General features: G+C 38.7%; 3 protein-coding genes across 5 annotated transcripts; all 3 read left to right on the top strand.

Annotated features, from left to right (window-relative positions):
- Positions 1-29,363: 29,363 nt before the first annotated feature.
- Positions 29,364-33,321, top strand: LOC104219398 (protein FAR1-RELATED SEQUENCE 2-like). 3 transcript variants are annotated; one of them, XM_009770084.2, is made up of 9 exons: positions 29,364-29,465; positions 29,724-32,025; positions 32,101-32,157; positions 32,238-32,306; positions 32,380-32,442; positions 32,539-32,610; positions 32,740-32,802; positions 32,895-32,969; positions 33,047-33,321. In XM_009770084.2, the coding sequence occupies exons 2-9, from the start codon at positions 29,986-29,988 to the stop codon at positions 33,086-33,088; spliced, it is 2,481 nt and encodes an 826-aa protein (XP_009768386.1). In that variant the 5' UTR covers positions 29,364-29,465; positions 29,724-29,985; the 3' UTR covers positions 33,089-33,321. The 3 variants fall into 3 exon arrangements, with proteins under 3 accessions (XP_009768386.1, XP_009768387.1, XP_009768388.1); XM_009770085.2 differs by having other exon boundaries at positions 32,901-32,969; positions 33,047-33,201; XM_009770086.2 differs by lacking the exon at positions 33,047-33,321 and having other exon boundaries at positions 32,885-32,967.
- Positions 33,322-43,827: 10,506 nt separating this feature from the next.
- LOC104248874 (VQ motif-containing protein 22-like) lies at positions 43,828-44,421 on the top strand. The gene has a single exon (XM_009805227.2). The coding sequence runs from the start codon at positions 43,828-43,830 to the stop codon at positions 44,419-44,421; it is 594 nt and encodes a 197-aa protein (XP_009803529.2).
- A 3,723-nt stretch (positions 44,422-48,144) lies between these two features.
- Positions 48,145-51,854, top strand: LOC104248875 (probable pectinesterase 8). Its single transcript, XM_009805228.2, has 5 exons — positions 48,145-48,472; positions 48,574-48,745; positions 49,170-49,376; positions 50,005-50,264; positions 51,275-51,854. Exons 1-5 carry the CDS (start codon positions 48,147-48,149, stop codon positions 51,429-51,431), a joined length of 1,122 nt encoding a protein of 373 aa, XP_009803530.1. The 5' UTR covers positions 48,145-48,146; the 3' UTR covers positions 51,432-51,854.
- Positions 51,855-72,089: the final 20,235 nt, after the last annotated feature.

Below are 72,089 nucleotides of genomic sequence, written 5' to 3'. Positions count from 1 at the left end.
TTGTTATATTTTGCTCGTTATTTGAATATGCCTCGTGAGTCTCTTGTTTTATCTATTCGTGTATCTACTCCGTTGGGCGATACTATAGTTGTGGACCGCGTATACCGGTCGTGTGTGGTGACTATTGGGGGTCTGAAGACCCGAGTGGATCTATTGTTGCTTTTATGGTGGACTTTGATGTAATATTGGGTATGGATTGGTTATCTCCGTGTCTGGCTATATTGGACTGTCATGCTAAGACAGTGACGTTGGTGATGCCTGGTGTGCCCGGGATTGAGTGGCGAGGTTCGACTAATTTTGTCCCTAGTAGGGTGATGCCATTTCTAAAGACCCAGTGGATGGTTGGGAAGGGTTGTCTTTCATACTTAGCCTTTTTGAGGGATGTTAGTGTAGAGACTCCTAGTATTGATTTTGTTCCTGTTGTGAGGGATTTTCCCGATGTGTTTCCTGCAGACCTATCGGGCATGCCATCGGACAAGGATATTGATTTTGGTATTGATTTGGTGCCGGGCACTCAGCCCATTTCCATTCCACCATATCGTATGGCACCGGCGGAGTTGAAAGAGTTGAAGGAGAAGCTTTAGGAACTCCTTGATAAAAGCTTTATTCGGCTTAGTGTGTCGCCGTGGGAGGCGCCTGCTCTATTTGTGAAGAAAAAAGATGGCACGATGAGGATGTGCATTGATTACAGACAGTTGAACAAGGTTATAATCAAGAACAAGTATATGTTGCCTCGCCTTGATGATTTATTCGACCAGCTTCAGGGAGCGAGAGTGTTATCCAAGATTGATCTCCATTCAGGGTATCACCAGTTGAAGATCAAGGACTCGGATATTCTTAAGACAGCTTTCAGGACCCGTTATGGTCATTATAAGTTCCTTGTGATGTCTTTTGGAATGACCAATGCCCCAGCAGCTATGAGCACGTGATTTTTGCTTCACGAAAACTACTCCAAAAGAAATCGAAAAATAAAACAAATTGCCTTTGGGTACAATTTTGAGAATTTTGCGTGACATTTTGGATAATTATTTTTGTCTGTGAATGTTTATCTTGTTTTAATTAATTGAAAAATACCAAAATACACGTTGCATGTGCACGTAGGATTTTTATTTTTACAATTAGGAATTAATTAACCATAGTTTGGTTTTAAAATAAAGAAAATCACAAAAAATACATATTTTTTTGTATTTTTGGCATTTAATGTCCAAGTACCAGATTTTGTTTGTAGTTAATATTTTATTTTGGTGCGATATTTATTGTTAAAGGTCAATTAGTATTTTCTAAGTTAATTTTGTTTTTTACAATTTATTTTAGGAATTTTTGTATTTAGGAATTAAAAGGAAAATGAAAGGAAAAGAAGAAAAGAGTGAAAATCGGATTGGGCCATTATTTTTGTACCAAATATTAGGCCCAAATCACCCATTTACCAGGTCCAGTTGGCCTGGCCAGAGACGTCTTAAAACAACGTCGTTTGGTCACTTTTAATCAAGGTCGTTGGATTAAATCGATCCAACGGCTGAGATTCAATCAATACCCGTATCCGAACCAAACCCGCCTCAGTACTTAACCAAAACAACCCCGTTTGACCCCCTAACCTAATCTGGACCGTCGATGTTCACTGATCCAACCAATCACATTAATCCCCTCAATCTAATATACCAAAACACCCCAGACCTATTACCCCCCTTTCATTTCCAAACACCCCCCCTATTCAGTCGTCTCTCTCAGAGACGACCCCTCAAAACCCTAGCCGCCTTGAAACCCCTTGACCTGAAAGCCGGCGACAACGATGTCGTTGGCCATGAAACTAACACCCCTAGAGCACCTAACCACCCTCTCCACGAATCCCTTATCCGTTTTGCTCGAATCAGCCAGTAGCTTCTCGAATCTTCAATCGAAGATTCGAGCAAAATTTGAAACTACCCCAACTAGCCCTAAACTCACACCATGATGCCCCCAGACCTCCCTCGTTACCAAACCACCTTTGGTTTGGTTCGAATCAGGCTAAAACCATTCGAACCCCCAAATCAAACCTCAAGAACCCTAGAAAACCAAAGGCTGGAGTTTGTCCGAATTAAAGGAATTTGGGTGTCCAGTGGACCTTAGTCGAAGTGTTCTCAGTTGAGAACACTCGATCAACCTCAAAATAGGTCCGAGTCAGAGTCCAAGTCAGGGTCGTCCAGTTTCCGAGTTCTTGAGGTATTTTTCCTTTCCTGTTTGTTCCATTTTTGTGTTTGTTTATATCTGTTTATTTGTTTAGTGTAGTTTTATTGATTTTTCAATTTTTTGTCGATTGATTCTGTCTTTCTTCAATGAACTTTTATTTGGTTGAACTTTTTCTAGTCATGGTCAAGTATATAATAAACTATATAATCGATTTGAATGAGTTTCGTCGATTAGTTAAGTTTTATTATAAATTCCTGTTTCTATCAATACGACTTGAATCACCTATGTGCCTGTTCGATTCTAATTTTCTATTGATTGTATGTGTTGTAATTAGTGTAGTCGATTGTATAAGTGTCGTCGATTAGTTTTACATGCTTGAATGTTAGAATAACCTGATAATAATTTGATTCATACTGCTTCAATTCTGATTGAATCATTGTTTGAATTTGGTTGTGAATTGGTTATAGCTGTAGTACTTTAGTGATCAGTTAGAAATCAGTTGTTAAGGTTATAACTTATAGAGTTCTACCATCAGATTAAGAGGTTTAGGACAGGGCAGCAATTTCAGGAATTTTAGGAGGGTATTTTGGGATCGAAAAGGTTTGAAAGTAGTTTAAGTTGAATGGTCTGACATTAGGGTACTGAAATACCATTAAACTAATGAATTGTTTAAGTGCTAATGGGGAACAAAACATAATGGTAGGGGAAGGTTTAGAGGAAATGGATTAAGAAATAGGTGCTCATACCTATTTGAATTTAAATAAAGAAAAGACAAGGGTAGTGGGGAACAAGTGAAATAAAAGGAGAACAAAACATGTAGTAGTGGGCAGAAATACTTTCTTAATTAGCTAAGTGCTCCTTAGAGCTGGAAAGGGGCTGAGGTTTGGGTATAAATATGGGTCTGGACAGAATTAGGGGGGGCCCTTTTTAGTTTGGTCTGGCTTTTCTTTTGGGCAGACCTTAGGAAGAGAACATTCTGGAAATCATAAGGGTGTTTAACATTCTGAAAACTAGAAGAGAGTTTTAAGAGTTAGTCTAGATCAACTAGTGTTATCCCATTGAAATTGAAAAGAGCTTCAGCTTTAACTGTGGAGTTGTATTCTCGAGTTTTTCTTGATTACTGAATTCTAGGGGTGTTTTCTGCTTGTGTTTTGATTGATATTTGGTTGCTATCAAGTTGTTTTGGGGTCAGTTATTGGGTGTTTGTGTTGTTGTTGGTATTGCTGGGAATTTTAATTGGTTTCCTAAGTTGCTGCTGGATATCTGTTACTGTTGCTATTGTGTTGTGCTGATCACTCCTTCTTCTTCTCCATTGTATTCCATTTCCAGGTACACATTCTTAAAAACCTGTGTTGATGTAAGCTCGAATTTGAAGTTGAAGTTGAGATGAAATGGAAATGCAGCTGTTAGTTCTATTTGACATGACTGTATAAATAAACTGAAACTGTTTCTTTATTAGCTAGATTATCACTCGATATGTCTTGAATGTATATGAGCCTGTGATCTCGAGCAGTGGTTGTATTTAGTTTTATGTTAGGTTAATAGTAGAGTTAGATTAATTCCAGTTTTGGTAATTTGTTTTGTGAAGTCATTTGAAAGCGGTTCACATTGCAATAAACCTTTAGTAATGGTCGTCATGTGTTTTGTACTAAAATAGGACTGTTTATTTGCTACATCATGGCATGTTAAAATTGGCCCATAAAGAGTGTTGTGGTTATTTTGTTCAAGTTGTTCCAAGTAGAACGACGTACTGCTTTCACTATAAAATCAGAATGCTTACCTAATGACATGCAAATGAATAAGTAAATGCTTGACTTCAGGGGCTCGATCCATCGATCTCTCCTACGCAGCTTGGCACGCCCCATTCGGTTTTGGGCTTGCCTCAAGGCCCACCTGTTGTTGTTCGTTCACAAGTAGAATTAGTTGGCCCATTTAATTTGGGCCTGATTTAAAGGTTTCAGTATATAGTTAACACAATATAAGTTTGGGGCTTTGAGTTAGGTAGCGGGTTCAAATTAAAAGGTCCGTCCTTTTGTTTGGACTCGAATTTGAACTCGAAGCCCGCTTTTATAATATTAACTAATTAGGACCTTTTCTTTATCTTTAGAGAAAAAAAAAAAGAAAAATCTTAGTCGCTTTAGGATATCCTTTAAATAAAATATGAGACGAGCCTCGCCAAATAAAATGTACAAACGACGGGGCCCTCAATAAATGGTTATTTTAAATACTTAGACTTCGGGATGGGCCGTTTAGCAAAATTTCACGGCCTTACCCAAAATAATGATACGCTAGTCGCTTTAGGCGCGCCTTTAATAATTTACTTTCTTAAACTCGGGTGCACATTTATGTGACCCAAATCCAAATCTCAACAGAGTTGAAATGTGTCAATAACCATGGGTGCATTGATGTGACGTGGTTCGAGGTGTATTTTCACGACGTTGCAATTCTCGTTAAAAATAATAAAAAAGCAGTAAACAGTTAAAATATGCACATAGGTTCAACATGTATTAAAACCAGATAAATAAGCCGAATATGACAGTTGAGCGACCGTGCTAGAACCACGGAACTCGGGAATGCCTAATACCTTCTCCCGGGTTAACAGAATTCCTTACTCGGATTTCTGGTTCGCGGACTGTAATACAGAGTCAATCTTTTTCTCGATTCGGGATTCAACCGGTGACTTGGGACACCATAAATCTCCTAAGTGGAGACTCTGAATTAAATAATAAATCTCGTTTCGATTGTCCTTTAAATTGGAAAAACTCCCTCTGCGCCCCTTTGCGGGGGCGCAGTAAAAAGGAGGTGTGACAGCTCTGGCGACTCTGCTGGGGATATAACCCAGAATCTCTGGTTCAGGGTTCAGAATTCGAGCTTAGATAAATTGTTATATTTGGCTTTGTTTATTATCTGATTTTTACATGTTTGGGCCTAATATGCTAAATGCTGCTTTTACCGCTTTGATATTATTTGAACTGTATATAAACTGTACCGACACCCTTCTCTTCTTACCTCTGAGGATGTGCTTGTTGGTTGAGACTCCCCATTCTGTTAGTGTCATACCTTGGAATAAGAAAGAGGCCAGACAAGTTACAAAGCCGGACGATCTTGCGGGTCCCCGGTACGTAGCCCCTCCTCGACTCGAGTTGTCCGCTCGGGTATACAGTCTAGAACAAATACCGAGGTTACGAATCTAGAATAACTCAGCTTCATGTCGGATCCCTAGTAGGAACGTTTGTTTGCATCATGTGCATTTGACTTTGGAGGCTCAACACAGGGGTTGGGTCTGTCTAGGACAGGTGTACCAAAACGACAAAAGACCATCCTGATGCATCCAACTTGCTACCTGTGCATTTGTTTGCTTCGGACTTGCATGCTGACCGGCTTTTGAATACTTTGAGGAAAGAAAGATAGAGGTAGTTAATCGCCTATTTTGAAAAAAATCAATGTCCAAATAGCGTCGAAACTATGTCGAATTTTTGAGAAAATGAAAAAAAAAGGGTTTTGTTTATGAAAAATGGTTTTATTTGCCATTGAAAAGAGTCTTGTTTTCAAAAGAAGTTTGTTTTATCTACCCGAACTATGCCGGTTTGATTCTCAAGGGTGCGGGATACGTAGGCAACCCTCATCGGGTCCAACCTCCCCTTTACAAAAATGTCAAAATTTTAATTTTCGTCATAAATAAGTCGGGTGACGCCGTTTTTGTCAAAATAGCTGAATGTTCCCAAAAGGGACGCCGGAAGACTGACTTTGCATAAACGGCCACTTGTAGTCATTTTTTGGATTTTTTTGACCGGTTGACTCACCCAGCCTCAAAATCTTCTTTCCCGAAGTGCCGAAAGGCCGTGTTCGGAACCGGATCTTTCTTTTAATCTGTGAAAAATTTAAAAAAAAACAACCAATTGGTTGAGTCAAATAAATTTTATTTTTTTGCTTAATCACCTTAATAAATGTGCAGGATGAGCACGATGCAAAATGAACCTTTTTCAATAATGACTAAAATCCCTTTCAAGTTGCGGCTATGGTGGGATGATTTAGGTGGTGAAGGGCAAGATGAGGTCAAGAAATATCTAAAAGGTCTTACGGGTTTATTGGAAATCCAGCCTCGGGGGATATCATAAGAGCTTTGGTCACCTGCTGGGACCCGGCACACAATGTCTTCCACTTCTCCGATTTTGAACTCACTCCGACTTTGGAGGAAATAGCCGGGTACATCGGAAATGCTGAAGTTTTGTTGAGGCAAAAATACCTGGTTGCTCCAAGAGTTGTCACTGTGCATCAGTTTTTAGATTCGTTAAAGATACCCAGGACGGTCCATAACCCAGATTTAGCCGCAGGTTTTTGTAATCCGGGCTTCATATACTACAGAAACAGTCATGTCGGAGGATTCAACAACCCGGGTAACAAGTTATGCAGCAAAAGTAACCGTCAGAAATGGGACGAGCATAGACGAGTGGCTTTTATGATAACCTTTTTGGGCCTTTTGGTATTTCCAAGGAAAGACGGAAACATTGATCTGAAAATAGCCGGGGTCGTCAGTACCTTGCTCATTAAGACGAAATCACTCTTGCGCCTATGATAGTATCTGATATCTTCCGAGCTCTCACAGCCTGCAAAGCCAAAGGGAACTTTTTTGAGGGGTGTAACTTGTTACTACAAATATGGATGACTGTACATCTCTGCCACCGTTCCCAGCTTTTGAGTTATGGTTCCTCGAAGAAAACTTGCATAGAAGAGTTCTACACTAGAATCAAGGGGGTCAGTCTACCCGAGGGAGTTACGGCGTGGACATCATTTTTTCGGACCCTCACTGCCAGCCAAATACAGTGGACGCTAGGATGGTTGCCCGTTGACGAGGTCATCCATGTGCCAGCAGCTAGGACCCACTTTCTATTGATGGAGCTCAAGAGCATTCAGCCTTACGCTCCATATCGGGTTTTGAGACAACTCGAGAGATGCCAAACAGTGCCACAGGAGGAAGATCTTAGTGCTCAAGTAATTGAGATTAGCGCTGACGGACAGTTCCCTAAAGCAAGAGTCCGTCAGATCTGGAGTGAATGCCAATATTTAAAAGCAGATACTTGCGTGCAAGATCAGGCCAAAGGCGAAGTGGCGCCAGGATACCTTGCTTGGTACATGAGAGAACTTGAGCATGAAAGGCCGGCTAAAAGACCCCATCTCCAAGAATTCGTCAAGGCATCACAAGAACAGTGGGATTGGTTGGCTAAAGAGCACGAGTACAGGGTTACAATAGGCAAGTTGGAGAAGCAAGTTATAGATTTGAAATTTGAGAAAGATTTGCATATCGCTGCAGATGAGGGAGAAAAGAGAAAACTAGCTCAGGAAAATGAGGTCCTCAAAGCTCAAATCCAGGAAATGAAAATAGCTACCAGAAACCCGAAGAGAAGCCGGGCTGATGAAAGGCTCATAAACGGTCTAAAGAAGAAATTCCTCGAGTATCAAGAAGACCTGGAAAAATCTAAAGCTGGTCTAGCGAGAATCCAGTTGAAATGGATAAAGAAGGCAGAAGAGCGAGCACGGTCTATGCAATAAATGAAGAGGGACTACGAAAGGAACATTGCTATATTGAGAGAAACAATATCCACTCTCAAAGAGCGGATCTTTAGACAAGCCCGAGATGCCAGAGCAGATAGGAAGCGCTACTATGATCTAATGGCCCGAATGGAGAAACAGATGAATGAGTTTCAGGATCAACTCCTTTGCAACGCTCAAATGCTGGGGACACGGAATCAACAAATAGAGCGATTGCTTATGGAAAGGGACAGAATCAAGGGAAGAATCGACGATATCGGGCACTACATCACCATAAAGTGCCTAGCTTGTGAGGATATGTCCTGTACCACCTTCTTTGCTTCAATAATGATTTATGTCCACCAGATCATGGAAGATTTGAAGGATCTGCAAAGGGGCCTTGCACAAAAGCCCGCGGCGAGGCCGAACGATGCCCCGCGGACGCCAAAATTCAAAACTCTGAAACATTCATAGTTTGAGTCTGTATTCTCCTTAGAGTCTGTTGTCCGTCGGAGTTTGTATTTCCCTTTTTGGCATAAAATCTGTAATCTGTATCAAGTCTGTCAATTTCCTTTCGAAAATGTTTTGCCTTGTAACAAAATGTTTTGCTAGTAAAGGTTGAAAAAATCCAAAAATGGTGTCTTTATTTTCCGCACTTGTGGCAGAACTACGCGCGGTCTGATTCATAAGGGGACATGATACGTAGGCAATCCACATAAGATTCGACCACCACTAAAAAGAAAAGAGAAAAGGCAAAGTGAATAAAACAAAGGAAAAGAAAGAAATAAAAAGAGAGATAAAGAAAGTTTCAGAAACACTTAAACGAGGTACAAACAAAGTAAGCCGGAATGACGCATGCGGTCGAAGCAAAGACATGTTAGAAATGGTTAAACTGCCTAGGAACATTGCATCCCCCAACGTGAAATTGCAATATGTGTTAAACTCTAACGCTACCAAGTTTGTTGTTTATTCAGAGATTTCGAACCAGTTAGTCTGTTAGAACGTTCTGGCAGATTACCATTACCAAACAAGATCCAAAGGGCCCGTACTAAAATGCATGACTAGTTCAGACCAAAGTGTCGAGGATGAAAGGATGGAGAATCAAATGCTGAAGGAGGAAATGGATAAGATGAGACAGGAGATGAAAGAAATGCAGCTGGCCTTAGCTAGGGTACAAAAAGTGCCTGGCCCTCCCGTTACTCCCACTCTCCCACCAGGACACACGTCGGAATCCCCTCCACCCGGCCCTTCGACAATCTTCCCCAGTCACCAATACTATCAGGGAAGAAATGCCTATGATCCCCAAGCTTCACAACCCAATCAGAACCCTCCTACACCAAATGTTCTTGTTTTCGTGGCACCCCCACCAGCCACGCTGCAAAGATCATCCAGCGAGCCGTTGTTTCAGGCTCACGATAACCAATATTACCCCCTGAACCAACCTTCAAAGCACCCGAGCCTCATACTTATAATACTCACTTCGAGATCCCGGTAGAGACTGAAAAGCCGGCTAAAAGCCCAGAGCAAGACGAAGTGCTTCAAAATTTAAAAGCCTGGAGCAGTCCTTCAGGAATATCCATGGGTTAGGCAACCAAGTTAGTATGGCCTACAAAGATCTGTGCCTATTCCCCGACATTCAATTGCCAGCAGGGTTCAAGATGCCAAAGTTTGATCTATACGAGGGGCACGATGATCCAATGGCACATCTGCGAGGTTTTTGCAGTAAGATGAGAGGGGCCGGGGGAAAAGACGAGCTGTTGATAACTCATTTTGGTCAAAGTCTATGCAGGTCTGCACTGGAATGGTACACAAGACAGGATCCTAGCAGGTGGTACACCTGGGATGATCTGGCACAAGCCTTTGCAGGCCACTTCCAGTACAACCTTGAGATCGTCTCTGACCATCTCACATTGCTGAAACTTGAGAAGAAGCCCGGGGAAAGCTTCCGAGAATTTGGGTTCTGCTGGAGAGAGCAGGCGTCAAGAGTTGATCCTCCAATGAGAGAGGGGGAAATGGTGGAATACTTTCTCCAGACTCTGGAGCCAACTTACTTCGGTCACCTGGTAACATCAGTTGGCAAATCTTTCAATGAAGTAGTAAAAATGGGCGGTATGATTGAATAGGGACTTAAGTCCAACAAAATCTTGAGCTATTCGGCGATTAAAGCAACCACTCAGGCCATCCAGAGCGGCACGGGAGGTGCGCTCGGAAAGAAGAAAAGGGAAGATGTCGCAACAGTCGAGGCAGGTACTTGGTCCAGATCCAAAGGTCCCCCCCCCCCTCACTACCAACCTAGACCCCATCACTCAAATTACCCACACATTCCATACGGCCCTCTACAGCCCTACTACCCACCACAAGAGCCACATTTCTCTGTCCATCACGCCCAAACTTACACCCAGCCTCTGGCTCGCCCGCAATGGCGTGCACTGGATCCCCAGAATACATATCCACCTCCACAAAATACATATCCACCTCCACAAAACACATATCCACCACCAAGGGCCGACAGGAATCCTTCGGGACCAGGTTTTTGTGGGAATCAAACTTTCAGGAATGAAAGGGTGCTGAGGCAGAGAACATTCACTCCGCTGGGAGAAACCTATACTACTCTGTTCCACAAAATGAGGCAGTTAGGCCTATTGAGTCCCGTGGAGCCCAAATTGCATAATCCCCTTCCCAAAAATCTTGACCACTCGGTAAGTTGTGAATATTGTTCGGGGGCTCCCGGGCATGATACTGAGAAGTGTTGGAAGTTGAAGACTGCCGTACAATATCTTATTGACACAAATAGGATCGAGGTCCAGGAGCCAGAGGCACCTAACATCAATCAGAACCTGTTGCCGGCACACCATGAAGCCCACATGATCGAACTAGTGCACGAAGGAGGGCTCAAGAAGCCCTCACAAATGGTAATGATGATCCGTGCCAGTCCGAAAGAAAAGTCGATCAGTGGAAAAGCGGTAGTGCAGTCGGAAAGGGTAAAAGGCAAGCCAGTGGTGGTGATGGGGAAGAGTTCGTCTGATGCTACCAAGAATCCAGAGCCGGTCAAAGTAACGGTACAAGGGATATCAAGCAAGCCAGTAGTCGTGAAGGGGGCATGCATAGGACCAGTTGTTATCAGGCCAGTAATGCAGTTGCCGATAATCAGCGAGAAAGCTGTGCCATGGAGCTATAGTCAAGTAATGGTAATGCATAAGGGGAAGGAAGTTGTGGAGGAAATATGTGAGGCACAGGGGTTAACTCGTTCGGGAAGGTGTTTTGCTTCCGCAGAGTTAAGAAGGGCCAATCCAGTAGCGACAAAGAATCCAGTTACCGAGGAAGAGGCGGAAGAATTTTTAAAAAAAATGAAGGCGCAAGATTATCCATTGTGGAGCAGTTGAGGAAGACCCCGGCACAGATCTCATTGTTATTGTTGTTGATCCATTCAGATGAGCATCGCCAGGTATTGATGAAAATTCTAAACGAAGCCCATGTTCCGAATAAGATCTCTATGAACCATCTGGAGAAAATAGCAAACAAGATTTTCGATATCAAAAGGGTCACTTTTTCAGACGATGAGTTACCCGTGGAGGGTATAGAACATAATAGAGACCTCTATTTGACTGTGAAGTGTGAAGACTCGGTAGTCACTCGAGTACTGATTGATAATGGGTCCAATGCCAATATCTGTCCTTTGACCACATTGAACAAACTGAAGGTCGATGGTGACAGGATTCACAAGAATAGCATCTATGTTCGAGGGTTTGATGGTGGTGGTACAGACACAGTGGGTGACATCATACTTGAATTAACAATTGGTCCAGTCGAGTTCACCATGGAGTTTCAAGTGTTAGACGTGGCAGTGTCATATAATCTTCTGTTGGGGCGACCCTGGATCCACGCCGCCAAAGCAGTGCCTTCTACATTACATCAGATGGTCAAATTCGAATGGGATAGGCAAGAGATCGTAGTACATGGGGAAGACAATGCAAGCGTCGTAAGGGATGCCATCGTACCCTTCATAGAAATTGATGATGATAAGGGACCGTGGGTTTACCAGGTTTTCGATACGGTTTTAGTGGACAAAGTTCCCAAAGGTGAAAGCATCCCACTTCCCAAAATAGCAGCTGCAACTGTCATGGTAGCCTCGGAGATGTTGAAGAATGGGTTTGTGCCAGACAAAGGTTTAGGGGCTGATCTTCAGGGTATTGTTCAGCCGGTTTCTTTGCCCAAAAATCTGGAGACCTTTGGGCTGGGGTTCAGGCCTACAGCGGAGGATGTGAGATGGGCCCGCAAGTTGAAGAAAAGAGTCTGGGTCCTTCCCAAGCCAATCCCGTGCCTATCCAGATCATTTGTCAGAGCAGGTATCAGAAAGTTGTCGGTCCCGAAAGTTCTCGGACCACTGATTGGGCCAGATGGAGATTTGAATGAGGGCTTTGAAAGGCTGTTCGCCGATGTCAACATGATAGAAGCTGGAGAAGGGTCCAGTAGGTTAGATGTACAGTTTGTGGGGCCTAGGGCAAATATCAACAATTGGATGGCTACTCCCCTTCCTACCCGGAGGGAGTCTTGGTAGTGGGCTCTGATTTGTATTTCTTATTTTTTGGATTATTTCAGGGTTGTAATCCAGTTTTATTTCATATTTGGCAAAGTGTTAAACTCTGTTATCCCGTATTTTAATAAAGTGAAAGCTTTTCTCTTTTTATTTTGTTCTAATTTTGTTTTCTTCTTTTCTCTTTCTGAACAGTTCTCTTTATATTGGTTCTAATGACATGGCATGCACAACGGATCTTCAACCCAGTCTAAAAAATCAATCTGATTCCGAACTAATTGTACAAGAGGTCGATTATGATGATGAGTCGGAATACGATGAGGATGAAGCCTTCGAAGAGAAAAACAGAGAGTTGAGCCAGTTTGAAGAGAAATCCAAACCCAACTTAAATGGCACAGAAGCCATCAATTTAGGGGATGCAGATGATATCAGGGAAACTAAAATAAGCATCCACATTGCACCGAATATCAGGGAAGAACTAATCAAAGCACTTATTGAGTTCAAAGACGTTTTTGCATGGTCGTATGATGACATGCCGGGGTTAAGCACGGATTTAGTGGTTCACAAATTGCCCATTAACCCGGTATGCCCTCCCGTCAAGCAGAAATTGAGGAAGTTCAAAACAGACATGAGTATGAAGATTAAAGAGGAAGTAACCAAGCAGCTGCAGGCAAAGGTTATTTGGGTCACTTGATATCCTGATTGGTTGGCTAATGTGGTGCCAGTACCGAAGAAAGATGGGAAGATCAGGATGTGTGTCGATTACCGCAATCTGAACAGGGCAAGCCTAAAGGATAACTTTCCATTACCCAACATCCATATCTTGATCGATAATTGTGCCAGACATGAGATCGGGTCTTTTGTAGATTGCTATGTTGGGTATCATCAGATTATGATGGATGAAGAAGACGCGGAAAAGACGGCTTTCATTACGCCGTGGGGGACTTATTGCTACCGGGTAATGCCATTTGGTTTGAAGAATGCTGGGGCAATATACATGAGAGCAATGACTATTGTGTTTCATGACATGATACACAAAGAGATTGAGGTATACGTGGACGATGTGATCATAAAATCCAAGCATCAGGAAGACCACGTAGCAGACCTAAGGAAGTTTTTCCAAAGACTTCGAAGGTACGAATTAAGCTCAACCCGGCCAAATGTGCATTTGGTGTTCCATCTGGAAAGCTGTTAGGATTCATCGTCAGCCGATGAGGCATTGAGTTGGACCCATCAAAGATCAAATCCATCTAAGATTTGCCACCGCCGAAGAACAAGAGAGAAGTAATAAGTCTATTGGGAAGGTTGAATTATATCAGCAGGTTTATTGCGCAACTCATAGCAACTTGTGAACCCATTTTTCGGCTACTAAAGAAAGATGTTGCGGTAGAATGGACGGCAGAATGTCAGGAAGCATTTGACCAAATCAAGGGATACTTATCAAATCCACCTGTGTTGGTTCCACCTGAGCCGGGAAGACCGTTAATTATTTATCTAACGGTCATGGAGAATTCGTTTGGCTGAGCACTGGGGCAGCACGACATTACAGGAAGGAAGGAGCAAGCCATCTATTATTTCAGCAAGAAGTTTACAGGCTATGAGGTTAAGTACACTCAACTCGAGAAGACATGTTGCGCCCTAACTTGGGTGGCCCAAAAATTGAAGCATTATCTGTCATCATATACTACTTATCTCATTTCACGCTTGGATCCATTGAAGTATATTTTCCAGAAGCCTATGCCCACAGGGAGATTGGCGAAATGACAGATATTACTCACAAAATTCGACATCGTCTATGTGACGAGGACGGCCATGAAGGCCCAAGCGTTGGCTGATCACTTAGCAGAGAATCCTGTTAATGAAGAATACGAGCCCTTGAGGACGTATTTTCCTGATGAAGAAGTGATGCATATAGATGAGTTGGAAATGACCAAGGAACTAGGATGAAAGCTTTTTTTTCGATGGAGCCGCAAATGTGAAAGGAGTTAGAATAGGAGCGGTACTTATTTCTGAAATAGGACATCATTATCTTGTTACGGCTCAGCTGCGTTTCTATTGTACCAACAACATGGCTGAGTATGAGGCATGCATTTTGGGTCTACGGCTAGCTGCAGACATGGATGTCTAGGACGTCTTGGTCTTGGGAGACTCGGACCTCCTGGTGCATCAGATTCAAGGTGAATGGGAAACAAGGGATTTGAAGCTCATACCATATCGACAATGTTTGCACGATCTGAGCAAGCGATTTCGATCAGTGGAGTTCAGACACATCCCAAGAGTTCATAATGAGATTGCCGATGCTTTGGCCACCTTAGCATCAATGTTGCACCACCCAGACAAAATTCATGTTGACCCGTTGCATATTCAGGTTCGTGATCAGCATGCTTATTGCAACATGTTAGAGGAAGAACTGGATGACGAACCATGGTTCTATGATGTCAAGGAATACCTCAAGATGGGGATATACCCGGGGCAGGCTACCGGAGATCAAAAGAGAGTCATTCGGCGACTGGCAAATAGATATTTCCTCAATGGAGGAGTGTTGTACAAAAGAACACCAGATTTGGGATTGTTGAGATGTATAGATGCTAGTCAAGCCGCGACAGTTATGACAGAGGTACATGCTAGAGTTTGTGGGCCACATATGAGCGGATATGTATTGTAGAAGAAGATTCTTCGAGCAGGGTACTATTGGCTCACTATGGAGCGTGATTGTATCATTTTCGTGCGGAAATGCCATCAGTGTCAGATACACGAAGATCTGATTCATTCTTCGCCAACAGAATTGCATACAATGTCAGCACCATGGCCATTTGTTGCCTGGGGCATGGATGTCATTGGACCTATTGAGCCGGCAGCTACTAACGGTCATAGGTTCATTCTGGTGACCATCGATTATTTCACTAAGTGGGTTGAAGCTAAAACTTTCAAGTCGGTAACCAAGAAGGCAGTGGTAGATTTTGTTCATTCCCATATCATCTGTAGATTTGGGATCCCAAAAGTGATCATCACGGACAATGGTGCTAATCTTAACAGCGGTTTGATGAAAGAAGTATGTCAACAGTTCAAGATTACACATCGTAATTTCACACCATATCGTCCCAAGGCAAATGGAGCGGTCGAGGCGGCCAACAAGAACATAAAGAAGATACTGAGGAAGATGGTAGAAGGATCCAGACAATGGCATGAGAAGTTACCATTGGCATTGTTGGGTTATTGTACTACTGTTCGTACTTCGGTAGGTGCAACTCTGTATTTGTTGGTATACAGAACTGAAGCAGTGATACTGGCAGAAGTTGAAATTCCATCCCTTCGAATTGTCGTTGAGGCTGAGATTGATGATGACGAGTGGGTCACAACCCGTTTGGAGCAGTTGAACTTGATTGATGAAAAGAGATTGGCAGTTGTGTGTCATGGCCAGTTATATCAAAAGAGAATGGCAAGAGCATACAACAAAAAGGTACATCCTCGGAAGTTTGAAGTGGGCCAGCAAGTGCTGAAACACATCCTCCCACATCAGGCTGAGGCAAAGGGCAAGTTCGCCTCGAATTGGTAAGGGTCATTCATTGTAACCAGAGTGTTGTCCAATGGCGCTTTGTGTTTAACAGATATCGAAGAGAAATGCATCGACATGGCTATCAATTCTGACGCAGTTAAGAGATATTATGTATGATTTCTTTTAATTGTAATTATTGTTTGTTTGCATTTTGCATGGTATCGGAGAATGAAATGACAGAGGCAATTTGTTCTTCCATCCAAACACTTCAACCTTTGTTTCCCCTTTTGAGCCTTATTTATTCTTTCATACCCCTCTTTTGGAATCAGTAATGAAAATGAAAGAAAAAGAGAAGAGAAAAATAATGATAATAAAGACAAAAGAAAAGTCATAAGAAAAACAAAGGAATTGGGAACTACGTTTGACCTGATTCCTCAAAAAGGATACGTAGGCGTCTCACGGCTCGGTCATAGTGTAACAAAAAATAAAAATCCCCCAAGCAAGAAACTGGGGCAAAAGTTGTGTTTGTAATTTTGGAAAGAAAGTTTAATTCCAAGAGTTGTAATGTTTTACCCATCAAAATTATTTTGAACCTTTTTTATACCCATTTTCTTTTAGCCATACACAAAAACCCACATTGGTGTCCAAAAAAGACCTCCCGATCAGTATCCGAGAAGTGCCAAGTAATGCAAATGGAAGTCAGGAATAACACTCTGATCCCCAGCAGAGAAGAGGATCATAAGTTGGAAATGAATTGATAGCCGAAAGAATCCCCAGCAGAGAGAGTCATATCGGTAACACTCTAATCCCTAGCTGAAAAAATAAAATAAAATGAGAGAGTCTTATCAGTGAAAACCTTCACGGGCACCATAAGGCGACGGAAGTTGAGAGAAATAAAATGAGAGAGTCTTATCGGTGAAAACCTTCACAGGCACCAAAAGGCGACGGGAGTTGAGGGAAATGAGAGAGTCTTATTAGTGAAAACCCCTCGAAGGGCACTATGAGGCGACAAGGGGTCAAAAGAGGCAAACAAGATAAGATTGATGGAAAGAATCTGTCGAGGCATCAAGCAGTGCAAAGATGTTGAGTCGACAAAAGAATTGGGCGCTTACATAGCCCCAACCAAGTAAGGCCATTAGAAAGATTGATTGATATAAATAGACTGGGTTGGCTAATCCAAAATGCACGACGTGATCATTGGGATCGGTTTTACCATTCAGATAAGCTCTTTTCTTTTTTCTTCTCCCCAACATTTTTCAGAAAACTACTCTTCTTTTATTTGGAATTCATCATTTTTATTTTTAAAGACTTTATCTCCCCAGCAGTTTGTTTTTGAAAAGGATTTTCAGAGCTTACTACCAGTTGCCAAGATGGTGCAAAAATACAATGTGGATAAGACGGGCCAAAGATAATGCAATGGAATGAGAAAGACGTTCGTTGCAAGACCGAATGATGGATTGGTCTAGGATTTCGGGGAGAGTATGGAGAAAAGTGGGAAGCAACAATTGGTGAATAAAGAATCGTCAAGAAACAAGAGTATCCTTGGCAGATTATCGACCAAGTTCCAAGAGGGTCCGACCACACGGAGCAGGGAAAGAAGATGGGGAAAACCATCCCCAGCAGGAATATGATCGCCAGCAGGAATATCATCCCCAACAAATAATCTCATCCCCAGCAAGCTTTGGTGATGTAATGGAACACAAAGCTGGGAAAGGAGAAAGAGAAAACCATCCCCAGCAAGAGTGGCACGACCATTCACCACGTTTTAAACTAACAAAATTTTTCTTTGATTTAAAGCAGGGACAGGAAATGTTATAGATGATGAAAAGACATCATGATACAAGAAAGATTGTCAAACTGGGGCAGAAAATTTTCTTTCATTTTGAAAATTTTTCTAGAAGTCCGGTACCCACTTGGGGAAGAAGCAAGATAGCACAAGTTTGGGGAAAATGGTATTCCTAGCAGTTTTCGAAAGAAGGCCAAACAAGTTTTAATGGAAGAAATTTCGGAAGGAAGATGACACAAGTCTTAAGGGAAGTAGTTCCAGTGGAAGGAAAGCACCAGCTTAAGGGAAGTAGTCTTTGAAGGAGGAAAATAACATATTTTTGAATAAAATACCGGTGTTATCCCCAGCAGTTTTCAGAGGAATGAAACACCAGTTTTGAGGGAAGCAGTTCTGAAAGAAGATGATTCAAGTTAGAAGGAAAATGGTTCAGGAGGAAGGAAGGAACAACAGCAATAAAACGCATTTTTAAGAAATAGTGGAAGTCAGGAGCCCGCCTGGAGAATGGAGGTGTTATGTTTTTAAGAAATTGTTGAGGTCAGGAGCCCGCCTGGAGAATGGAGGTATTATCTTTAAATTGTTCATTGAAGTCAGGAGCCCGCCTGGAGAATGGAGGTATTATATTTTACGAAATAGTTGAAGTCAGGAACCCGCCTGGAGAATGGAGGTGTTATATTTTCAAGTTGTAGTTGAAGTCAGGAGCGTGCTTGGATAATGGAGGTGTTATGTTTTTAAGAAATTGTTGAGGTCAGGAGCCCGCCTGGAGAATGGAGGCTGCATTATCTTAAAATTGTTGTTGAAGTCAGGAGCCCGCTTGGAGAATGGAGGTTGTTATATTTTCAAGTTGTAGTTGAAGTCAGGAGCCCGCCTGGAGAATGGAGGTGTTATGTTTTTAAGAAATTGTTGAGGTCAGGAGCCCGCTTGGAGAATGGAGGTTGCATTATCTTTAAATTGCCGTTGAAGTCAGGAGCCCGCCTGGAGAATGGAGGCTGTATTATCTTTTAAGAAGTAGTTGAAGTCAGGATCCCTCCTGGAGAATGGAGGTGTTATATCTTTAAGTTGTAGTTGGAGTCAGGAGCCCGCCTGGAGAATGGAGGTTGTTATATTTTCAAGTTGTAGTCAAAGTCAGGAGCCCGCCTGTAGAACGGAGGTTGTCATATTTTTAAGTCGTTGAAGGAGTCAGGAGCCCGCCTGGAGAACGGAGGTGTTACATTTTAAGAAGTTGTTGAATTCAGGAGCCCGCCTGGAGAATGGAGGTGTTATATTTTTAAGTCGTTGAAGGAGTCAGGAGCCCGCCTGGAGAACGGAGGTGTTACATCTTAAGAAGTTGTTGAAGTCAGGAGCCCGCCTGGAGAATGGAGGCCGTATTATCTTTTAAAGTCAAGTTGGAGTTAGGAGCCCGCCTGGAGAATGGAGGTGTTATATTTTAAGTTAAAGGAGTTAGGAGCCCGCCTGTAGAACGGAGGTTGTTATGTTTTGAGTTGAAGAAGTCAGGAGCCCGTCTGTAGAATTGAGGTTGTTACTTTTTAAGTTGTTAAAGTCAGGAGCCCGCCTGTAGAACGGAGGTTGTTATAATTTTAAGTCGAAGAAGTCAGGAGCCCTCCTGTAGAACGGAGGTTGTTATAATTTTAAGTCGAAGAAGTCAGGAGCTCTCCTGTAGAACGGAGGTTGTTGTAATTTTAAGTCGAAGAAGTCAGGAGCCCGCCTGTAGAATGGAGGTTGTTAAATTTTAAGTTGATGAAGTCAGGAGCCCGCCTGTAGAATGGGGGTGGTTAAATTTTAAAGTTGTTGCAGTCGGGAGCTCGCCCGTAGAACGGAGGTGTTACTTTTAGGTTGTTGTATTCGGGAGCCCACCCGTAGAACGGAGGCATTACTTTTTAAGTTTTTAAAGTCAGGAGCCCGCCTGCAGAATAGAGGAATACATTTCAAGATCAAATCAGAGGTCAGTAATGCGGAGGGTTACAACCAAATACCCCCAGCATGAATCTCATCGCAGAAATCAGAAAGAGGACTACAAGAACAAGTCGGAGATAGATAAGATTTTGTAATTCCTAGTTTAAGTCTAGCTTCTTATTTTCTTTTGGCACGGTGTAATAAGGAGATTGAAAAGCAGTAGCAACAGCATGCAACAGCAGTAACAGCAAAAATGCAGTCCCATGGTAGTCCCAGCTACCAAAACTTCCCGAACTACATTAACCTGATTCCCTTTTAGCCAGGGATATGTAGGAAACCTGTGAAGCAAAGGTTCGGTTAAATCTTTTCAAAAATGCTTCACACGGAGTATTCCAACGGGTAAAAATCGCTCGTATCCGCTCACCTTATCTTTGCACGAAAACTCTTTGTGTTTTCGGACAAAGAGGGGCAGCTGTGAGCACGTGATTTTTGCTTCACGAAAACTACTCCAAAAGAAATCGAAAAATAAAACAAATTGCCTTTGGGTACAATTTTGAGAATTTTGCGTGACATTTTGGATAATTATTTTTGTCTGTGAATGTTTATCTTAATTTAATTAATTGAAAAATACCAAAATACACGTTGCATGTGCATTTAGGATTTTTATTTTTACAATTAGGAATTAATTAATCATAGTTTGGTTTTAAAATAAAGAAAATCACAAAAAATACATATTTTTTGTATTTTTGGCATTTAATGTACAAGTACCCGATTTTGTTTGTAGTTAATATTTTATTTTGGTGCGATATTTATTGTTAAAGGTCAATTAGTATTTTCTAAGTTAATTTTGTTTTTACAATTTATTTTAGGAATTTTGGTATTTAGGAATTAAAAGGAAAATGAAAGGAAAAGAAGAAGAGAATGAAAATCGGATTGGGCCATTATTTTTGGACCAAAAATCAGGCCCAAATCACCCATTTACCAGGTTCAGTTGGCCTGGCCAGAGACGTCTTAAAACGACGTCGTTTGGTCACTCTTAATCAAGGCCGTTGGATTAAATCGATCCAACGGTTGAGATTCAATCAATACATGTATCCGAACTAAACCCGCCTCAGTACTTAACCAAAACGACCCTGTTTGACCCCATAACCTAATCTGGACCGTCGATCTTCACTGATCCAACCGATCACATTAATCCCCTCAATCTAATTTACCAAAACACCCCAGACCCATTACCCCCCTTTCATTTCCAAACACCCCCCCTGTTCAGTCGTCTCTCTCAGAGACGACCCCTCAAAACCCTAGCCGCCCTGAAATCCCTTCGCCTGAAAGCCGGCGACAACGATGTCGTTGGCCATGAAACTAACACCCCTAGAGCACCTAACCACCCTCTCCACGAATCCCTTATCTGTTTTGCTCGAATCAGCCTGTAGCTTCTCGAATCTTCAATCGAAGATTCGAGCAAAACTTGAAACTACCCCAACCAGCCCTAAACTCACACCATGACGCCCCCAGACCTCCCTCGTTACCAAACCACCTTTGGTTTGGTTCGAGTCAGGCTAAAACCGTTCGAACCCCCAAATCAAACCCTAAAAACCTGGAAAACCAAAGGCTAGAGTTTGTCCGAATTAAAGGAATTTGGGTGTCCAGTGGACCTTAGTCAAAGTGTTCTCAGTTGAGAACACTCGATCGACCTCAAAAAAGGTCCGAGTCAGAGTCCAAGTCAGGGTCGTCCAGTTTCCGAGTTCTTGAGGTATTTTTCCTTTCCTGTTTGTTCTATTTTTGTGTTTATTTATATCTGTTTATTTGTTTAGTATAGTTTTATTGATTTTTCAATTTTTTGTCGATTGATTCTTTCCTTCTTCAATGACCTTTTATTTGGTCGAACTTTTTCTGGTCATGGTCAAGTATATGATAAACTATATAATCGATTTGAATGAGTTTCGTCGATTAGTTAAGTTTTATTATAAATCCTTGTTTCTATCAATACGACTCGAATCACCTGTGTGCATGTTCGATTCTGATTTGCTATTGATTGTATGTATTGTAATTCGTGTAGTCGATTGGATAAGTGTCGTCGATTAGTTTTACATGCTTGAATGTTAGAATAACCTGATAATAATTTGATTCATACTGCTTCAATTCTGATTGAATCATTGTTTGAATTTGGTTGTGAATTGGTTATAGATGTAGTACTTTAGTGATCAGTTAGAAATCAGTTGTTAAGGTTATAATTTATAGAGTTCTACCATCAGATTAAGAGGTTTAGGGCAGGGCAGTAATTTCAGGGATTTTAGGAGGGTATTTTGGGATCGAAAAGGTTTGAAAGTAGTTTAAGTTGAATGGTCTGACATTAGGGTACTGAAATACCATTAAACTAATGAATTGTTTAAGTGCTAATGGGGAACAAAACATAATGGTAGGGGAAGTTTTTGAGGAAATGGATTAAGAAATAGGTGCACATACCAATTTGAATTTAAATAAAGAAAAGACAAGGGTAGTGGGGAACAAGTGAATTAAAAGGAGAACAAAACATGTAGTAGTGGGCAGAAATACTTTCTTAATTAGCTAAGTGCTCCTTAGAGCTAGAAAGGGGCTGAGGTTTGGGTATAAATAGGGGTCTGGACAGAATTAGGGGGGACCCTTTTTAGTCTGGTCTGGCTTTTCTTTTGGGCAGACCTTAGGAAGAAAACATTCTGGAAATCTTAAGGGTGTTGAACATTCTGAAAACTAGAAGAGAGTTTTAAGAGTTAGTCTAGTTCAACTAGTGCTATCCCATTGAAACTGAAAAGAGCTTTAACTGTGGAGTTGTATTCTCGAGTTTTTCTTGATTACTGAATTCTAAGGGTGTTTTCTGCTTGTGTTTTGATTGATATTTGGTTGCTATCAAGTTGTTTTGGGGTCAGTTACTGGGTGTTTGTGTTGCTGTTGGTATTGCTGGGAATTTTAACTGGTTTCCTGAGTTGCTACTGGATATCTGTTACTGTTGTTGTTGTGCTGTGCTATCTGTTGTGCTGATCACTCCTTCTTCTTCTCCATTGTATTCCATTTTCAGGTACACATTCTAAAAAACCTGTGTTGATGTAAGCTCGAATTTGAAGTTGAAGTTGAGATGAAATGGAAATGCAGCTGTTAGTTCTATTTGACATGACTGTATAAATAAACTGAAACTGTTTCTTTATTAGCTAGATTATCACTCGATATGTCTTGAATGTATATGAGCCTGTGATCTCGAGCAGTGGTTGTATTTAGTTTTATGTTAGGCTAATAGGATAGTTAGATTAATCCCAGTTGTGGTAATTTGTTTCGTGAAGTCATTTGAAAGCGATTCACATTGCAATAAACCTTTAGTAATGGTCGTCATGTGTTTTTGTATTAAAATAGGACTGTTTATTTGCTACATCATGGCATGTTAAAATTGGTCCATAAAGAGTGTTGTGGTTATTTTGTTCAAGTTGTTCCAAGTAGAACGACGTACTGCTTTCACTATAAAATCAGGATGCTTACTTAATGACATGCAAATGAATAAGTAAATGCTTGACTTCAGGGACTCGATCCCTCGATCTCTCCTACGCAGCTTGGCACGCCCCATTCGGTTTGAGCTTGCCTCAAGGCCCACCTGTTGTTGTTCGTTCATAAGTGAAATTAGTTGGCCCATTTAATTTGGGCCTGATTTAAAGGTATCAGTATATAGTTAACACAACATAAGTTTGGGGCTTTGAGTTAGGTAGCGGGTTCAAATTAAAAGGTCCGTCCTTTTGTTCGGACTCGAATTTGAACTCGAAGCCCCCTTTTATAATATTAACTAATTAGAACCTTTTCTTTATCTTTAGAGGAAAAAAAATAGAAAAATCTTAGTCGCTTTAGGATATCCTTTAAATAAAATATGAGACGAGCCTCGCCAAACAAAACCTACAAACGGCGGGGCCCTCAATAAATGGTTATTTTAAATACTTAGACTTCGGGATGGGCCGTTTAACAAAATTTCACGGCCTTACCCAAAATAATGATACGCTAGTCGCTTTAGGCGCGCCTTTAATAATTTACTTTCTTAAACTCGGGTGCACATTTATGTGACCCAAATCCAAATCTCAACAGAGTTGAAATGTGTCATTAACCACGGGTGCATTGATGTGACGTGGTTCGAGGTGTATTTTCATGACGTTGCAATTCTCGTTAAAATAATAAAAAAATGGTAAACAGTTAAAATATGCACATAGGTTCAACATGTATTAAAACCAGATAAATAAGCCGAATATGACAGTTGAGCGACCGTGCTATAACCACGGAACTCGGGAATGCCTAATACCTTCTCCCGGATTAACAGAATTCCTTACTCGGATTTCTGGTTCGCGGACTGTAATACAGAGTTAATCTTTTCCTCGATTCGGGATTCAACCGGTGACTTGGGACACCATAAATCTCCCAAGTGGCGACTCTGAATTAAATAATAAATCTCGTTTCGATTGTCCTTTAAATTGGAAAAACTCCCTCTGTACCCCTTTGCGGGGGCGCGGTAAAAAGGAGGTGTGACAGCAGCATTCATGCATTTAATGAACAACGTGTTCCGACCATATCTTAACTCGTTTTTCATAGTTTTCATTGATAATATTCTGGTGTATTCGTATAGTCAGGAGGAGCATGCGAAGCATTTGAGAGTTGTTTTGCATAGATTGAGGGAGGAGAAACTTTATGCAAAGTTCTCCAAGTGTGTGTTTTGGCTCAGTTCAGTGGTTTTCTTGGGGAATGTGGTGTCCAACGAGGGTATTCAGGTTGATCCAAAGAAGATAGAGCAGTTCAGAGTTGGCCTAGACCGTCCTCAGCCTCAGAGATTCGCAGTTTTCTTGGTTTAGCGGGTTATTACCGTCGATTCATTCAGGGATTTTCATATACTTCATTGACCTTGACCAAATTGACTCAGAAGGGTGCTTTATTCAGGTGGTCGGATGAGTGTGAGGCGAGCTTTCAGAAGCTTAAGGCTGCTTTGACCACAGCTCTAGTATTGGTTTTGCCATCAGCTTCAGGTTCATATACAGTGTATTGTGATGCTTCGAGAGTGGGCATTGGGTGTGTGTTGATGTAGGAGGGTAGAGTTATTGCTTATGCTTCTCGTCAGTTGAAGCCCTATGAGAAGAACTACCCCGTTCATGATCTAGAGTTGGCTGCCATTGTTCACGCATTGAAGATTTGGACGCATTATTTGTATGGTGTGTCTTGTGAGGTGTTTACTGATCATCGTAGCCTCCAACACTTGTTCAAATAGAAGGATCTCAATTTGAGGCAGCGAAGATGGCTGGAGCTGCTAAAGGATTATGATATTATTATCTTGTACCATCCGGGGAAGGCCAATGTAGTGGCCGATGCTTTAAGTAGGAAGGCGGTGAGTATGGGCTGTTTGGCATATATTCTTGTTGGGGAGTGACTTCTTGCAGTTGATGTTCAGGACCTGGCCAATCGGTTCGTGAGGTTGGATATTTCGGAGCCCGGTCAGGTATTGGCTTGTGTGATTTCTCGGTCTTCTTTATTTGATCGCATTAGAGAGCGCCAGTATGATGATCCTCATTTGCTTGTCCTTAAGGATAAAGTTCATCACGACGATGCCAGAGATGTGACTATTGATGATAATGAAGTGTTGAGGATGCAGGGTCGGATTTGTGTGCCCAATATGGACGGGATTTGGGAGTTGATTCTAAAGAAGGCCCATAGCTTACGGTATTCCACTCATCCAGGTGCTGCGAAGATGTATCAGGATCTGAGACAGCATTATTGGTGGAGGAGGATGAAGAAGGATATTGTAGGATTTGAATATCGATGTCTCAATTGTCAGCAGGTGAAATATGAGCATCAGAGGCCGGGTGGCTTGCTTCAGCAGATGGTTATTCCAGAGTGGAAGTGGGAGCTGATCCCCATGGACTTTGCAATTAGGCTCCCACGAACTTTGAAGAGGTTCGATGCTATTTGGGTGATTGTGGATCGGCTGACCAAGTCCGCGCACTTCATTCCTATTTGTACTACCTATTCCTCAGAGCGGTTAGCTGAGATTTATAACTGAGAGGTTGTTCGCCTACATGGAGTTCCAGTTTCTATCATTTCAGATAGAGGTACTCAGTTTACTTCACAGTTTTGGAGGGTCGTGCAACGAGAGTTGGGTACTCAGGTTGAGTTGAGCACAACTTTTCACCCTCAGACGGACGGGGCAGTCCGAGCGCACTATTCAGATATTGGAGGACATGTTGCGCGCTTGTGTGATTGACTTCGGTGGTTCATGGGATCAGTTTCTACCGCTCGCGGAGTTTGCATATAACAAAAGTTATTAGTCGAGTATTCAGATCCATAGGAGGCTTTATACAAGAGGCGGTGTAGATCTCCAGTTGGTTGGTTTGAGCCCGGTGAGGCTAGACTTCTAGGTACAGACTTGGTGCAGGATTCTTTGGACAAGGTAAAGGTACTTCAGGAAAGGCTTCGTACAGCGCAGTAGAGACAAAAGAGTTATGCTGATAGGAAGGTTCGTAATGTATCTTATATGGTTGGGGAGAAGGTGCTACTGAAGGTTTCACCCATGGATTTGGAAAGAAGGGGAAATTGAGTCCTCGGTTCATTGGGCCCTTTGAGGTGCTTCGGAGGATTGGGGAGGTGGCTTATGAGCTTGCTTTGCCCCCCAGTTTGTCGAGTGTGCATCTGGTATTCATGTTTCTATGCTCCGGAAGTATATTGGAGATCTGTCTCATGTTCTGGATTTTAGCACGGTTCAGTTAGAGGGTTATTTGACCTATGATGTGGAGCCAGCAGCCATTATGGAGCATCAGGTTCAAAAGTTGAGATCAAAGGATATAGCTTCAGTGAAGGTGCAGTGGAGAGGTCGACCCGTGGAGGAGGCTACCTGGGAGACCGAGCGAGAGATGCGGAGCAGATATCCTCACCTATTTGAGGCTTCAGGTATGTTTCTTGACTCGTTCGAGGACGAACGTTTGTTTAAGAGGGGGAGGATGTAACGACCCGGCCAGTCGTTTCATGAGTTACCGCTCCGTTTTCCCTATTTCTGCTTCTTTATATCATGTTCAGTCGTATTGAATGGTATCGAGTTGGTTGGTCCGAGTTCGGAATGGCTTTGGTGAGGTTTGAGACCCTTAGTCTCTTAAGTTGGTCTTTTAGTTGGAAAAGTCAACCGGAAGTTGACTTGTGAGCAAACGATCTCGGAATTTGGTTTTTATGATTCAGATAGCTTCGGGAGGTGATTTGGGACTTAGGAGCGTGATCAGAATGTTTTTAGGAGGTCCGAAGTAGATTTAGGCTTGAATTGGCGAAAATGAATTTTTGGCATTTTCCGGTTGATAGCAGAGATTTTGATATAAGGGTCAAAATGGAATTACGGAAGTGGGAGTAGGTCCGTTGAGTCATTTGTGACGTGTGTGCAAAATTTTAAGTCATTCGGGCGAGGTTTGATAGACTTTTTGATCGAAAGCGAAATTAGGAAGTTTTTGGAGTTCTTAGGCTTGAATCCGTGGTTGATTTGTTGTTTCGATATTGTTTTAAGTGTTTCGAAGATTGGTATAAGTTTGGATGGTGGTATGTGACTTGTTTCTACTTTTGGTTGAGGCCCCGGGGGCCTCGGGGTGATTTCGGATGGTTGGCGAGAGTTTTGGAGTTGGAAATTTGCAGTTGAAGTGCTAAAGCTCCTGTCATAACTGCACTTGCGGCTTAGGGACCGCATGTGCTGGCACGCAGAAGCGCAATGAGGGTCGCAGATGCGGAAATGGGCAAGAGGAGCTGGAACCGTAGATGTAGATATTTGAGCGCACCTGCGCTATCCTGATCACAAATGCGGTCGTGAGTGGTTAAGTGAATTCTGCAGGTGCGAGATTTTCGGCCGCAAAAGTGGTTTAGCTGGGACAGAACATATAAATTTGACCCTTCGCGATTTTTGAATGGTTTTTCACCATTTCCATGTGTGTTTGAGCTTGGGAGAGCAATTTGAAGAGGTAAATCAAGAGGGTTTCGTGGAGGTAAGATTTTTGGATCCTAAACTTGTTTCTATGATGGTTTTTGACTGATTAAGTTTGAAATCTGTGGAAAATTAGTAGCAAAATTGGGGGTTTAGGGCTTAGAAATTGGAGACCTTAATCTAGGGATTTGAGAGGTCATTTGTGGTCGGATTTTGATATTTTTTGTATGTATGAACTCGTAGGAGGATAAGAAGTTTATTGATGTAATTTTTATCGGATTCCGAGGCATGGGACCGGGGTCGGGTTTGGCCAGTTTCGGAATTTGTGTGGTAATTTGATTATTTTCGCATGGGCTTCGTTCCCTTAGCATATTTTGATGTCATGATTTTGATTTTGGATAAATTCAACGCGAGTTGAGGCCGAGTCGAGAGGCAAGGGCGTCGCAGAGTAGTATTTCATCCGGTTTGAGGTAAGTAACCATTGTAAAAAATGACCTGAGGGTATGAAACCTCGGTATTTCATATTGTTTTGTTAAATATGGTGACGCACATGCTAGGTGACGAGCATGTGGGCGTGCACTGGTAGGGAACGTGACTGGGTCCGTCCCGTAGCGACTATTAAGCCGCGTATTTTGATTAAAATCTTATGATATTCCGTGTTTTAGAGATTGATACTATATGTTGGGTTATACGCCGTGTTTGGGACCTTATGCTGACCCTGCTTAGACCCTTAGGGGTATTTTTACTACTTTTCTCACTCTGTTTGATTTGAAAGCATATCCTCAGTCATGTTTTACCTGGTATTTGTTTAAAACCGATTTCATCACTCTATTTCTTATATATGAAAACTGTTTAGGCTGAGTTCCCTGATTTTTACTGATATTCCCGAGTGGCCGTGAGGTTAATGACTGAGAGAGGTTTAGGACCTAATGGTGAGAATTATATATCTGTTATGGATCGATTTGCACACAACAACGATATTATATATGGATCGGGCTGCACGCTGCAACGATATACATATGAATCGAGTTGCACGCCACAATAATATATATTGGATCGGGCTGCACGCCGCAGCGATATGACGCTTGGGCTGTAGGAGCCCCTCCGGAGTCTGCACACCTCCAGTAAGTGTAGTCGACTATAAACTATGGATCGGGTTGCACGCCACAGCGATTATTATGATTATTATTGTTATGAGATATTATTGAGCCGGAGTGCTGAGTGTGAGTACTGTTTAACGAGAGCTGAGTCACGAGTGACTGAGAGGCTTGCCCGAAAGGCTATATTTATGAGTGATACCTGGCCCGAGGAGCTTGTTTATGACTTTTGTTGTTTTCACTCTTCTTTTATATTGAGCATCTGTTGAAAAAAAATGTTTTCAAAGGATGTGTAATCGAAACTGAAGTTTTACGAGATGACTTCTTTTTAAATTGCAGAAGTTGACTTGATATTTCTGTTAAGACTTATTATATGATTTTAACTGCTCGTCACTGTACTCAGACCTTATTTAAGTTAGTTACTTACTAAGTTGGCGTACTCACGTTACTCCTTACACCTTGTGTGCAGATCCAGGTGCCCGAGCATCAGAGTGAGAGCTTCCAGCACTCTCAGAGCTTTACCGGAGACTACTAGGTAGTTGCACTACTTTCGCAGCCCTGCTTTCCTCCTTCCTATCTTAGTATTCTGTTATTTAAGACTTATGATGTATTATTCAGTCAGTTTGAGTTGTATTTAGAGGCTCTTGACTAGTAACACCGGATTTGTTGGGCTGTGTTGGTATTTTGTACTGGTTTTCCACACATTCTGTTTTATTCATCTATTTCATATGCCGAATTTGAGACTTATTCGATATTAGAAAGTGATTTTTATAAAAGATTTCGTTGTGTTAAATATTTGGTTGGCTTGCCTAGTAGTGTGATAGACCCATCACGACCGCTTATTTGGGATGGTGACAATGTCTTTGTTAAAAAAAGAAACTCAAAGATAAGTGCAAAAACAATAATATAGTAGTAATTTTACCGGGGAAAAAAAGGGTGCGCCACTGTCTTCTCCCTCGAGAATTGGCATTAGAACTTCACTTACAGTTTGCTTTGAAGTATCGCCTTAGTTGGCTAACACCCAGGTACTATTTCTATTAACTTCTTTTGTTCTAAACAAACCCAATGTATGGTTAACAAAATAATTTAGGTATTAAAAAACAGATATAATAGGACTAGTCGTTTGATTGGATTCTCTTTTTTTCTCTTTTAATTCTGAAATTCTTGTAACTCCTAATTTGTGTTAGTTGGATTTGCTGTGATTCATTTAGCTGTGTTGATTTTCCTATGACCATTATTAGCTATTTTCCTTATTACTGATCTTTCCTTTTATTTTTTTCCAGATATTTCAGTTAAATGAACTGAAATTGATAAAAAGATTACTTCTGTAGAGAAGAGAAGAAAGTTGCTTCAATAGGCCGTTAGCCAGATTTTGATTTAATATCCTTTACTGTGCTTAACTTATATTGAGATATACCTAGGAAATGAGTTCAATGTAGGTAGCACTAAGGGAAGAATTGCTGTCTTTTTCCTAATGAGGGAAAAATCCATAGTTGTTAAGTCATTTGCAAAATGCCCATTTGTTTGGTTTAAGTTATTGCTTCTATGGAAATTGACCTTGAATTGCCTTCGGGGGTTGACACGTTAGATGTGTACATGGGTAAAAATGCAATTGATGATTCAAGTCAAAATCATGCTGGGGTAGAATATGTGAAAGAGAATGTTGACGAAAGTGGCGATGCGATAGGTATGGATGTTTTGGATGTCGATATTATAGATAAGGGTATAGCCAACAACGAGCCACAAAAGGATATGGAATTTGAAACAAAGGAGGCTGCTTACTCTTTCTACAAGGAGTATGCGAGGTTACTAGGATTTGGCATTACGATAAAGGCGAGTCGTAGGTCAAAGAAATCGGGTAAATTTATTGATGTGAAGATTGCATGCTCTAGATTTGGGGCCAAGCGCGAGTCTGGTAGTTTTCGATCATGTCCCAAGACTGACTGCAAGGCCAGTGTGCATGTGAAGAGAAGGCAGGATGGGAAATGGTATATATATAGCTTTGTTAAGGAACATAATCATGAAATTTGCTCTGATGACTTTTATTGCTCCGTCAGGGGAAGGAGCAAGCAATCTGCCAATGTAGTTTACCAGAAAAAAGGATTGCAGCTTGCATTAAATGAGGGGGATGTGGAAGTGTTGCTTGACACTTTAGCTCTTATGCAAGCTGAGAGTCCAAATTCTTATTATGCTATAGACTTTGACAAAGAAAAACGTATGAGGAACGTATTCTGGGTTGACGCAAAATGCAGAAATGATTATGGCCATTTTTGTGATGTAATTTATTTGGACACCTATTACATCAGAAACAAATATAAAGTCCCATTTATACCTATAGTTGGGGTCAATCATCATTTCCAATTTTTGTTGCTCGGATGTGCCTTGGTTGGGGATGAAACATCATCAACTTTTGCTTGGTTATTGCGCACTTGGCTTAGAGCTGTAGGTGGCCAGAGTCCTAGAGTAGTTATTACTGATGATGACACTTCCGTGAAAGAAGCAGTAGAGCAGGTCTTCCCTGAGGCACGGCATTGTTTTTGTTTGTCGCATGTAATGGAGAAAGTTTCTCAAGATCTAGGTAATAAGATAAGTAAGATCGAAGATTTTGTAAACAAGTTGAAGAAATGCATGTGGTTGCCACTTAAAGAAGAAGAATTTGAAAGAAGATGGTGGGAAATGGTTGATACATTCAAGCTGAGGGATGATGACTTGATTCGATCATTGTTTGAAAATCGAACAAAATGGGTTCCAGTGTACATGAGGAATACTTTCTTGGCTGCACTCTCTACTGTTGAGCGGTCTGAAAGTGTATCCTCCTCCTTCGAAAGGTATATTTCCTCTGATACTACATTCAAAGAGTTCAATGATGGGTACAAGCTATTCGTGCATGACAAGTATGAAGAGGAAGCAAAAACTGATATTGAAACGCGTCACAGACCACCTACCATAAAGACTCTTTCTCCTTATGAGAAACAAATGTCTACTGTCTATACAAACTCACTATTCATGAAATTTCAAGCTGAGGTTGTTGGCGTTGCTGCTTGCACTGTCCTGAATGATGGTGAAGAAGGAACTGAGAAGTTGTATAGAGTTAAGGATCGTGATAAAAACCAGAGTTTTATGGTATCCTGGAGAGGAAGAGAATCTTACATTGTTTGTTCATGCCGTTCCTTTGAGTATATAGGTATTCTTTGTAGACATGCAATTACAGTTCTTCAAGTAAATGGTGTCCCCAATATCCCTCTGGTGTACATATTAAAGCGATGGACACGAGAGGCAAAAATTAAAGGTAGAGCATGTAGGATTTCAAGCACCCCTTGTTACAGGATCCAACGTCTCAATGATCTTTGCAAACTATCTGCCAAATTTGGCGAAGTTGGATCTTTATCCCAGGAAACCTATGAATCAGCTGTCTTCGCAATCCAAGCTGCAATGCAAGATTGTATCAATGTAAACAACTCTGTGAAGAGTGCATTAGTCTCTAACATTTCTTCTTCTCAGTGCAACCCTAACATTGATGAAGAGATTCAAGGTGGCAGCATGGCAAAGTCATCAAAGAGAAAGAAAGTACAGAAAAAGCGCAAGGTAGTATGAGTTCTTATTTAGGAAAGATCCAGTAATAGTGGCAAAAGAGTCTTTTTAATAGTGGAAGTGCTGTAGGTGCAATATAACAGTGAAGTGCTATCTACTAGGATCCAAGATAACAGCCTGCAGATGGTATATCTTTTGGCTTCTAATCTTTCCAACATACGTTGAAAGCTCGGTTACATATATTTATTCTGTTTCCTTCTTTTTAGGATCAATCAAACTCAAAAATGCCAACTAATGAAGATGCTTTCCTTGCTCAGAGGCACGTACAAGGAATGGTATGAGATATCCCTTGTAGACAATAATTTACAAGCGTTTAAGCTCTTTTGATCTTTCTTTCTATGATTTCAGGATCCAGGCTCCAGAGTGGCAACAATTGACGGACACTATGCTCATCATAGCATTCATGGATTGGTGCTGCATCCTCTTTCTGCATTCAAGCTTTGAAGCACTTGTCCACAAAATTTATTTGCTTAACTGAGCTCGTTTGATAATGTGGTATTTTTTCAGGGACGGTTGAGTTCGTTTTCTATGCTACGAGATAACTATTACAGCAATCATCAAGCCTCACACAGAGTTCTGGTAAGGAAACTAATTATTAGGAACTTGATGGCGAAAAGATATTTGAAGTGAACTAAATTGTTGGTTAACCTTTTACAAGTATGAACGACCGCATTTGATTATGTTCCCTTTAATTTCCCGCTCTCACAGGGAAACTTGAATTATATATCAGCCCACGGTGGTCATTACTCTCCTCTCAGTTTTCAAGGACTGGTATGAACACTAAGACCTAGACCTAGTATTTTTGTTGAACCAAGTTTGTCCATTGGTCAAATATGCTCATGTTAGCTCATAGTGAATTGCAGTTGCAGGGACAGCTTAGTTTCAAAGCACCACTACTGCATACTTCTTTTGACATTCAGGGAAATTCATCTGATATGGTATGATTCACATGGTCAATTTTTGTTTATTCTTCATTATCCTGGGTCCAAATTTCACTCTCCACTCCCTACTGTAGGACAATCCAACCAGTGTCACAGGAAAACATTTGCAGGATTAGTGTTTCTCTATGCAGGATCGGAAAAAGTGTTTAATTCGTCTCCTTTAGGAAGTTAGCAGAATAGGAAATTAATGTACATTATTGTAAAAGTTTTGTATTCCTAAGCATGTTTAACAGAGAAAGAAACTAATGTACATTCCCATATATGAGAAGAAATGTTCGCTTGTTCACGGAGAGAATTCTGTTTTCTGGCCTTGTGTCAGAGAGTACTGATGAAAAATATTTGCATATCATTACACTTATCGTGGGAGAATTACACATAAGTGCAATTTACACACATAAGTAGCCCAATTATAGCTTTGCAAATCTATAGCCAAAGACAATAGGCCCAAATCCGAAAATCCGGCATTTTTTCACACAATCAGCATTTCTTACTGTTAATGCTATTCAACATTCCTATTGTTGAGGAGAGATTATGTACCCATCTCCTACCAAAATCAGTGTTTACTATTAACTTTATGAGACAATTAATAAAAATATATTTAAATATAAAAAGAGAGAAAAAGAACTGGTAGCGTTTTTCCCCTTTATCAGTTGCAGAGAATTTATTGGATTTCAATTAAATAGTTACTAAACATATAATATATGAATATAAAAGTAGAAGAAATCGATTCAACAATTAGTAAAATATACATTCATTTATAAATTAACAAATAAAAATAAATTTCGCTACTTTTTTGCTTTGTCAATGGTAGAACAAATGGCAATTCCTTCTTATACACACATCATTGCTAGATTTTAGTTGTTATTTTTCTTCTTCAATGATGTCACTAATAGAGTTTAACCCAAAACAGAGAATAAGTTAAAAACAAGTAAAGGAGGTTGTCCATCTTGAGAAAAGGTAAGAAAACACACAAAAATTTAATTTTGCCGTTGTACATTCTTATACACTGATATATACATAATTATACAAAATTATATACACTTATACATATTTATACAGTATATACACTTGTATTTATAATGTCTAAACAATGTACTTATGTTTTATAATGGGAGAATTACACATAAGTATAATTCATACTCACACATTGCAACTGAGTAGCCCAGTTATAACTTTGCAAATCTATAGCCCAAAGACAATAGACCCAAATCTGAAAACCCAGCAATTTTTTTCACACAATCAGCATTTCTTATGGTCAATGCTATTCAACATTCCTATTGTTGAGGAGAGATTATGTACTCATCTCCTACCAAAATCAGTGTTTTATTATTAACTTTATGAGACAATTAATAAAAATATATTTAAATATAAAAAGAGAAAGAAAAAAAGAAGAACTGGTAGCCTTTTCCCCGTTTGTCGGTTGCAGAGAATTTGTTGGATTTCAATTAAATAGTTGCTAAACATATAATATATGAATATGAAAGTAGAAGAAATCGATTAAAAAATTAGTAAAATATACATTCATTTATAAACAAACAAATAAAAATAAATTTTGCTGCTTTTTTGCTTTGTCAATGGTAGAACAAATGGTAATTTCTTCTTATATACACAAATCATTGCTAGATTTTAGTTCTTTATTTTTTTTCTTTAATGATGTCATTATTAGACACTTGGAATTGGTTCTTCTATCTGGTTCAAGTAGCTTCAGGATTGCACACTTGAATCACACATAAATTGCTTGCAAAATTGCATTGCTATTTTGCTCTCAATTCACGTTTAACTTCTGCTTATGTGCATTACATGTAAAAGAGAACAACACTGATATTTATGGAGTTAGTAAATAGAGATTGACTATAATACTGACGCTACTCTTCCTTGGTAGAAGAGTTCTAGTTGATCTCCACATCTAATTCTATCCATCTCTTAAGCCTTGTTCTCTTTGAGTAAGAAGTCTTTCTCCTTATCTAATATGCTATTTTTCGATCAGGATCAGGACATATCATTTCTGGTAAGTGAGGTTTATCTCCCTCACGTGCATCTCACATACTTGAGTTGACAATATCTGTGCTTCACTAGTATGGATCTGGTCCATAAACAAGAGATCTATTTCGAACCTCTCAAAATTCATTGGAGGGTAAGGCCTTGTGTCCTCTCCCTACAAAAAATGTTTTATTTTATGTAGTTAGTAATAAAGTTGGCCTGTTCGATTAAAGAAATGGTTAAAGAAACAATAAATTTATAACTCTTATTACTTAGATCTATGTTTTTATCACGTAGTAGTCGTGGATACTTTGTAGATCAAGCATGCTGAAAGTTTTTGTGAACGGCCTCAAGACCTTAACTTGGATATGATTATTAATTATAAGTAATTAAATTATTAATTATAAGTAATTAAATGATGATTACTTCGAACTTTGGAGAAGTAACTCTCTCCCTCCACCCCATAAATTATGCTAAAGAGAAATTAAAGAAAAAATTGTTTTCGTCGAATATTCACTACGTACTTGGCTATATAATTCAACATTCGATGGTAATCCATAATATTGAATATATGAATTACAATGACATTGACTATTAAGCGTTTTTCATACTTTTTCTCTCTTCTTCTACTTTTATTTCTTCTGTCACAAAAAGAAATAAAGAGAAATGTGCTTTAGAAAACTTAAAAATTTACTTGATGTAACGTCTTTAAACGACTAATTATAGAGCATTATCAGATGACACTTGAGAACCAACGAAATAGTCTCATATGTAGAGTGTTGGGAATAAACCCCTTGCCAAAATAATATTCACGGTAATAAAAGTGGAATAATAATGTAGCACCGAGATACGGTAATTAACAAGAATAAAAGAGTAACAATGACACCAAGATTTTTACGTGGAAAACCCTTCTGAATAAAGGAAAAAACCACGACCCCGAGAGGAGCAACTGATATCACTACAGTAAGGAATTTTACACTTTGTAGGTCGGAGATAAATACTCCAAAGACCACTACAACACTCAAAAGAAATAACCCTCTTTTGATATTCTCACCTCACTACAATATCGCTCACTCTCTATTTTCCTCACAGACTATTTTCTTATACCTTGTCTGTGAAACCTCACTCTTTCTTTCTCTCTTTGTTGGTGTGTAGAAATGAGAGTTGAAGCTCTCCTTTTATAGCCAAAGCTTCACCCTCTAAAGCCTACAATATTTGACAATTTACACACACTTTTCACAATTCAACAAAGTTGGCTACCAAACCAAAGAAATTCAACAAGGTTGGCTACCAAACCAAACTAATTCAACAAGGTTGGCTACCAACCAAACCAAGTCAACAAGGTTGGCTACCAAACCAAAGAAAACTCTTATTAGGCACATGCCTAATACTTCTTCAATGAGATGGACATCATCAATCTCCCCCTCCAGTCTCATTCATCCAGAGGAGGTAGCACTGTCTTCTAGTTTGAGTGCATGCCGACAAGTTCTTTGCATAGCTCGAACTTGTTCCTTGGTACCACCTTGGTCAGCATATCTGCGGGATTCTCATTTGTAGAAATCTTCAAGACTTTTAGAGATTCATCATCTACCATTTCTCGAATCCAATGATATCTCACATCAATGTGTTTGGTCCTTGCATGGTACATAGAGTTCTTGCTAAGGTCTATTGCACTTTGACTGTCACAATAGACGACATACTCCTTCTGATGCAATCCAAGCTCTTGAAGGAATCGCTTGAGCCATATCATCTCCTTGCCAGTTTCTGTAGCGGCAATGTACTCTGCTTCAGTTGTTGAAAGTGCAACGCACTTCTGCAACTTAGACTGCCATGATATAGCTCCCCCTGAAAATGTAAACAAATATCCAGTAGTGGATTTTCTGTTGTCAATGTCACCCGCCATATCAGCATCTGTATAGCCCTTCAAGATTGGATCAGATCCTCCAAAGCACAAACAATCTCCCGTGGTACCTCTCAGGTACCTGAGTATCCACTTGACTGCTTCCCAATGTTCCTTTCCAGGATTTTCAAGAAACCTGCTGACAACACCAACTGCGTGAGCAATATCAGGTCTAGTACATACCATTGCATACATCAAGCTTCCGACTGCTGAAGAATAAGGAACTTTAGCCATGTTCCCTTTCTCCTCCACTGTTGTAGGACACATCTTCTTACTCAACTTTAGATGACCAGCAAGAGGTGTGCTGACTGGCTTAGCATTCTTCATGTTGAAGCGTTCTAGTACACGTTCAATGTACTTCTCCTGAGATAGCCACAACTTTCTACTTGTTCTCTCTCGAACTATCTTCATCCCTAGAATTTGTTGTGCTGGGCCCAAGTCCTTCATATCAAATGACTTGGACAGATCTCCTTTCAACTTTGCTATCAACCCCTTGTCTTTTCCTACAATTAACATGTCATCCACATACAACAACAATATAATAAAGTTATTCTCAGAAAATCTTTTGAAGTATACACATGGATCAGAATAGGTCTTTAGGTATGTTTGACTTTTCATGAATGAGTCAAACTTCATGTACCACTGCCTTGGTGCCTGCTTCAATCCATAAAGACTCTTATTCAATTTGCACACCATGTGTTTCTTTCCAGCTACTTCAAATCCTTCTGGCTGCTCCATATAAATCTCCTCTTCCAAATCTCCATGAAGAAATGCAGTTTTCACATCCAACTGCTCCACTTCAAGATCTAGGCTAGCTGCTAAGCTCAAAATTGTTCGAATAGAAGTCATTTTGACAACAGGTGAGAAAATTTCGTCAAAATCAATACCTTTCTTTTGTTCGAAGCCTTTAACCACCAATCGAGCTTTGTATCTGACCAGCTTGCCATTTCCATCTTTCTTGAGTTTAAAGACCCATTTGCATTTGAGTGGTCTTTTACCCTTTGGAAGTTCAACCAGCTTGTATGTGCCATTTTTCTGTAGAGATTCCATCTCTTCTTGCATAACTTTCATCCACTGGTTCTTTTCTGGATGGGAAAACACCTCTTTAAGACTTTTTGGCTCCCCCTCATTACTGATGAGGACATACTCTGTGGAAGGGTACCTGCATGACTCTACCCTTGGCCTCTCTGATCTCCTCAGAGGTTGAGGTTGTTCTTCTCCCTGAGTGGGGTGCTCCACTTCCTCGACACCTTCATCAAGTTGCTCCCCCTGCTCAATAACCTCACCAGGTTGCTCCCCCTGCTCGGCAACCTCGTCGGTCGTACTTTCTGCACTTGTGGGATTGTTAGAAGTAGAAGGAATAGTAACAAAGTTAGGAATTATACCATTCTTCGCCTTTTCTGACATATCAGCAGCAGTTCCAACTTCACTTTCTCGGAAGACTACATCTCTGCTTCTGATGACCTTCTTCTTTACAGGATCCCACAGTCTGTACCCGAACTCTTCATCTCCATATCCGATAAATATGCAGGGAACAGATTTATCATCCAGCTTTGTTCTCTGCTCTTTTGGTACATGTGCAAAAGCTCTGCAACCGAACACCTTCAGATGCGAGTAGGACACCTCCTTGTTGGTCCAAACTCTCTCTGGGATTTCAAACGCCAACGGAACTGATGGACTCCTATTGATCAGGTAACAGGCTGTCTGAACTGCTTCACCCCAGAATGACTTAGGCAGTTTAGCCATTCTGAGCATGCTTCTCACCTTCTCCACAATGGTGCGGTTCATCCTCTCGGCTACGCCATTGTGCTGTGGGGTTCCAGGAACTGTCTTTTCATGTCTGATCCCATGACTTGAACAATACTCTTCAAATTCCCTTGAAGTGTACTCACCTCCATTGTCACTTCGGAGACGCTTTAGCTTTCGACCCGTCTCCCTTTCTACTAGAGCATGAAACTTCTGGAAAACTTGAAACACCTGATCTTTGGTTTTCAAAATATAAACCCATAATTTTCGTGAAGCATCATCAATAAAAGTAACAAAATATTTGTTACCGCCCATTGATTCAATTTCCATTGGGCCGCAAACATCAGAATATACTAAATCAAGTATATTCAATTTTCTTTCAGACGATGTCTGAAATGAGACTCTATGCTGCTTACCAAATAAACAGTAGTCACAAGGTTTTACCGTTGTACCTTTGGCATAAGAAATGAGTGATTTCTTGGCAAGAATCTGCAATCCCTTCTCGCTCATATGACCCATTCTTTTGTGCCACAAATCTACAGAAATCTCATCTTGTGCCGCGTTCAATTCACCTTGGCATATTTCTGCATTTGTCCTGTACAACGTGCCACGAGCAACTCCCTTTGCAATCACCAATGATCCCTTAGTGAGTCTCCACTTTTGATTTGCAAAATAGCTCTCGTATCCATCTCGGTCTAAAGCAATTCCCGAGATCAAGTTCATCCGTAAATCAGGTACATGCCGCACATCCTTTAGAACCAATGTGCATCCGACATTTGTCTTGATACAAATGTCACCAATCCCCGCAATCTTTGAGTAACTTGTGTTACCCATTTTCACTGTGCCGAAATCACCTGCTACATATCTGCAAAAAAGATCTCTTACCGGTGTGGCATGGTGAGATGCCGCTGTGTCAACCACCCATTCCGACTCTGGACCTGACAGGTGCATGCATTCCTCTTCCTCATTTATAAAGAGGACAACATTATCATTATTTTGCACCATGGCGGCTGTGTTGTCGTCATTCTTCTGGCCACTGGTTTCACCTTTGCCCTTCCTTGGATTTGGGCAATCTCTTTTGAAGTGACCTGGTTGATTACAGTTGTAGCAATTTCTGACTCTTGATTTGGATCGGTTCTTTGACTTCCCACGAGCTCCGGATCTACCATAGTTGTTCGAACTCCTTTGATAACTCCTGCCTCTACCTTCTGTGATGAGAGCCTGTCCTTGATTTTCAGGCTTCTTTCTCATCTTCTCATTGAGTAGAAGAGCCGATGTGACATCTTTCAACTCAATAGTAGTCTTACCGTGCAAGATGGTTGTTGCCAAATTATCGTACGAAGATGGCAACGAGTTCAATAGCAAGATGGCTTTATCTTCTTCCTCGATTTTCACTCCGAGGTTGGCAAGCTGTGTGATTAGTCCGTTAAACACATTTAAATGTGACAAAAAATTCGTACCTTCACTCATGTGTAGGGCGTATAACTGCTTCTTCAGGTACAATTTATTTGTCAGCGTTTTGGACATGTATAGGCTTTCCAACCTTGTCCAAATTCCACGTGCAGTGTCTTCATCAATGATGTTATTTACCACATCATCTGATAAGTGCAACCTGATTGCACTAGCAGCTCTTTCATCCAAGTCAGCCCAATCCTCAGCTTTCATGGTATCAGGCTTTTTGGAATCAACATCTAGAACCTTGTGTAATCCTTGTTGGATGAGCAGATCTCTCATCCTTCTTTGCCATGTTGAGAAACCGTTATCTCCGTTGAATTTTGCTACCTCGTACTTTACTCCGGACATTTTTATTTTTCACCAAGTATAGTACTACCGACAGTGAATAGTATTTCAGTGAACGAGCAGAACCTGTGCTCTGATACCAGTTGTTGGGAATAAACCCCTTACCAAAATAATATTCACGGTAATAAAGCGGAATAATAATGTAGCACCGAGATACGGTAATTAACAAGAATAAAAGAGTAACAATGACACCAAGATTTTTACGTGGAAAACCCTTCTGAATAAGGGAAAAAACCACGACCCCGAGAGGAGCAACTGATATCACTATAGTAAGGAATTTTACACTTTGTAGGTCGGAGATAAATACTCCAAAGACCACTACAACACTCAAAAGAAATAACCCTCTTTTGATATTCCCACCTCACTACAATATCGCTCACTCTCTATTTTCCTCACAGACTATTTTCTTATACCTTGTCTGTGAAACCTCACTCTTTCTTTCTCTCTTTGTTGGTGTGTAGAAATGAGAGTTGAAGCTCTCCTTTTATAGCCAAAGCTTCACCCTCTAAAGCCTACAATATTTGACAATTTACACACACTTTTCACAATTCAACAAAGTTGGCTACCAAACCAAAGAAATTCAACAAGGTTGGCTACCAAACCAAACTAATTCAACAAGGTTGGCTACCAACCAAACCAAGTCAACAAGGTTGGCTACCAAACCAAAGAAAACTCTTATTAGGCACATGCCTAATACTTCTTCAATGAGATGGACATCATCAATCTCCCCCTCCAGTCTCATTCATCCAGAGGAGGTAGCACTGTCTTCTAGTTTGAGTGCATGCCGACAAGTTCTTTGCATAGCTCGAACTTGTTCCTTGGTACCACCTTGGTCAGCATATCTGCGGGATTCTCATTTGTAGAAATCTTCAAGACTTTTAGAGATTCATCATCTACCATTTCTCGAATCCAATGATATCTCACATCAATGTGTTTGGTCCTTGCATGGTACATAGAGTTCTTGCTAAGGTCTATTGCACTTTGACTGTCACAATAGACGACATACTCCTTCTGATGCAATCCAAGCTCTTGAAGGAATCGCTTGAGCCATATCATCTCCTTGCCAGTTTCTGTAGCGGCAATGTACTCTGCTTCAATTGTTGAAAGTGCAACGCACTTCTACAACTTAGACTGCCATAATATAGCTCCCCCTGAAAATGTAAACAAATATCCAGTAGTGGATTTTCTGTTGTCAATGTCACCCGCCATATCAGCATCTGTATAGCCCTTCAAGATTGGATCAGATCCTCCAAAGCACAAACAATCTCCCGTGGTACCTCTCAGGTACCTGAGTATCCACTTGACTGCTTCCCAATGTTCCTTTCCAGGATTTTCAAGAAACCTGCTGACAACACCAACTGCGTGAGCAATATCAGGTCTAGTACATACCATTGCATACATCAAGTTTCCGACTGCTGAAGAATAAGGAACTTTAGCCATGTTCCCTTTCTCCTACACTGTTGTAGGACACATCTTCTTAGTTAATTTTATTCTATCTTTTCCATTTCTTTACACACCGGAACAAATGAATCAAAGTCCGATAAAATACTAGTCAAGGTATATTTTAAACAACAAAATCATAGTGTGGAAAGCTAAGGTCGTCTAGGTTTCGCTGAAGTCAAAAAAAATTGAATAGAAAATGTGACGCAAATCAAGCAGAAGACCTCCAAAAGAGAGGACCAAATTACAGCCATCCTAGTCAGTATATACCTACCACCCACTCTATTGCAGTCAAGATTCAATGAATGTTAATGTAAATGGTGATATCTCGTAAAATTAATTGAAGTGCATATAAACTGACTCGAACATGACGACTATAGGTAAAAAGATCAGCCTATGTTGTTTCCTGGAACTTGCCTCCTCTTATTTGGGCAGGCATCACTTTGAATGACTACTATATCTAGAAGATTCCCCCCACCCCCACCCCCACCCCCACCAAAAAAAAAGATAAAAAAATAATCAACTGCAGCCACTTACAAACCAAATGTTCAAAATTTAATTTGGCCTAGATAATTTTTATTCACCCAGATAATGTTTATCGAGTTATGACGACATTGTCGAGTAAAAAAGTTCAAAATTTAATTTTCAATTTATATTATTTGATGAACCTAGTCATTTTTCACTTATTATCATACATTTCTAATTATTAAACATTCAAGAATTTTTAACGTCATTTTTAATTTTCCCTTGAAAATAAAATCAAAATGGACAGTGAAGTTTTAGCGCTGCCGATATGGTGGATCCACGATATGTATTATTGGTGCTTAAGCAACCATTGCTTTTGAAAATAAACACTATTTATAGAGAAAAACTAAAAATTTATGCAAATGTATTAATTAAGCATTCAGTCTAAATAGCAATTTTTAAATTAAGAATAGTTAAATACTCATGATTTAAAAATTTGGGATCCGCCAGCAATTAAAGCAAAATATATGATTAAAAGAATTCCAAAGAACGTGTCACCAAACTTATTATCGAGTGCTTAATTCCATAATAGGAATAGCATAAAAAAAATTACTATCACTAAATAGGTTTTACAAAAGAAATTAAAATAAGAAAGGTTATTGAAATATTTCAAATCACAAGAGAGATTAGTATCAGCATGAAACAAAATGTAAAGAGAAATTTCTGAAGCTTTTTATTTACTTTTTGTTGAATTGTCAATGTATATCTTGTGCACAATTCACATGATGAGAGAATGAGAAATTTAAAGAGGAAAAAAAAAAAAGAATATTCAACAAAAATATGCCAAATTTCTCCCGCCGCAGACCCACGTGGTTTTCACGTGTCATTTTGTTCTCAAGAAATGAGGACCCGGCTAAGGGGGCGGCACTCGGGTCATGATCAGATAGCCACTATAGCATAGTACTCCCTCACGCTTTTTAGCATTAATTAAGGAATTTTGACTCTTTTACATTTATTAAAAAATTTATCTTTTATTATTAACTAACAATAATATTGATCATATTAATCTTAATTTATTCATTAAAAATATAACAAATAATATATCATAGGCTAATTTTTTTTAAAAAGTTAATTTTAAATATTGTGGACCATTAAAAAAAAATTAAAAAATCATTTAAAATGAACCGAAAGAAGTACTAGTCATTTACTTTGACCATCCAAATTTTTAACGTCAAAATTTAAAGTTTATAGATTTTAAATTATCATTCGAGTTATAACTTTCATAAATTACTAGGTTCATAATCAAGTATTTACATATTATAATGAACTTTCTAATACTTAGTTTAAAATAAAATTATTGAATTCTTCCAAACGCGTATTTAATACTCTAACTCCGCAGTCTCAAAATATGTATAAATACAAAGGATGATCCTATGTTTTTATTCTTCCCTTCTTCCTAAAATTTACAAACTCTCAGCTTCTTTATCTTCCTTTTTCAACTTTTTTATGGGCATGAGTGAAACCATGCCAAACCCTACCAACTGGGCACAATTCTACCAACACAACCTCTCCGGCGGCCAACCTCAAAGATATCCGTCAACCACCGTATTCTCCGACGGCCGAGTGTCTGATGCTACGGTGGTCACCACCACTGCCACTTCCATAGTCAGTAGTAGTACTACTCACCACAACCATGGCCCAGCCGATGGCCGTGTTTCCAAGCCTATACGACGTCGTTCACGAGCTTCTCGACGAACACCAACCACCGTTTTGAACACAGACACCACCAATTTCCGAGCCATGGTTCAACAGTTCACTGGTGGCTCAATTACTGCACCATTTGCGTCAACACAGGGAACCTACTTAGGTTTCGGCTCTAGCTCCTCCAATAATATTGTGAACCCTACTACTGCTGCTAATTCTGGAGCTTATAATATACAGTTTCAGCAGCCACTGCAACAAAATCAAGTACCCTATATGTTCAGCTCATTGGGCCGCACCAGCAATTTAACAAGACCTAACGTGGATGGTAATAGGATTTCTACGTTGGTTTCTCCTAGTGAGAGTGGATCTTCTCCTTCTAATGAGAATAAGTCTGAAAATAACTTTATGTTCTGATCAATCTGATTTCACACAGTTTTTTTTATTTTTCGCGTCAGAGGTTTTCGTTTTTCAAGTTTCAACTTTGGCGGCTTGGAGCAACCTAAAGTATTGGCCATGGTTGGAGCCGTAGAATCATATACTGCTTATATTTCACTCCTTGGGTACGATCCTTCTTGTTTCAACTTCGGCGGCTCCACTCATGATTTTATGCGACTTTAATTTGTGATTTCCGTCACTTTCTTGCTTTGATAACAGAAGCTGTAACTTCTAAGTTCTGATATTTTTCACAAAAGTGATGAATAACACTGGCCTGTACATAACTCCCACTCGGAAGAAGATCCTTTTTTGTTTTTTACATATATAGGAGTACTTGTATTTTGTTTACAACGTATTTTCCTCTTCTTGATATGTATTTTTCTTGATTTCTTTATTTATTTCCTTTTGAAAAAAATAAATGTTACTATTTGGACTAATATAGGTTTTGATGCTCTTTCTACGATTATTTTTACCATGCGGAATAATGCAAATGCACCCTATTGTACCTAGGGGCAAAGCTACACTTTGGTTAATTATACTGCGTATATAGGTAAAATATCAAATTTTAGAAGTATATAACATATATTGAATACTTTTTGACGAGATTTTTTTTACTTTTTTTTTTTAAATATGAACCCTATTCAGGAAACTCCTGGCTTCGCCACTAATCGTACGTATAGAAGAAAATAAGAATTGGAGTATTGCAAGTTCATAGGACTGAAAGTTCTGGCTAGGGGTGTCAATAGTTATTTAAAAACCGACTAAATTGATCGAACCGTACTGAAACGAATCGATTTTAAGGTTTCTTTTAATAAAGCTGTAGATTTTTTAATATAAATCTATAACCGTACCAATAATTAGGGTAGGTTTTTATTTTATGAAATAAATCGAAAAAATACCGAACAGTACTAAATGAATTCACATGGGAAAAATATATTTATATATTAATATTAAAAATAATAAAGCATTAAATTTTTCCTTGGCCTTGAAATTATAAAAAAATAGTTACAAGCCGACAATTAATTAATTAAACCCAAAATCCTAATTCGTAAATCTATTATACTACTCCTATTGAAACTAAATTATTTCCATCATATTAACTAGCAAGACACAAAGGCATCTAGCGATTATGAGTAACAAAGTACAATGTATTGAATTTTCGTATGATTTAAATATATATTTTCATATTTAATCTTCTATAGTCTTTATTCTTGAGTCTCAGTTTGCTTAATATCTTTCCACCCGTGTGATTTATATTTTCTTTGTCTTTGCTTAGTTTCTTTTACGCTGCTGTACAATAGCTGATGGATTTATACTCTGGTCATCTTTCATGTTTTCTTAGTTATCACCTTTTAAATAATAAAAATATCTAGAGAGTTTTGATAAGTCCTATAAAAGTAGGTATGATTGCATTATGCTTCTACTAGTGACTTTTAAATGACATTTAAAAATACCGAAAATTAACCGAACTATACCGATATCGAAGAGAAACCGACATGACTGATACGGTTTTTAAAAGCCTAATTTTGGTTATACATCATAGAATAACCGAAAAATTGATATGGTACAAATTTTATAAAATAACCGGCCGAACCAAACCATTAACGCCCCTACTTTTGACTGAGTGGAACTTTAGGGAATTTTATTAAGTACAATTGTAAATATTAAACCATACATAGACACGTCAAAACTTTGAGGGTCAAGCCTCACTGGAATTCTAACCTTTCCAAGTTCCAACTATCAGATTATATATCATCTTTACTCGTATAAATGGTATTTTTACAAATATAATAAATAGATGAGGTATGTCTTCACATACACTCTTATTAATAAACTGGAGTTAAATTAATACGAAGTATGTAATCTTAATTTGATGTAAACATCAGTTGAAAATATTTTTTACGAAAAAGAAAAAGATGTTCAAAAAAGCGAAGCGGGTCAGCGGGGGCACACCGCACACTTTCTCCTATTTGGCGAAAATTCAAATGGAAAACGACTGCACGTATGGTGAAGGAAAAGAAATTAAAATTTGCATATTTACAATATAGTACTAATTTATATCATTATGTTAGTATGTAGTAACAAATAGTTAAATGATTTGATGATATGAAAGATATATCAAATAATTTATTACAAATAAGCTAAATTATACTTACTGTGTACGACCGGGGGGGGGGGGGGGAGGTGATGGCATGTTGACTTGTCGAATGAGAAATGGACGGGAAGAGGCTATAGGAGATGTATGGGAGCTTACCGGGTCCCACTGAGCGTGTAAAGCGGAAATTTAGATATTATATTATCTTGACAAAGTCAATTTTAATTTCCTCACCCTAAACTTTTTTTTCTTCGTATAATCCCACTAATTCACATTACTCTTTAGTATTTCCTACGGCTAGTCTATTTCATTAGATTCCTTTTGGCAATGGCAAAGATTGGGTGGAGTATTTTTTCTTAATTGTAAAAATAACAACATTCCACCTTTTTTGCTAATTAATTAACTAATCTAATCTTTGATTCCATTCTTCAAAACATACCCCAACTTGGACCTGACTTTGAAATTTAACTACTATCAGCCAAACTGTCATTGAGTTGCTTCCAAGTGTAGAAATCTAAACTCACAATCATCATTGATACTATCTTTTAGGGTTGTTTGGTATGATTTATAAGTAATAGTTAATCCTGGGATACAAATTTAGCACTGCATTATTCCTTGTTTGGTTACTAATCTGGGATAAGGTATTCCAAGGTTGATAAATATAGTATTAGAATAATTTATACATGCAGAGGGTGGAATAGGAGTCTTACGATAAGTATCCCAGGATAAAGTAGTAAAATCGACAATCCAACAATTAATACAACATACCAAACAATAAATAAAAAATAATATCAGGATAACTAAGCCCAACATTTAACTAATTTCAGTAGAACTAGTCCCAACATAATTAATCTTAGCATAAATTATTTTCAAACCAAACGACTCCTTAGAGTGTACTTCATCAAACAAACAACACCATATATATAAATTAAGATTTCTCTAATATTTTGTATAATTTAATATTTAAGTAAATTATTTTTATTTTAATTATTTATGCATTCACTATTAAATATAGATAAATTATACTCATCGAAATATTATGCTGAGAAACAAACCGTTTTAATATATTATCTAATATTAAAATTTAAAGATAATATTTTAAATTCTGATTCAGATATCGTAATCCTTTAAAAAAAAGGAAAATACAATACAAACGATGCACAAGACTCTTAAGCTACTTTCTATTAGCAGGGATTCTCAACTTTGCCAAGAGAAAAAGGACAACTAGCTTAGTGCACAAAGTATTTGTATTTACACAGAGTCGAACGAAGGGTCGTATATTAAAAGGTATGATGTAGACCACCTATCCAAGATGGCCGATTCTCTAACTTTGCTAATTAGAGCAAATGGTCTGATCAATAGGCATAAGAACCCATCATCCATTTGAAGTTTTGGTAGGTATGTGCAAATTGTCCCAAAAAAAGAACAGAAACGGAAAGGGTAATTTGAAAGGCATGCCACCAATTCTTACACTTCATTCAAACCGTTCCTAATTTCTTGTCTCTTTCATCATCAATTTTAAAAGGGTATAATCCAAAACTAATTTTTTTAAATATCAACCTTCTCCTACTTATATTTGTCACCTTTGTGTATCATTGCAGTCAGAAAAATGAATCCTAAAGCCATAATTTTCCCACTTTTCATAGCAATAACTGCTGCTTTTGTATCAACAAATTTCACGTACTTCAACTGCATTCTTAATGTTAATCGACGCCATCACGATCATCGCCATCACTCCGATGGTGATAAAGCAAAAATATCAATATGTGACAAATTTTCGCCGAATTTTCCCACTATAGACACTAATACAACGTCCATTCTATGCGTTGATCATAATGGCTGTTGTAATTTCACTACAGTGCAAGCTGCAGTTGATGCAGTTGGAAATTTTAGTGCGAAAAGAAGCTTAATATGGATAAACAATGGCATTTATTTGTAAGAAGTGGAGTAGTTCTATTTGTTTGGAAGTGACTTTTGTTAATTAATTTCTCTTTTTTTGTTATGTAACGTATTGTTTTTGTTTGTTTGAAATGCAGTGAAAAAGTAATTATTCCAAAAACAAAACCTAACATCACATTTCAAGGGCAAGGGTATACCACAACAGCTATTGTATGGAATGACACAGCCAATTCTGCAAATGGCACATTTTACAGTGGATCTGTCCAAATTTTCTCTACCAACTTTATTGCCAAGAATATAAGTTTCATGGTATATTATTATCAACCCTTTCATTTTCATGCACGAAAAGTATATACTCCCTTTGTTTCAAAAATATTGTCTTAATTTGACTTGACACAAACTTTAATACAAAAGGGAAGACTCTTGAAATATGTGATCTTAAATAAGCCATAGCATTTATATGACCGTAAAACTTTTGAAACTTGTGGTATGAAACCCACCGTAACATTTGTGTGGCTATAAATGATTCTTATTAAGAAAATATTGAAAGGTGCCAATTTTTTTGAAACATACTAATAAGCAAATAGTGTCAATCTATTTTAAACAGGGGGCGTAATTTTAATTTCACTATAGTGATCTGATAGTGTAAAAATTCTCATATACTTTTACTTGCATCGGTGTTTTAATAATTTAAGCAACCCTGCTACGTATTTTATTGTCGACATTAATACAGAATGTAGCTCCAATGCCGGGGCCAGGGGCAGTAGGAGCGCAAGCAGTGGCAATTAGGATAGCAGGAGATGAAGCTGCTTTCTGGGGTTGTGGATTTTTCGGAGCTCAGGATACTCTTCATGATGATAGGGGTCGCCATTATTTCAAAGATTGTTATATTCAGGGTTCTATCGACTTTATTTTTGGCAATGGCAAATCATTGTACGAGGTAACTTTTATTTCACCTAATCATTTAGTAAGTCGTTTTGACAAACTGAATTTGTTTTAAATTATTTAACGTTTTAGAAAAATGATAAGTAATTTAAGTACTATTTTTCGGATCTATCCTTAAGAGTATTAATTAAGTGAGACGTTAAGGAGAGCTAGATTTTTTAATACTCCAATAATTTAGATAAATACTCTTAGCTTTAATAAGTGATCTTCTTAAGAGGTGCACTTAGCAGCATTTATCATGTCGCAAGTACGAAAAAGATTGCTTAAAGTTCAAAGTACATGTTTTCTTTATCCCATAAAACACAGAATATTTCACTTGCTCCATTAGTTTTTAATCAAAACAAGCACATATCAAATGCACCTAATAGTTAAAATAAATGAACAAATGATAAAGTTTGAAGAGGTTTCAATAAGGAGTACAGTCAAACCTCTCTGTAATAGCCTTGGTTGTTCCAGATTTGTTTTGGTTGTTATACCGATATGCTTTTAAATAGAACATATATTATAACATAACATGGAAATTAATTCCAAAAAAACTTAGTTTTTATGGTGAATGGTTGTTATATATCAATACTACTATAGAAAAGTCTGACTCTATTACTAATAGTTTTAAGAACATGCAGAACTGCCAGTTGATATCAATAGCAAGTCCAGTAGCAGCAGGAGTGAAGTCGATCAATGGCGCTGTGACAGCACACGGCAGAGCAACCAAAGACGAAAACAGCGGCTTTGCATTCGTGAACTGCACTTTGGGAGGAACTGGTAGGATTTGGTTGGGGCGTGCATGGAGGCCTTACTCCACTGTCGTCTTTGCTAACACTTACATGACTGATATCGTCGCTCCTGAGGGCTGGAATGACTTTAACGACCCTTCAAGAGATCAGTTAAGTCGTTTCATTTCATCTATAAGTTCAAACTATCATAATAAAAAAAAAATATTATAAACTCAGTGTTGGAACTTTTCCCATTAAAGTGAGTTACAGCCCAGTTCCTCGTCCATCCCATTAATTGCCTGGATATCCCCTACCAATGTAACATTTTGTGCCATATATCACAGCTGCAACTTCAAATTTGAGAAACAAATATAAGCAATACTCTCCTCAAGTTACACAGAGGGCATAGTTGATTTGATATTATACCCCATTTTGCCAACCTATCCTTGCGTATATATAGTGTCTCATGAGCAACCAATCTGAGGATGAATATCCACTTAGGCGCACCATAATTGTTACAAACTAATCTTCTCCAACATACCTTCACTACAGGAAATAATAGATAGCACCACTTTTGGTGGCAACTAAAGAGGTCACCATTGAACATCGTCACTGAAACCTTATTTCCTATATGCTCTAACAATAACAAATGTTAAAGTTAGTCGTTGAAGCCAAGTATATTATATTATTCCTTAAACTATTAATTTCTTATCAAAAATATTACTTTAGTTAATTGAAACTTTCTTTATTTTTTATTATACATATAATTTTTGTGAAAAAATTTCGGCAAGGCTTGGAACAATGTGAATATTCAACTGCCCCTATTATTATTATTATTATTATTATTATTATTATTATTATTATTATTATTATTATTATTATTATTATTATTATTATTATTATTATTATTATTATTATTATTTTGTTTAGATTTTTTTGGCTACTAAGCGCGCCAAATAAAGAAAATCAATGCACTACAAAATAGATTTTAGGTTGGTCGCTGCTCAAAACATATAACATTACTTTTAGTGATGACTAAAAAGATCGTCACAGAACGCGGGACTAAAACCTTATTTTATATATTGCTTATCATAATGAAAAATATTTGTTTTCAACTTAATATTATCATTCGACTTATATTAGTGGTTGTAAGTTTAACTAATTAGAATGCTTTATACAGGACAATCTTTTATGGGGAATACAACTGTTCAGGAGCAGGATCCAGTATGACATTGAGGGCACCATATGTTCAAAGACTAAATGATACACAAGCTCTTCCCTTCCTCAACTCGTCTTTCATTGATGCTAGTCTGTGGCTCCAATCTTTTACCTCTTAACATCTTCTCTCTTCTAACTACCAGTCTACTATTCATCATCCTTCTCAATATATTTTCTCTCTTATTTTAACTTACGCGGATAGAGGTGGAACTAAGATTTAAAGTTTATGGGTTCAGGTTTTCAGCTAATTCAAGCTTCTGGGTTCTAAATTAATAATATATATATATATATTCATTAGATTTTTTAAGACAAATATAAGGTTTGAATCAAAGTTACTAGGTTCGGCTGAACCCACAACTGCAAGGCTAGCTCCGCCTCTGTGGCGCGTACGTGCACATATTACAAACCAAATTTCCGAATTAGACGAGATTATTGTAATTTTTATTATGGGTTTATGTTTTATCCATTGATAGTACTGTAGATGAACTTTTGCATAATCAGTGCAATTTAACAATAAAAGAATCTTATTTTTTCATATTTAATATACAATATCAATGTGTAGAAGTTAAATCCATTACTCCATTATATATTATTATTATTATTATTATTATTATTATTATAATTATTATTATTATTATTGTTATTGTTGTTGTTATTGTTGTTGTTATCCACTCAACATTCTTATCAAGCGACATGAAGATTGATCACGAATTTTATTCTATCAAGTATTCTTTCATAATTAGAAAAAGAAAGGACTTCTCTTCTCATGTATTCCATAATTTTTCTTAGCTTTTCTGTTCTTTCTAACTAAGTGGCAAGGGGGAAAAAGGGACCGATTTTTAAGTGGCAGGGGGAATTTTTTTAAGATTACTAAAACAATAATACTATTATGATAAATATCACATTATGGTGGATGTCTGCTCTTCTTCCATGATTTTCATATTAAATGCTTAATGACATATTCAATGACATATTTTGTATGTTCAATGACATATTCCATGACATATTTTCTTCACTTTTTATGCATATATAAAGGTCTTGTAATAGATAGGAAAATACACACAATTGAAGAAGAAATAAGAATCTCTCTTCCTCTCTTTCTATCTATATCTCTTAGTTTGTTTTGCTTGTTCTATATTATTATTTTGGGTTATATTTTATAACACGTTATCAGCACGAGGCTCTACCATCTCAAGAAGATCTTTGAGAAAATTAAGGTATAATTTTTCTCAAATTTGTATTTTTTTAAATGTCTGATATTATGAAAAGAAAGTTCGTTGCCCTTGAAATTTCGAGCAAGAACTATATGACACGGGTATTGGATACTGAAATCCATTTAGATGCAATGGGTCTTGGAGACGCCATTAAAGATAAAGATAAAGCATCTACACAAGACTGTGCTAAGGCCTTGATTTTCTTGCACCATCACCTTGATGAAGGGTTGAAAATTGAATATCTCACAGTGAAAGATCCATTTGTTTTGTGGAATGATTTAAAGGAAAGATATGACAACTTAAAGTTGGTCACTCTTCCACAAGCACGATATGATTGGGCTCATCTTAGGCTCCAAGACTTTAAGTCTGTTTCTGAATATAATTCTGCTATGTTTAGAATTACTTCCAAATTGAAACTCTGTGGAGATAATATCAGTGACTATGATATGCTTGAAAAAACGTTTACAACGTTTCATGCTTCCAATATGGTCTTACAACAGCAGTACCGAGAGAAAGGCTTCACAAAGTACTCTCAGTTGATTTCTCTTCTACTTGTGGCTGAACGAAACAATGAATTGCTTATGAGAAATCATGAAAATTGACCCACTGGGTCTACACCATTGCCTAAAGAGGATGAGGTGTATTCCCATTATGCTAATCGTGGAAAAGGTCGTGGCCATATTCGTGGTCGTGGTCGTGGCCATGTCCAAGGAAGAAATTTTTCTGGTGTTAATCATCCTCCACCGAAAAATAACTTCCAAAAATGGAAAGGTAAAGATGAGAAGCGAAATGCAGAGGGTTCAGAAACTAAATGCTATCGTTGCGGTGGAAAAGGGCATTGGGCAAAAATTTGTCGCATACCAAAATATTTGGTTGAGCTTTATCAAGCATCTCTGAAGAATAAAGGCTCTGAAGCCAATCTTGTCTATGATAATAAATTTGACATCACCCACTTGGATGTGGCAGATTTTTTTGAGCACCCTGATGAAAAAATAAACCACTAGATCGGTGTTGGATCTGTGGTTAGAGATGATTGAGCAATTTAATTTTTATGCTTTTCTATTCGTAGTATGTAATGAATAAACGTCTCGTAACTTTTATTGCACTCTGTAATTCTTCTTATATAGTTCTTAAGAATATTTTTATTTCCGAAATTTTATAAATTTCACAAACAATGAGTAATATCCTATTAATTAGTATTCTAGTCTCAGTGATCTTTTAACGATTTTAACTTTCCTATACATTGCTTTAATTCTCTTTAAGAAAAGGTTTACAAGCACCCTGGAACAACTTTTGTTATTTCACCCTCATTTTTTTTATGAATATGTTCTTTTCTTATACGGATCAATTATGTTTCATACAATGTGTAGGAAAATGCAAATAATTTATACTTGTAAATAAATTTGTTGTAGTTGTATTAGTCATATGTGTACTTGTATTATTTTTTGCGTAGTTATTTGTATAATAATTAGAATTTGCCAGAAAATGCATTAAAGGCTACTATTGAATTATTGGTTTAACTTTATTTCTTTTCCATTTTTCTCAAAAAATACTAATATTTATTCATATACTTCTTTTGTATGTCAAACTATGGGAAGCAAATATGGATATCTTTCAAAGCAAACTTGGATCAAAGTTCAATTATAAAAATATTTGCTTAATTGATTCATGTACGACACATACAATATTCAAAGAGAAGAAATATTTCTCTCATTTAAGTATGTGTAAGGCAGATATTACTACAATTTCTGGTAGTAGTAATCTAATTGAAGACTCTGGAAGAGCTACTATAACTCTGCCTATGGGAACAATAATTATCATTGAGAATGCAATGTTCTCCTCCAAGTCCAAGAGGAACTTGTTGAGTTTTAAAGATATTCGCAAAAATGGATTTCATATTGAGACAATAGATGAGAATAATATGGAATATCTCATCGTTACCAAGAATGTCTCTGGCCAGAAAAGAATTATTGAGAAGTTCCCATCTTTATCTTGTGGCCTGTATTGGACAAAAATTAGTGCAATTGAGGCACATTCTACCTTAAACCAAAAGGTTACTGCTTACAATACTTTTGAACTTTGGCATGATCGATTGGGCCATCCTGGATCAATTATGATGAGACGAATCATAGAAAACTCAAATGGGCATCCATTAAAGAATTTGAAAATTCTTTTAAATAATGAATTTTCTTGCACTTCTTGTTATCAAGGCAAGTTAATTATAAGACCATCACCAACAAAGGTTGGGATTGAGTCTCCTGCATTTTTAGAACGTATCCAAGGGGACATTTGTGGACCTATTCACCCACCTAGTGGGTCGTTTAGATATTTTATGGTCTTAATAGATGCATCCTCTAGATGGTCTCATGTATGCCTATTGTCATCTCGCAACCTCGCGTTTGCAAAATTAATGGCACAAATAATCCGATTACGGGCACAATTTCCCGATAATCCAATTAAGTCTATTAGACTTGATAATGCTGCTGAGTTTTCATCCCAAGCATTTAATAATTATTGCTTATCAATTGGGATAAAAGTGGAACATCATGTAGCTCATGTTCACACTCAAAATGGCCTTGCAGAATCTTTAATTAAACGTGTGCAATTGATAGCAAGACCGTTACTCATGAAAACGAAGTTGCCCACTTCTGTTTGGGGTCACGCCATTTTACATGCAGCAATGCTAATTCGTCTCAGACCGGCAAATTATCACAAATATTCCCCGTTGCAATTAGTTTTGGGTCATGAACCTAATATATCTCATCTAAGAATTTTTGGATGCGCTGTATATGTGCCTGTAGCACCCCATATCGCACCAAGATGGGTCCCCAAAGAAGGTTAGGAATATATGTTGGGTTTGAATCACCCTCCATTATTCGTTACCTTAAAACATTAACGGGAGATTTGTTCACTGCTCGTTTTGCAGATTGTCGATTTGATGAGGCATTTTTCCCAAAATTAGGAGGAGAAATTAGTGAAACAAAATGTGAAATTTTGTGGAAAAATACATCATTGTCTCATCTTTATCCACATACATCTATTTGTGACACAGAGGTGCAAAAGATTATCCATTTGCAGAAAATAGCAAATCAAATGCCAGATGCATTTACGGATTTGAAAAGGATAACAAAATCACATATCCCTGCAGAGAATGTTCCAATCCGTATTGATGTCCCTATTGGACAATCTTCTAGTGTCATAGCTAATGAGTCAAAAGCACGCCTAAAACGTGGCAGACCATTAGGTTCTAAGGATCAAAATCCTAGAAAAAGAAAAACAAATGATCAAGATGACACTACGAAAGAGTCTCATAAAGAAATTCACGATTTAACCAATCCTGAGATTCATGAGGAAATCAATGAGCCTGAGACTCAAGAAAATAAGGAACTATCAATAAATCCAATCGATATTGAGACAAATTTGAATCGAATGGATATAGTGGCAGATTACATCTTTGCATATAATGTTGCATCTAGCATTATGCAAGAAAGTGAGGATCTTGAACCTCAATCTGTTGGAGAATGTCGACAAAGACTTGATTGGCCAAAATGGCAAGAAGCAATCCAATTAGAGTTAAGTTCACTTGCAAAACGTGAAGTTTTTGGGCCTGTAGTCCAAACACCTAATGGTGTTAAGCCTGTTGGCTACAAATGGGTCTTTGTACGCAAAAGGAATGAGAAAAATGAGGTACAAAGATATAAGGCACGCCTTGTTGCACAAGGATTTTCACAAAGGCCTGGTGTCGATTATGAAGAGACATATTCTCCTGTTATGGATGCTATAACATTCCGTTATCTTATTAGTTTTGCTGTCCATAAAAAGTTTGACATGCATTTAATGGATGTAGTTACAGCCTACCTTTACGGCTCACTTGATAATGAAATATACATGAAAATTCCCGAGGGATTTAAAATGCCTAACGCACAAAATTCAAATTCCCGGAAAACATTTTCAATCAAATTGCAAAGATCTTTGTATGGTCTAAAGCAATCAAGAAGAATGTGGTATAACAGTCTTAGTGAGTATTTATTAAAGGAGGGTTATATAAATGATGTCATTTGTCCATGTGTTTTTATAAAGAAAACAACATCGGAATTTGTTATACTTGCCGTATATGTTGATGACATAAACCTTATTGGAACTCCTACAGAACTCCAAAAGGCAACTGATTATTTAAAGAAGGAATTCGAGATGAAAGATCTCGGAAAGACAAAATTATGTCTCGGTTTGCAAATTGAACATTTGACAAATGGGATTTTTGTTCATCAATCTGCCTACATTAAAAAGGTATTGAAACGGTTTTACATGGATGGAGCACATCCATTAAGTACTCCGATGATTGTTCGATCACTTGATGTGAATAAGGACCCGTTTCGACCTCAAGAAAAGAATGAAGAGCTTCTTGGTCCTGAAGTACCATATCTTAGTGCAATTGGTGCACTAATGTATCTTGCTAACACTACAAGGCCTGACATAACTTTTTCGGTTAATGTCTTAGCAAGATATAGCTCTGCTCCTACAAGGAGACACTGGAATGAGATCAAACACATATTGCGATATCTAAAAGGGACTACCGATATGGGCTTATTTTATGGCAATGATTGCAATCCCGATCTTGTTGGTTATGCCGATGCTGGGTATTTATCTGACCCGCATAAGGCTCGATCTCAAACAGGTTATGTGTTTACATGTGGCGGCACTGCCATATCTTGGCGATCGACTAAGCAATCAATCGTGGCTACTTCTTCTAATCATGCTGAGATAATTGCTATTCATGAAGCAAGTCGAGAATGTATTTGGTTGAGGTCTATAATACATCTTATCCGAGACAAATGTGGTTTGAAGTGTGAAAAACTACCCACAATTTTGTATGAAGACAATGCAGCATGCATAGCCCAATTGAAGGGAGGATTCATAAAAGGAGATAGGACAAAGCACATTTCTCCAAAGTTATTTTTTACACATGATCTTCAAAAGAATGGTGATATCAATGTGCAACAAATTCGTTCAAGTGATAATATGGCTGATTTGTTCACCAAATCTCTACCAACATCAACCTTCAAGAAACTGGTGTACAAAATTGGGATGCAAAGACTCAAGGATGTGAGTTGATGCTCTCATCAGGGGGAGTTAATACGCGTTGTACTCTTTTTCCCTTACAAGGTTTTGTCCCACTGGGTTTTCCTTGCAAGGTTTTTAACGAGGCAACCAAAAGGCGTATTTCTAAACATGTGTACTCTTTTTCCTTCACTAAGATTTATTTTTCATAGAGTTTTTTTTTCTTCCTAATAAGGTTTTAACGAGGCACATTATCTTTGGACATCCAAGGGGGAGTATTATGATAAATATCACATTATGGTGGATGTCTACTCTTCTTCCATGATCTTCATCTCAAATGCTTAATGACATATTCAATGACATATTTTGTATGTTCAATGACATATTCCATGACATATTTTCTTCACTTTTTATGTCTATATAAAGGTTTTGTAATAGATAGGAAAATATACACAATTGAAGAAGAAATAAGAATCTCTCTTCCTCTCTTTCTATCTATATCTCTTAGTTTGTTTTGCTTGTTCTATATTGTTATTTTGGGTTATATTTTATAATAAATACGAAATAATTGAAAGTAAAGTGCAAGATGCTGTTTTGTCCCTAAGAATGGCCACAATATTTGACGCTTTGCCCTACATATAATGCATAAATAACGATAAATTAAGCACATCTGCTTAATTGGTAGTCTGATCAATACATCAAATATATAATAACTAAGCATATGAGCTAGGATCGGAGGACCTACAAATTCTTGATCATTTAATATTTTGAGAAGAAAGGAGAGTTAAGGAACACTGGTCTAGCTAGTGCTATCGAAATCAGGGTGAAGGTATTAAGTAGAATTAACCACAATATAAATCCAATAAAATAGAAAAAAAATAAAAATACTTTCAAGAATTAAAGTACAGGATAAGGTACAATATCTAATCAGGAAAAGCGATTGAGGGTCGAGATAAGACTAATGAAGTTTTACGAGAAATTCAAGGAGCATCAAGAGAAAGTGGGAGAAAAGGTATGATCTCTAATAAAAGTATAGTCTTGTTGATGATAGACTATAATTACGTATTTTAGTCGCTTATTACACTCTAATTTACTGTATTTTAATTGAGTTTGAGCTTTAATCGCTAATGTTTTGTACTAATTGCGTGTTTTATGCCTTATAAGAGTGATTCCGAGCTATGAAGATGTTATGGAATGAGTTCAAGTGATTTGGAGCTTTGAGGTCTGAGTAAAAGCCCAAGGAATTAAGCCGGGATCGTGTTCGGGGATCAACGGATGATAGATAAGAATGAACAAAGAATTAATCGAGTAGGCATATTGAGCATTGTCTAGTAAAATGCACATATCTTTACGCTCAAAACTCCATTTGGGCTCCACAATATATGGTTGGAAAGCTAATTCAAAAGGCTACAACTTTCTGTTTTATGTTTTTCCAAATTCCAAACGATTTGTGGTCAGGTCTGCGGTCGAATCCGCGGCCGCGGACAGAACACTATGCAAAATCCGCGGCCGCGGACGTCCTAACCTGGAAAAGTGTCCTTTTTCGCGTAGGAGAAGGTATAATTGTTTGGGTCTGACCCTACTTGGTATATATACATGAAAAACGGTATTTTGAGCACCTTTGACATACTTTTGACACAATTTAGACCTAAGAAGGCTGAGGAGACCGGGGATTCGTCCTAAGGAGGCAAGAACACACTAGGAGCAAGGCGGAGAATTCTTGTACGAGTTTTTCACTACCTTCTTCCTATTTTCGTTATTGGTTATGAATTCTAGTATTGTAGTTTTACATACTATTATGAATAGCTAATTTTTAATCTAGAGTTTTGATAGAACCTTTTGTAGGATAAATTCTTGTTATGTTTTTATATAGTTGAGCCATAGTTTTTCTCTATTTGTTCAACTACGTTATTATTGTGGTTGATTGAAGAGCTCTCAATCGACTGTGCCTATTTAGTGTGTATTACTCGGGAGAGAGTGCATATTTAAGTAGTTGTTGAACAACATCACTCTTAACGTATATGAAGGATCAATACGGAGGGTTTAAAAGTGATATTAGGGATAACAAAACTTTGGGTGCGATCAAAGTGAGCCGTACTTAATGCCAGCTAGCATAATTATGGAGAATATGTCTAGTAAATTGTGGTAATTACTCGAGAGAGAGTTACAACAGTTAGAGCGCTCATGATCGGTAGAGGATACTTAGGCGAATTTATAGAAAACTTAGCGAGACGGATTCCGACAATTGGGAAAATCATAACTCTAGACCTCCTTAATCTTGTATCTAACCCTTAGTATCTTTAGTTGTTAATTTACTATTTTAGTTTGTTAGTTAATTAGTTAAACACAAAAATCTTAATATCTATAAGTTAGAAATTGTTCAAGTTTGTCTTCTTGCTGATATTGAACAGTTGTAGCTAAGCCTTAGTTCTCTGTGGGATTCGACTCCGGACTTGTAAATTGAATTATATTTGCAATGACCGCTTAGTCCTTTTTATAAAGCATAGTTGGGCGTGATCAAATTTTGGCGTCGTTGCCGGGGAACTAACGGTGTAGTTGTAGGTGTACATATTGTTAGGTTTCAATTTTGAACTTTTATTTTACTATTTGATTTTTTTATTTTAGTTTTAATTGTTTATTTGAGAAACATGGCATCATGGAATTATGAGAGTTTTGATATTGGTAATTCTACTTTTAATCCTCCTTATGCATATTGTGAAGGAAACCACCTAGGGCAAAATTATCAAAATATTTCTGAGAGCGAGTTTTGTGCACCAACTCAATCTTATATGTGGAATGTGTGTGATATGTGTGGTGGTCAAGATGGTCACTTTCATGATTGTGCTTATATTTCTTATCTTCCCCCAATCCGTTACTTTGATGGTTCTTCTTTTTCTGGTGAAGTTAATAGTAATAAAGAACCTAGGGAAGTTGACCTAAAGAAGATCGAAGATATGTTAACGTGTCTTTTGGAACAACATAGTAAATTACAACTGCAGATAGAAAGGCAAGAGGAAACTATTCACAACTTGAAAGTTCATGTGAGTCAACTGGTTGAAGATTTTAATGCTCAACAAGCCAATATTATGAATAGTATCCAAGAAGAGTGTGAATTAGATACAGAGATTGAGGTGCTAGTGGAGAAGACCAGAGTAGAACACCAACAATCAATCGAACTAGATGTTGAGGATGCAGATGTTGTAGTAGAGATACTAGAGTCAACCAAGGATATTGAGGATACATATTTAGTTGACTCTATTATCATTAGTGTTGAGAATGTAGACAGTCCCAATGTTCATGTAGTTAAGCGCATTGGTCCACACTCCAAGCATTTTTTCACATTGTGTTTGGATGATGATATGGAAATAGAGTCGTCCGAGCTACTTGGGGAGTCATGGAACGAGGAACAAGGTGCCTACATTCTGGAATGCTTCTTACCAGAAAGTCGGGAATACACATCTCACCTAAAGGCCAAGAAGTGTAGAATACTACATTGTTTTATGGGGGCAGTCAGATTCATTCTACTACCCGAGGAGCATGATCATAGAGCAGAATCAAAACTTGGGGTCCAATTCATAAGTTCAAAGTGGAGGCAGAACGTGATTCGCATTGTGTCGTGACGTTAAATCAAGCACTTGTTGGGAGGCAACCCAGCTTTACTGCTTTTATTATTATTATTATTATTGTATTACTTTTGTAGTGTCGATTTTTGATTATCTAGGAACATGGAAAGCAAAGCTATTGGAAGGATGCAACAGCAAACCATATGGTTGGAACTAAGTGTGAGGTACTCGCACAAAGGACAAGGCCTGGGATAAGTATGAGTACCCCATGAGCTACTAATGTTTCGGCCTTTGGCCTATCAGGCAGTTTCTTTTACCCTCTTATTAGTATGGTGTGCATTGGGGACAATGTACAATTTTAAGTGTGGGGCGAGGAGATTGTCTAAGTGACTTTCTATGCTATTTTAGTTGTGTTAGTTTCATTGATTTTTTTTTTACAAAAATAGAAAAGATTGGACTTTACCCGACGATGGATCTATTAGACAATTTTCTTGAGGGATTTAATTCTAAAAAAGGGACAAAAAGATTTTCTTTTGTTAGGTAGTGTAGCAATTTTCTCTTGATTTTTCTTTGTGCCGAAGTTGTTTTTCAAGGGTTTTATTTGAACCGGGTGTAGTTAGTTTTATTTTTTTAGGAGTAGGAGCCAATGTGAGATGAATTAAACTAAAGCAATATCTCTTGACTTTATTATGCCTTGAGAATATTTAGTACTTTGGTTGTGACGCTTAGGCTCAATTTTTGACACTTGTATAAGTGCCTTATATCGTATGATCTTAAATTTGCTTAACTTCTTTGATTAGAGTGTCTTGATAAAAACCAATCCTGAATGAGTTATATGTCATGTGTGTGTAAGGTTTTGTGTTATTCTGTGCGTGCATTTGATGTCTAGAACTTGCCCCGTGTGTTTGCAAAGCGAAATAGTTGTTTTGTTCAGTCTTGGAAGTGATATAGGCGTTTCTTTGTTAAGCCAGATATGTATATTTTACCCGCCTAATTATTATGTATCGTAGTTAACCTCTTTGAGCCTGTCATCCTGTTTCTTTGGCAACTACATTACAAGCCTTACCCATTTGTTTGAATTACCCATCTATTTGAACCTTTTAACCTCTCATGAGCACTTGAATTGTTATGAACTTTGTAAAAGTTAAAGTGTGGGGTGGTTGGTTTGGCTTTTGAGTGGAACTAATGAAATAAGGAGAAAAGTGTACAGTTTTGAAAAGGTAAGAGCCACTTGAATTGAAAAAAAATAGTTGTATTGTTGTGAAAAATATTCGTTGATAGTGGTGACTCTTGATGTAATTGTGCTTAAATAATTTGGGAGTTGATGTATATTGATGTGAAGGTGGAGTTATGGTTTGACATAAGTGTGGGGTTTTAAATGTTAAAGTATATGTATTAAAGTGCTTAGGGAGGTGTAGTCACTCTTATATCTAAATGTATCATACCCGTCCCGCAGCCAACATTACAACCAAATAAAGTCCTACTTGATGCTAGACTGAATGAGCTCGATTAGTAGAGTAGTACACTACAGATAAGCCTATGGTGCATCTTTTGTGGCATATGAATGTTATTTCTGAGAGTGAGTGAATTCTTTCTATATTAAGTTCCTAATTATTCTTAACTCTTATTGTATGTGAAACTACTCTCTTTTGTTGTGTGAGGGCACTTGATTCATGAAGAAGAGGTAATGTCAGTGACCTTTATGTTAGAGTAAGCGGGTGAGTTGTGAATAATGCGTGGTACTTGTAAGTCAAATCTTGAGGTGAAGATGTTATGCTTTTATGCTTAGTCTATTTTAAGTATTCTTGGTGTAATGAGTTAGGAAAATTGTTTAAAAAGGTCGTGTCTATATAAAGTGTAGTTTGATTACTCGAGGACGAGCAATGGTTTAAGTGTGGGGTGTTGATGATAGGCTATAAATACGTATTTTAGTCGCTTATTACACTCTAATTTACTGCACTTTAATTGAGCTTGAGCTTTAATCGCTAGTGTTTTGCACTAATTGTGTGTTTTATGCCTTGTAGGAGTGATTCCGAGCTATGTAGATATTATGAAATGAGTTCAAGTGATTTGGAGCTTTGAAGTCTGAGTAAAAACCTAAGGAATTAAGTCGGGATCGTGTTCAGAGATCAACAGATGATAGTTAAGAACGAACGAAGAATCGAGTAGGCATATTGCGTACTATCTAGTAAAATGCATATAACTTTTCGCTCAGAACTCCATTTGGGCTCCACAATATATTGTTGGAAAGCTATTCAAAGGGACAACTTTCATGTTTTTCATTTTTCCAAATTCTAAATGGTCCGCGGTCAGGTCCGCTGTCGAATACGCGGGCGTGGATAGAACACTATGCAAAATCCGCAGTCAGATCCGCGGCCGCGGACGTCCTGACCTGGAAAAGTATCCTTTTTCGCGTAGGAGAAGGTATATGTAATGACCCGACAAGTCGCTTTGAGATTTTGCACTTCGCTCGCCAGTTATTGGGCATGACTTGCCCCGTGTGATGTATTATGACTTATGTAAATCGTTGGTTTTTGTTTTCAGGGAAATCAGAATGAATTTGGAAGAACAGTTCTCAGTTGTAGCTTGAAATTGGAAGGGTTTGACCAAGATTTGACTTGTTTGTATATGATCTCGGATCAGAAATTTTATGATTTGGCTAGCTCTGTTGGGTAATTTGGGACTTAGGAGCGTGATCGGTATGCATTTTGGAAGTCCGTGGAAGGTTTAGGCTTGAATTGGCGAAATTGAGATTTCGGCGTTTTCAGATTGATAGGTGAAATTTTGATATAGAGGTCGGAATGAAATTCCTAGAGTTGTAGTAGTTTCTTTGTGTCATTTGGGATGTGTTTGTAAAATTTCAGGTCATTCGGACGTGGTTTGGTTGGGTTTTTGATCAAAAGCGTATTTCGGAAGATTTTGGAAACTTAGGCTTGAATCCGATGTGTTGTGGGTGATTTGATGTTGTTTGAGGTGTTTTGATGATTGGAACAAGTTTGAATAAGGTTTTAGGATGTGTTGGTGCATTTGGTTGAGGTCCTGGGGGCCTCGAGTGAGTTTCGGATGGTCAATCGGACCATTTTGTGCCTTAAAAAATAGCAGAAAGTTGCAGGTTCAGTGTTGCAGGAAATTGCTCTTCGCGATCGCGTAGAGTGTCTCACGATCGCATAGAAAGAATCGAGGAGGGCGTCCAGTTGCTCTTCGCGTTCGCGATTGGAGGCTCGCGATCGCATCGCATGGGAGAATTGTTCATTGCTAACACGTGAGGGAAGTCGTGTTCGCGTAAGGTCAATTGGACATGGGTTTTGGCAGGTCGTTTGTGCATTGCGAAGTGGGGTTATGTCCGCGATCGCCTAAGGTTATTTCATCTGGTCATCATGTTCGCGTGGTCCATGTCACGTTCGCGTAGTGTAATTATGGGAAGATTAAGATTTTTTCTTCGTGATCGCGAGGGGAGTGTCGTCTTGTTTTTTCTTCAGGCCTGGGCAGAATGTTTTTAAGTCGTCTTGTTCGAGAATGTGGGTCTATTTTCACCCATAACTGCTCATTTTTAGAGATTTTTGGAGGGGATTGAAGAGGTATTCAAGCGGAAACGACTGGAGGTAAGAATTTCGGACTAAAAACTCGATTATATTGTGAATTCCACCAAGAAAATCATCAAAACTAAGCCTAAAATTGAAGAATTAGGGCTTGAGAAATTGGACTTTTGATTTGGGATTTGAAGGACCATTTGAGGTCGGATTTGAGAACTTTTGATATGTATGAACTCGTGGGGAGATAAGGAATCTATTGATGTGAAAATTTCTGAGTTTTGAGAAGTGGGCCCGGGGCTCGGGTTTTGCTAATTTTGGGATTTTTGGTATTTTTCGATTGTTTTCGCTTGGGCTTTGTTCCCTTGGCATATTGTGACGTATTCGTTCTGATTTTGGATAGATTCGACGCGCGTGGAGGCCGATTTGAGGGGCAAAAGTGTCACGAGCAAGAGATTTAACTAGTTCGAGGTAAGTAATGGTTGTAAATGCTGTCCTGAGGGTTTGAAACCCCGGATTACACCTCGTTGTGATATTTTAAGGTGATGCACACGCTAGATGACGAGCGTGGAGTTGTACACCATTTGAGGACTGTGACTTGGTCCGTCCCGTACGACTGTTAAGTCGCGTATTTGATTCAAAATCTTATGATATTCCACGTCCCAGAGATTTATATTATATTTTGGGTTGTATGCCATGTTTGGGGCCTTATGCCGACCTGCTGAGACCCTTAGGGGTACTTTCACTATTTTTCCTCACTCTATTTGTTTTGAAAGCATATCCTTAGTCATGTTTTACCTGTTTATTGTTTAAATCAGGTTTTATCACTTTATTTCTTAAAAATATGAAAACTGTTTGGGCTGAGTTCCCTGTTTTACTGATGGTTCGAGTGATCATGAGGGTTATGATTGAGATAGACCGAGAGTTTGATTGTGAGGTTAATGACTGAGAGAGGCTGGGGGCCTGGTTGTTTATGGATCAGGCTACACGCCATATATATATATATATATATATATATATATATATATATATATATATATATATATATATATATATATATATATATATATATATATATATATATATATATATATATATATATATATATATATATATATATATATATATATATATATATATATATATATATATATATATATATATATATATATATATATATATATATATATATATATATATATATATATATATATATATATATATATATATATATATATATATATATATATATAGTGAGCGCCGTCGATGAGATATATGGATCGGGCAGCACGGCGCAGCGATATATGGATCGGGCTGCACGCCGCAGCTGTTACTATATGGTACCTATTGAGCGTGAGTGCTGAGTGTAAGTACTGATTAGTAAGAGAAAAGTCACGTGACTGAGAGGCTAGCTCGAGGGGCGATAGATATATATATATATGTACCTGAGTGATGCTTTGCCTGAGAGGCCTGTTCATGAACTTATTGATTTTTTCCTCTTTAAGTGAGTTTCTATCGAATATGTTGATTTATTTACTGCTTTCACTCATCTTTATACCGAGCCTTTGTCGAAAACGTTGAATAAATGATTTTTTAAACAACTTTCATTTAAGTTGGGGTTTTTGAGATGTTCAGAACTTAAATCACTGATTTGGCTTTTGTTATGTCTACTGAGATTTTCTTGTTATGAGGTATTTATAACTCCTTTTTCCTAAGGGGCCAATTATGATTTTCATCTCCTTTATTAAAAATGGTATTGAACCCCTACTGAAACCGTTGGAAGGTATTTTAAATGATTTTTACCAAAAGTTGGATTTTAAACGAGACGATTGACTCGTACTCTGATTTGAAAGCCTGTTGTACTTATTGAGTTTGACATAAATATGGATTCATTGTTTCCTACTGCTCAGTCTTTATTTACTCTTATTACTTACTGGGTTGGAGTACTCACATTACTCCCTGCACCTCGTGTGCAGATTCAGGTATTTCGGAACTAGGTAGAGGGTGTTGGCTGCTCAAACGTGGAGTCATCAGGGTTAGCAAGGTGGCTGCACGACGTTCGCAGCACTGCTTCCTTCCTCTCATTTCATTTCTGTACTTAGTACATTTTGACTGTTTTTGTAGTATTCAGACCTTGGTAGATGCTCATGGCTAGTGACACCCCGATGTCGGGCTTGTATGTTATTTTTGCACTGTTCATTCAGACTTATGCTATGAGATATTTTTTAATTAAAGGCTTAAAAAAATTACTCTTAATGATTAAAGTGTTAATATGGGTGTTGTGTCAGCTGGTCTTGTCTTCATGAGAGGCGCCATCACGACTGGGCCGGTTTGGGGTCGTGACAAGTTGGTATAAGAGCCTAGGTTACATAGGTCTCACGAGTCATGAGCAGGTTTAGTAGAGTCTCGTGGATCGGTACGGAGACATCTGTATTTATCCTCGAGAGGCTGCAGAACCTTTAGGAAAACTCCACATTCTTGAACTCTTGTCGTGTGTTATTTGATTCAGCTTGAAATGTAATTCCTTGAATTCCTTCCACGCATTCGTATGCGCGCATGAGCGCTCAGTATCAGATGTGCATCGATGGCTTGTGATTCCCTAATCGAGGGGCGAGATATGATCTCTGTGAGTTAATGTTGGGCCAGTCTAGAGGACTTGAGGCCGGATTTTTGCCTATAGCTTGAGCACCGAGGTACTGATTGTGTGAGCAAGTGTTTTTTTGAACTTATATGTTCGGTGTTGTCCCTATTAGTGGAAGTGATGGTTGGATAACTATGTGATGAGTATGTTGGTACTGCGTGTATCCATATGATTAGGAAGCAACGAGAAAGGTCTGTTGTAGGATAGAAGAACTAAAAGGTGCTTGACTTTCATCTTGATTCGAGGTATAGCCCCGAGTTATGGGCGTGTGAAGAATCTTTTCATGTTTCCCAGTTGTGAGTGAAGTAAATTTCATGTTGCGGTATGAGTTCAGACCCAGGAAGACTAAGTGACTGCGTAATGTTTGTGACGATAGAAGGTATACAGAAATGTTAGTTGGAGGCAAAGCAGGTGGGTCATCTCCTACGAAGTGATATGAGGTTGTGCGATCCTTATGTGTTTGTTAGAAGATCTCATTTGCAAGTGAAAGATATGTGTTGTAATGTAAATTGGGTCTCTTAGAGAGCGGGTGTAATTGTTGCGAGAGTGAATACGAGATTTGCAAAAGAGTTAAAATTCTAGATGATATGTGTTTTCACAAGCTTAGAAAGGATTTGAGTTTAACCTCACTATGGTATTATGGCATCAATAGAGTATAAGCGTTATGCATTATTGAGTGTATTTTGATCTATGGCTTCGAGCCAAGTGGGGGGAGTCTACTATTGATTAGTTGACTGCACAGTTATGTGCTATGTCAGTTCCAGTTTGAGGTGTTCAGGTGAATCAGTTATGGCCTATGGAGATTGAGACCAAGGATGGCTCGAGTAAAGGAAAATTCTTAACAAAGGTTATAATATGCTTCATAGGTGTGTGAGAATCTCGGCATGTCTTGAGTCGTTGTTGGTAAAGGATGCTCACTATATAGAGCAGGAAGTTGCTTGGTTGTAATGGAATGATGTCACATTTTGCGGTGTTAGAGTGCTATTGAGGCATAGGTTTTTCGGTTCTTTTGATCGGGCTAATTGCAGTTTGAGCAGAGTGGATGACTTGCGAGAATGGTTCCAATGTGTTCAAGATTCTACATGTAACAATGGGGTATTTTAAAGTTGTATATGTGGCTAGAGACTGAGTTTTCATTGGAAGATGTCAAGACTTGTGGTATTTTCTATACTAATTATGGAATTCTATGTATCAATATCAGGAAGGTAAAGGTAACGGATTTAGATTCGCAGGTAGTTCTTCAGAGTAAATATTTTGAATGTGGTGCTTTTGGGAATATTTAAGAGAGTACTCAGCGACTTACGAGCCTTGAACAATGTGGTTTTATGCTTGAGTCTCGTGTGGTAAGTCTGGGTTGAGAAATTGTGATGTATTAGCAAGAAGGAGTATCTAGTTGAAGGCAAATCAGAAGGGAGCTCGGATAGATGGGATAGCTTGGTTGTGGGCCGAATCGGTATGTGAAGGATATGATTAGTTCCTTGGGTGTGTACGGAGTAATGAGTTCCTACATGCATTTCGCGGCAGCACTCTTAGGTTTTGATGGCTTGCATAACTTGGTCGAGTTAGAAGGATTCAGTCCCGGTAGGACTGGTTTGTGCAAGAGGAACTCAGAGAGTTCTTGATGGTTTCTACCTTGGTTGGAGATATATATATATTTTGTGGGCATGAGGAGCATGATATGTATAGTGATTTTCTTCTAGATGGGATCAATGGGAAGTTCTTGATTAGTTGAGTACGTAGATGTTTGTGGCTCGGAAGGAAGATGAACTTCTCATATTATCCTAGGATGGTATGGTATATGTGGTATGTTGTGGAGGATTGAGATTTGCGTGTGTAAGGTTACGGTTAAGTTCTGAATGGAAAGTCATAAAATTCTTAGGCAGCATGGGCAGTTTCAGATAATTAGAGAAATGAGCTTCACATGATTTGAGAAATGATCTTGAGATGATAAAGGAAATGATAATGCTAATTGAGGTGATTGGACGAGGGTATATGTTTCAGAGAAAGGCAATGTGATTAAGTTGATGGTACTTCGGTAGTATTGCAGCACTTCTTGTCAGATCGGCTATTGATATTCGAGCTTGCTTGACAGCACAGAAGAATCTTAGAGTATCTTTCGTGGAATGATTGAGTACTAGAGGTGAGTTATATATACGAGTGGTGGAATTGGGATCAGATATGGTAATTCGTCTGGGTTAGCTCGTGGTTATGGATGGCAAAATATGGGTAAGTAGTCAGATGTTAGTATGTGCTATGATTCCGTAATTGTGAACCTTCTAAGGATTATTTATCTGTTATGGGTAACTAGAGTTGATGTGTGGTCCATTGGTAGACCTATATGGATATGTGTCCGGCATCGAGACGGCTTTGTTGACTTCGAGTTGTTGTAGGCGAGGGATTTGTTGATTTGGTCGTTATTGAGCTTATTGGTAATCTGGGGAGATCCATGAGTTACTTTTCTGGGTATCGAGACGTTATGATCTGTTGGATATAGGCACCTATGGTGCGGTTCTATCGGAGTTGCATAGTGGAAGTCGAGCGGGAAGAGTAATTGGGTGTTGCTCGGTGAATGGCATATCGGTTATGTCCTATCAGGTTTACATGGTGTATGTTATTTGTTTCACTGTGGGTGTAATGATTTTCTTTGGTTCCAGACATCAAGTTATGCGTGGTTGTCGATTTCGAGCATAGTGACTTGAGGAGTTTCATGTGGAGTAGTGTTTGGATAGGATCGCACATTGCAGCGAAGCTATGTGGAGATATGACCTTGCGGGTTAGATTCGTGTGTTCTATTTCTATGATGTGAGATGGGTTCTCAGCCTTGTATTGTGATGGTACTGGTGAGCTTGAGGGACAACTCTTTCATTAGGGTTATTTTCATGATTTGAGTATGTTCGGACCGTTGCTTATTGGTGCGCGTATTATGCAAGTTGTGGTTTAGGCCTGTATTGATGTGTCATGTCACCAGAGTAGTGTGTTGGATTATAGGAGATCGTTGGGATCATTAATGATTACGAACAGATTCGGTTTCAGCATGTTGGAAGGATAATATCGAGGTTCGGCCCGGAAATTGCTATGGTAATTGCTAGGGAGAAGTGGCTTCATGAATGGTTGATCTGAGAAATGGTTACGGCTTACTGCGTGTTTTAGTCATCATTGGCAGCATATAAAAGTGTTGGAATGAAACTTTAGTTGATAAGAGATTTTCTACCGGTATTCGGGTGTTGTGTGCAGCTGCTAGGAATGGAAGTTATAGCTACATGTGTTTGCGTTACGTGGTATATCATATAATTGCACCTGAGGTTGCAGGCATGGGTTATTACAGCTGGTTCAGGCCTATTCAGAGTATAGATGAGAGGTTTTGCTCGTATTGATGGTTTCAGAAGTGGAAAAGTGGTTCTATGGTTTATGGGCTGGATTGGATTGTGTAATTTCAGTTACAAGGTGTTATCGGACCTATGTGAGATAGGGTGACGTGGGATCACCCCCGGGTATGTGCATGGTGAGGTTATTCAACAAATTGTTGGCTTTTGGAACAACTCTGGGCACGTTGGAGGACAAACATATGTTTAAATGGGGGAGGATGTAATGACCCGACCGGTCGCTTTGAGCTTTTGCACTTCGCTCGCCAGTTATCGGGTATGACTTGCCCCGTGTGATGTATTATGACTTATGTAAATCGTTGGTTTTGGTTTTCAGGAAAATCAGAATGAATTTGGAAGAACAGTTCTCAGTTGTAGCTTGAAGTTGGAAGGGTTTGACCAAGATTTGACTTGCTTGTATATGATCTCGGATCGGAATTTTTATGATTTGTCTAGCTCCATTGGGTAATTTGGGACTTAGGAGCGTGATCGGTATGCATTTTGGAAGTCCATGAAAGGTTTAGGCTTGAATTGTCGAAATTGAGATTTTGGCGTTTTTCGGTTGATAAGTGAGATTTTGATATAGAGGTCGGAATGAAATTCCGAGAGTTGTAGTAGTTTCGTTGTGTCATTTGGGATGTGTGTGTAAAATTTCAGGTCATTCGGACGTGGATTGGTTGGGTTTTTGATCAAAAGCGTAGTTCGGAAGATTTTGGAAACTTAGGCTTGAATCCAATGTGTTTTGGGTTATTTGATATTATTTGAGGTGTTTTGATGATTGGAACAAGTTTGAATAAGGTTTTAAGATGTGTTGGTGTCTTTGGTTGAGGTCCCGGGGGCCTCGGGTGAGTTTCGGATGGTCAATCGGACCATTTTGTGCCTTAAAAGATATCAGAAAGTTGCAGGTTCAGTGTTGCAGGAAATTGCACTTCGCGATCACGTAGAGTGTCTCGCGATCGCATAGAAGGAATCTAGGAGGGAGTCCAATTGCACTTCGCGTTCACGATTGGAGGCTCGCGATCGCATAGCATGGGAGAATTGTTCATCGCTAACGCGTGAGGGATGTCGCATTCGCGTAGGGTCAATTGGACTTGAGTTTTGGCAGGTCGTTTGTGCATTGCGAATGCGGGGTTATGTCCGCGATCGCGTAAGGTTATTTCATCCGGTCATCGCATTCACGTGGTCCTTGTCGTGTTCACGTAGTGTAATTTTGGGAAGTTTAAGATTTGTTCTTCGCGATCGCGAGGGGAGTGCAGCGATCGTGATGAAGAAAATGCAAGCCTGGGCAGAATGTTTTTAAGTCATCTTGTTCGCGAATGTGGGTCTATTTTCACCCATAGCTGCTCATTTTGAGGGATTTTTTGAAGGAGATTGAAGAGGGATTCAAGCGAAAATGAGTGGAGGTAAGA

This window comes from Nicotiana sylvestris, chromosome 7 (assembly GCF_000393655.2).
Source record: "Nicotiana sylvestris chromosome 7, ASM39365v2, whole genome shotgun sequence".
NCBI lineage: Eukaryota > Viridiplantae > Streptophyta > Magnoliopsida > Solanales > Solanaceae > Nicotiana > Nicotiana sylvestris.
Note: the sequence above shows the minus strand (reverse complement) of the source record. Positions and strands in the feature narration are given on the sequence as shown.

Coding starts and splice junctions, on each gene's coding strand:
- LOC104219398 (XM_009770084.2), top strand. CDS start 29,986: ATGGAAATTGACCTTGAATTGCCTTCGGGGGTTGACACGTTAGATGTG. Junction 32,026..32,100: donor AAGTACAGAAAAAGCGCAAG/GTAGTATGAGTT, acceptor GAAGTGCTGTAG/GTGCAATATAACAGTGAAGT. Junction 32,803..32,894: donor CTCTCAGTTTTCAAGGACTG/GTATGAACACTA, acceptor AGTGAATTGCAG/TTGCAGGGACAGCTTAGTTT.
- LOC104248875 (XM_009805228.2), top strand. CDS start 48,147: ATGAATCCTAAAGCCATAATTTTCCCACTTTTCATAGCAATAACTGCT. Junction 48,746..49,169: donor CCAAGAATATAAGTTTCATG/GTATATTATTAT, acceptor ACATTAATACAG/AATGTAGCTCCAATGCCGGG. Junction 50,265..51,274: donor AACGACCCTTCAAGAGATCA/GTTAAGTCGTTT, acceptor TGCTTTATACAG/GACAATCTTTTATGGGGAAT.
- LOC104248874 (XM_009805227.2), top strand. CDS start 43,828: ATGCCAAACCCTACCAACTGGGCACAATTCTACCAACACAACCTCTCC.